The 72,089-nt window shown below is 37.8% G+C and overlaps 1 protein-coding gene across 1 annotated transcript; it reads left to right on the forward strand.

Annotated features, from left to right (window-relative positions):
- Nucleotides 1-18,868: 18,868 nt before the first annotated feature.
- On the forward strand, nt 18,869-50,042 carry LOC131192265 (transient receptor potential cation channel subfamily V member 6-like). The gene is made up of 15 exons (XM_058171268.1): nt 18,869-19,005; nt 30,593-30,690; nt 31,562-31,684; nt 32,990-33,130; nt 33,988-34,086; nt 34,666-34,841; nt 35,792-35,938; nt 39,758-39,970; nt 40,632-40,718; nt 42,216-42,292; nt 42,890-43,055; nt 43,661-43,727; nt 44,662-44,930; nt 48,059-48,165; nt 48,950-50,042. Exons 1-15 carry the CDS (start codon nt 18,869-18,871, stop codon nt 49,218-49,220), a joined length of 2,178 nt encoding a protein of 725 aa, XP_058027251.1. The 3' UTR covers nt 49,221-50,042.
- Nucleotides 50,043-72,089: the final 22,047 nt, after the last annotated feature.

The following is a 72,089-nucleotide window of genomic DNA, read 5'->3' on the forward strand; positions in this document are numbered from 1 at the left end:
GAAAATGAAACAGCGGCCATCAAAATGCAATTTATCAATCGACAAAGAAAGAAGACTTAAGAGCATTCCAAGTATTGCACAATGGCCTTAATATTACATGCTGGCAAAACATTTGCTTAGAATTATCCAATGGAGTTTAGAATCCACAAAGAAAAGTGGGAATGTCAGATGTTTAAGGTAGTTTTTAGACAAAAGTAGAGGAGCAAGATATATTAGTGCTGATGTACACTGGATAATTGAGAAACCAAAGAAGTCATTAAATGCTTCATTGACTGTAGAAACGGCTTAGAAGGTGCTTAGGAAAATAGAACCCCAGAACATCTCATTGATCACATGTGAAGCCTATGCACAGGACAGGATCCCAAAATCTGGGTGGAACAGGGCCATGGACTGAGAAAAGGCTGTCTGCTCTCTCATTCATTCAAGTGTATGTTGAATTATTATTATTATTTATTTATTTATTTATTTGTCACAACAGTATATATAAGCATAAGCATGAAATAACTATACGATATATAAGCATATATATAAGCATAAGTATGTAATAACTATACGAAATTGGATATAATCAAAGGGAACATTAGGACAGGAATGGTAGGCACGCTGGTGCTCTTATGCACCAGCGTGCATAATTATATTGAAGGAAACTGATTGGAAGAAGAAAGGTGTATTTTAAATTGGAGGAAGAAGCAATAAAAGCCATGCTAAGCCATTGATGTTGTTTTGATATCTGTAAACAATTTGCAAAGTCTACTAATCAAAGTCAACACGCAAGTGAAAAAAACAGGACTATAAGTAAATATAAAGGACCAATCTAATGACATTAGATCTAATAACCAGCCTTTGAGTTGACAGTAAGGTAGTGGATAATTTTTGCTTTTATGATTATCAGTCCTTAACTGAGAGCCAGTTTGGTGTAGTGGTTAAAGCATCAGGCTAGAAACTGGGAGACCGGTGAGTTCTAATCCTGCCTTAGACACAAAGCCAGCTGGGTAATCTTGGGCTGGTCCCCCTCTCTCAGCCCTAGGAAGGAGGCAATGGCAAATCAGTTCTGAAAAACCTCGCCTAGAAAACTGCAGGGATTTGTCTGTTGCTGTGAGAATCAGGCATGATTGACCAGAAGAAAAGTAAAATGCTAAAGGAAATGGCAGTTAAGAAATACACTGCAGACTAGCATATGCAATGGGAAGTAAAGAAGCCTTTGGAAAATATAGGTAATTGTTTTCCTGACGCATTATGGAAGCAGAAGATGGACTTTGAAAAAGCAGGATAGGAAGAGTATTAGTGCCTTTAAACTATGGTGTTGGAGAAGATTCTTCCATATATTATGTATAGCTATCAAAACCAACAAATGTTATAGCTCTCAAAAAACAAATTAATTAAGTGTTCTTACTTGAGGCATGCATGACTAAGCCCAAAGTATCATATTTTGGACACATATTGTGTGAAGCTCCAGCTTTATTGAGGCTAGTAATGCTGAGGAACTTAGAAAGAAAGAGAAGAAGAGACCCACGATATGGTAGATGGGCTTAGTTAAAATGTTCACTAGAAGACCTAAAGGGCCAGGTTGATGTCAGATGTCATCTTACAGAAAGTAATAATTCCTTACTAGTATTATTTATTTATTTATTTTATTTGATCATATTTATATACCGCCCTATCTCCCGAAGGACTCAGGGCGGTTTACAGGCACTTAAAAACACATAAATACAATATAAAAGCAATTAAAAAACTTATTCTAAAAGCCCGATAATTAAAAAAATATAGACATAAAACCCAATTTAAAACCCATAAATTTAAAATCTAACTCAGTCCTGCGCAATTAAATAAGTATGTTTTAAGCCCGCGGCGGAAGGTCCGAAGGTCGGAAAGCTGACGAAGTCCGGGGGGTAGTTCGTTCCAGAGGGTGGGAGCCCCCACAGAGAAGGCCCTTCCCCTGGGCGTCGCCAGCCGCCATTGCCTCGCTGACGGCCCCCTGGAGAGCCCCTCTCTATGAGAGCGCACGGGTCGGTGAGAGGTATTCGGTAGCAGTAGGCGGTCCCGTAAATAACCCGGCCCTATGCCATGGAGCGATTTAAAGGTGGTCACCAAAACCTTGAAGCGCACCCGGAAGGCCACAGGTAGCCAGTGCAGTCTGCGCAGGATAGGGGGTATCACGGGAGCCACGGGGCTCCATCTATCACCAGCGCAGCCGCATTCTGGACTAACTGTAGCCTCCGGATGCCCTTCAAGGGGAGCCCCATGTAGAGAGCATTGCAGTAATCCAGGCGAGGCGTCACGAGTGCGTGGTGACCGTGCATAGGGCATCCCGGTCCAGAAAGGCGCAACTGGCGTACCAGGCGAACCTGGTAGAACGCTCTCCTGGAGACGGCCGTCAAATGATCTTCTAGAGACAGCCGTTCATCCAGGAGGACGCCTAAGTTGCGGACCCTCTCCATCGGGGCCAATGACTCGCCACCGATGGTCAGCCGCGGATTTAGCTGACTGTACCGGGATGCCGGCATCCACAGCCACTCTGTCTTGGAGAGATTGAGATTGAGCCTGTTTCTCCCCATCCAGACCCGTACGGCCTCCAGACACCGGGACAGCACTTCGATAGCTTCGTTGGGGTGGTCCGGTGTGGAAAAGTACAGCTGGGTGTCATCCGCATACAGCTGGTACTTCACACCGAAACCACTGATGATCTCACCCAGCGGCTTCATGTAGATGTTAAACAGAAGGGGCGAGAGGATCGACCCCTGCGGCACCCCACAAGTGAGGCGCCTCGGGGCCGACCTCTGCCCCCCTGTCAACACCGACTGCGACCGGGTGTATGAGATGATAATTCCAGTGTGGATTGGATATCATAAAAGATGTAATCCATGTTATCAGCATCAAACTCTGGGACTGAGAGTTTATTGTATAATGCCCAAATTGAAACTGCAGACAGTCTCTGATTGTATAGTTCTTTCAATATTTCAACAAAACAATTGCTTCTATTTTGTTAAAAGGTATATGATAAAAATGCCTTTGATCCTATGAAAAATAAACATGCATAATAAACTCATAGAAGACATTGAGATTTTGAACACTGACATGGAAGTAGTGTTCCAAATATTTGAGGGCTGCGACAAAGAAGAGGGAATCAACCTGTTCTCCAAAGCACCTGTTCTCCAAAGCACCTGAAGCAGGACAAGAACTAAGGAGAAATTTCCTGACAGTTAGAACAATTAATCAGTGGAACAACTTGCCTCCAGAAGTTGTGGATGCACCATCACTGGAGGTGTTTATTTATTTATTTATATTTTATTCATTTTAGAAAATTTATGTAGCCGCTTACTCACTCATAGCAACTCTAGGCATCTTACAAACAGTAAAAACACAAAATAGGAAAAAATAAATACATTAAAAACAATACCCCCTCCCCCCCCCCGCTTAAGCCATTTGCCCAGAATAGTATAGGTTCTTCCTGCCTGTTCAGGATGTTGGACTAAAAGACTCCAAGGTCCCTTCCAACTCTGTTATTTTGTTATTCTGAAGTTTAGAGAACAAATTATACTCTGGTAGTTGTGGGTTGTTGTTGTTTTTTAAAGCATGAAGACGTTTACTTATAAACCAGCCTCCTTCAAGCTGGTGTCTTTCAAATATTGGGTGGTGCCCTCCAGATGTCCCAATTTAATAGACATCTGGTGAGGAACATAGTTCTAACATTTTTGGAAGATAACAAAAAGCTGCTTCCATTGCAAACTCATTTTAAATTTACAACATCTGACCCAATCTGTTCCTTGATTCCTTTTCCTCTTTCAGAGGTAGTTGAGTTTTTGCTGGTGGACAAATAACCCCAGTGCACCCTTCTAGTAAACCAATAGTTCTTTTTAAGATAACACATTTTTGAAGGGAAGGCAGATAATAGCACATTGTGTGACATTCCTGGGATCTCAGTTCAGTATATTTGAATGCCCCAGGCTCTGGCTTCAATTTTGCGTGCTCAATTTCTACAACTAATACAGTCTTTGAAGAAAATGACTTCTTTGGTGCTTTATAACCTAAACCTCAAGCTGTTATTTTTGCATTCTGAAATGGAAAAATGAATGATTTCAAATTATCTACCGCTAAAATAATTTTGTTGTCTATAGGAATATTGGGAAAATGTAGGATAGGTATTTGTATGTTACTAAAGATATAGTTCACCAAAACAGGATGACAAAAGTGGAGGTAGACTGTCATAAAATAAACATAATTAAATGTGTACAAATAAAATTAGCACAAAGATTAATTGGAAATAGAGTATATCTCAACATTGTAACTATATCAGTCTGTCTTTTAGAAGTAATTCTAAAGAATGTTTGACATTTGCTGAAATAAATTTTTGGACAGTGGAAAATATAGATTATTTCCTTACCTGGAAATACCTAGGAATAGTTTTCATTTGCTATCAAGAACCAAACCATGAGCTACTTAAGAATGTGATGCATAAGAATGCTCATATATTTCACTGATCTCTTATATCTAGATTAATTCCATATTTTCATACAAAATTTCATAGGAAATTTATCCATCCGTGTATTTTTCATTCAACTCCTTAAAAATCTTGGATTTTAAGTTTCTCATTAAGCAAAGAGCTTTGCTCTTTGGAAAGTAATTTAGCATTCTCCCTGGATGTTCTACATGAGCTCAATGAAATTTTTAGACTCAGGAGAACAAAGAAAGGACTGGAAAAAGTGAGTGCTAAGCCTTGGTATCATATCTGAGTATAATATCAACACATTTAAAAGGAAAGGAACCTCGTTTTCTGACTTTACACCTAGCATTCCTAATGTTCTCAGTTTAAATTATCAGATTATACTCTTTGTTTTCTTAAGTGATGCAGAATCCTGTACATTACCAGGGACACTGATGGACTGAATGTAATATACATTGTAAACAAGCTGTATACAGCTTGCCCTGTCAACATTCAGTCTTGCTGTCAGAATAGAATAGAATAGAATAGAATAGAATAGAGTAGAGTAGAATAGAATAGAATAGAATAGAATAGAATAGAATAGAATAGAATAGAATTCTTTATTGGCCAAATGTGATTGGACACACAAGGATTTATTTATTTATTTATTTATTTATTTATTTATTTATTTATTTATTTATTTATTTATTTATTTATTTATTTATTTATTTCTATACACAAGCATCACATAAAAAGATTATATGGTATATAAACATATATGTGAGGTAATATAAGGAAGTATAAGCATATATATATATAAGAAGAAAAAAAGAAAAGAAAGAAAGAAGCAAACAATAGGACAGGAATGGTAGGCACGTTTGTGCCCTTATGCACACCCCTTATAGTCCTCTTAGGAATGGGTGAGGTCAACAGTAGAAAGTTTTTGGTTAAAGCTTTTGGGATTATGGGAAGAGACCACAGAGTCAGGTAATGTGTTCCAAGCACTGATAACTCTGTTACAGAAGTCATATTTTCTGCAATCTAGATTAAAGTGGTTAACATTAAGTTTGAATGTATTGGTTGGTCTTGTATTATTGAGATTGAAGCTGAAGTAGTCTTTAACAGGAAGGACATTACAATAGATGATTCTATGAGTTAAACTTAGGTCTTGTCGAAGGCGACAGAGTTCTAAGTTTTCTAAGCCTAGGATTTCAAGTCTGGTGGGATAAGGTATTTTGTTGTTTTCAGAGGAGTGGAGAACTCTTCTTGTAAAATATTTCTGGACACGTTCAATTGTATTGATGTCAGAAATGTGGTGTGGGTTCCAGACAGGCGAGCTGTATTCAAGAATTGGCCTAGCAAATGTTTTATATGCTCTGGTTAGTAGTGTAGTGTTTTTGGAAAAGAAGCTACGCAAAATTAGGTTTACAACTCTTAGAGCCTTTTTTGCTATGTAATTGCAGTGGGCTTTAGCATTTAGGTCATTTGATATGAAAACTCCAAGGTCTTTGACAGGGTGGGGGTCATCTGTAAGGTAATGTCCATCAAGTATGTACTTAGTGTTTGGGTTCTTTTTTCCAATATGTAAGACTGAGCATTTGCTGGTTGAGATTTGGAGTTGCCAAGTTTTAGACCAAGCGGTTAGATGATCAAGGTCTTTTTGAATGGTAGATGTATTGTCGGTGATGTTAAATAGTTTGACATCATCAGCAAACAGAACACAATTACTTGAGATATGGTCACAAAGATCATTTATATATAGTATGAAGAGTGTTGGTCCAAGAACGCTACCTTGAGGAATGCCACTGATTAGACACACAAGGAATTTGTCTTGGGTGCATATGCTCTCAAAGTACATAAAAGGAAAAGAAAAAGAAAAAAGAGAGGGGAAAAATACATTTATCAAGAAGTGATGACACCAAGAACCAATGCGGTTCTTGATGTCATCATTTTCTTTTATAGTCACTTGATTCTGAAGATCTCTTAATAAATGAACAATGGGCAGTAGGGTCTACTTACCTTAGTGAAAAGGCCATACCTGAGGTTTAGAGGGCAATCTTTGCCTACAGGAAGCCCTAGTTTGAATTTCTAGCATCTCTAATAGTACTAAGTGCTCTGTGAATTGTAGATTTGCTGCCAATATAGTCTCCCTTAGCATACTGTTGTTAGATGGATTAATTTTCTGCTATATTTTCTAGCTGAGGGAAGTACTGAAAATAAAGTTTGTTGAAAGCAAGAATCTAAGACACACATGGCTTATTAACTTATGCATGTTTTTTTTAATGAGCATATATATATATATATACCGTATATACTCGAGTATAAGCCGAGTTTTTCAGCACGTTTTTTGTGCTGAAAAACGTCCCCTCGGCTTATACTCGGGTCTATACGGCTTATACTCGAGTTTTTTTTTTTTTAAGCCCCTCGGTTTATACTCGAGTATATACGGCTTATACTCGAGTTTTGTTTTTTTTCTTTTTTTCACATTTTACCGGATGGCGCGGGGAAGCCCTGCCGGTGCAGTGAGAGGGCGGGGCGGGGGAGCCGCCAGCCTTCTCAGCTGAGGGAGGGAGGGTTTCCCCAACCGGTAGGTGCCTCATTTCCCACCCTCGGCTTATACTCGAGTCCCCAGTTAACCCCAGTTTTTGGGGTAAAATTGGGGACCTCGGCTTATACTCGGATCGGCTTATATTCGAGTATATACGGTATGTTTGTTATTTTTACTTAATTGAATTAGATTTTTAAAATGCTTTTAATTTTTTGTGTAATCTGTTTTTATTTGGCTGTAAACCGCCCTGAGTCCTTTGGGAGAAGGGCGGTATATAAAATAAATAAATAAATAAATAAATAAATAAATAAATAAATAAATAAATAAATAAATAAATACTTGGAAAGAAAACAGCCTGCCAGACCTAGTATCAATCATGCTACCACTAGCTTAACCTTCAGGTTTTGAAATTCACTTTTTTCAACTATTTTTCATTACTGTTTATAAATAGTGCAAGAATTGATAGATACAATCATTTTAATTTCAAGGTTAAATTTAAAATTTAAATTGATTTTTTAAAAACATATTTTTGGTACAAGCACATCATCAAAGGAGACCAGAGAAAAGACAGAAAATGCACCACTGTCTCTTGACAGCCTTTGTAATAGAGGACTAGCCTTTGTTTTGTAACATATCTGGTCACTTTAAAACAACATAAAAATTTATCTCGTCTGTCTTCATTCTTCTGGAATGATAAAGTTGTCATCTTTTTTAAAAGGGGCACATTCTTAGTTATAGAATATGTCTTTTACTGTTTGAGATTTTAAATCCTAACCCTAAAAAGTGCTGGGAAAGATGCAAGGTGGATGAACCAGAGCAAAGTGGATAGACTCAATTGTGGTAGTGATGGGTACATTGGAAGGACCCTTGAAAGTTGAGATAGATCTTTCTGGAGAAAATGTATCCAGATGGTCACTATGAATAAACGCCATCTTGATATCACATAAGAAGCCCTGCTGGTGCAGTGTTTAGAATGCGGTATTACAGGCAAACTCTACCCATAGCCTAAAGCCATGATAGTGAACCTATGACACGTGTCAGCTCCACCGTGCATGCCTGCGCGCCTCCCACTGGCCAGCTAATTTTTGGGTCTCTGCCGGGAGACGTGTGTGCATGCTCAAGAGGTGTGGGGAGCACTTGCGCATGTGCTGGGGTGGGAAGTGACATGCGCATGCGTGGGGGTGGGGGGTACAGCACCCTGCTGCGCCCCATTTTTGGTCCCAAGAGGCTTCAGGGAGGCCTGCTAGCAACAAAATGGGGGTCGCGCATGCATGCACGGGGAGCAGGAGGAGCGCGGGGAGCAGGGCCTGCCGGGGGTGGGGTGGGCATTGCATTATGAGTGTCGCCACGTGTGCTTTCAGCACCCAAGGAAAAAATGGTTTGCCATCACTGGCCTAGAGTTCAGTCCTGCCAGGCTCAAAGTTGACTTGACCTTACATCTTTCCGAAATTGGTAAAATGAGGACTCAGATTGTTGGAAGTAATATGCAAATAATGCTGATCTTATAAACAGCCCAGAAAGTGCTGCAAAGCACTAAGGGGTGGAGTCTAAATGCTATTGCTATAATTTATTAACCCTGTAAAAAGGTTTTCACCTAAAATCAAACACAGATCATCTCCTCCATCAAGGATAAAAATATTCAGCAGGACTGATTCTCCTCTGTAGTTTTTTTTTTTTTAACCACAAAATGCTTATGGAACGTTTCTCTTCACTTTGAAGAAATACGAAATCATCCCTAAGGCAAATTTCAGACAAAAAGTGTGATCTAATAACTCTTTCTTTCCTGTCTGTCCTTCTCAGATAAATGATTTAAGAGAATTGCAGAATACCAAAGATCAGATAAACAGGAGAAATGTCAGAACAAATAATAATTAAAGAATATGACAAATGGACTGCCAATTTTGACCAATTGCACATTGAAAAGGCTAATACAGTTTCTCATTCTGTTTGACCAGAATCAAATGAAACCAAAACATTGTATTTCTGACATATAGCTAGAAACACAGCAAAAACTTCACAGCAAAAAATATTCCTATTTTGTAAAGGGCAAAGGATTTATTAATCTATCCAAAAAAGGAAACATGAATAGAATAGATAGAATAGAATTTTTTATTGGCCAAGTGTGATTGGATACACAAGGAATTTGTCTTGGTGCATATGCTCTCAGTGTATAATAATAATAACAACAACAACAATAACAATAATAATAATAATAATATAATATAATAATAATATAATAATAATAATGACTTCTGTGTAACATTTACTTATGGCTCTTGCTATTCTTTTGAGGAATTCATGATGTTGAAGTACAAATGTGAAATGACAAAAGAATTTAAAAATCCACCTTAGGGCTGAGAAGCTCAAAATTTAATCCACACAGCCTAGGATCAGGCTGAGCAGTGAGTACTTACTTCATTTTCCGTTATGTTTTTCCTTTGTGGCATAATTTGCAATTCATAGCAAATGATCTTGTTGGTAAAGTTGTGGGCAGTGAAGCCTCATTGATTATTTGGATGGGTCTTTGGAAGGAGCTTAAGGAAAGACTGATTGCAAGAACCAAATACTGCTTTAGGCCCAATTGCAAATGTCTTGTTTTATTGCAGCCATACATTTTTAACTTGACAGAATGTGTGCTATGGATGAAGACAGGATGAGACAAAGTTTACCAGCAGTCTCATAATAATGAGAGCAAGGTGACATGATGAGTGGCATACTGGCCATGATTAAATTACACATAACATAGAATAATGTTAATAGCTGCACATTAGGAATGACTGAACCATCCCTGCTCTAGCAAGAAAGTGCAATAGAGCACAATCTATGCGTCCTCCGGCAAAAGAATTTTCAACACAATATTGTACTTTAATTGTACGTGACCCCCATCATTATACAGGAATTTTCATACAATCTCCCATAAATGAAACAATCATATGTAGTTTAAGCATAAACCTATTGTTCGATTTTTGCCGAGTGGGGTTTTAACCGAATAACAGAATAGGAAGGGACCTTGGAGGTCTTCTAGTCCAACCTTACTTAAGCAGGAAACTTAAAAAAAAAAAGGTTGTCCAATCTGTTCTAAAATTTATTAGTCACCCATCATACCATATGGTATCTCTGGATGATTTACAATATTAAAAGATAAAATTGTACAAAACCTAATAGTGTACAGTAAATGCAGTACTATAAAAATCAACCCAGCCAAAAAGGTGGAGAAGGATGGAGGACTATGATGAGAAGGGGAGAGATGGGATCTGTTGTTACTCTATCAACTACCCCCAGTGTGAAATCCCACTGTTGGAGCCCTAAGCCAACTGGCAGAAACAGGTCTTACAAAAGGTAAGGAGGATTGGAGCTGACCTCACTTGGGAGGGTGGGGGTAAGATGTTCTAAAGAGCAAGTACAATGGCAGAGAGGGTCTTCTCCTGGACCCCCATCCAGCCAGAATACCCTGGCTGATGGGGCCTACAGCATGCATCCTCTGCTGGCACGTTGGGGAAGGCCAATCCCAGGGGGATGATACCCTTCAAGTAGCCTGGAGATGGTCCTTGAAGTAGCCTTCTAAATATTCAGTAAATAGATCTTTCAATATGACTCAACTTTTTAAAAAAGTCCTTTATGATGATGATTATGCACCACTGAGTCATTGTAGAACCTTACTGGCCATGTAGATGGATTTTGCCTATGACAATCTATCCCTAACATGGTCCTTTAACTCTTTCCACAGCATACTCATTACCACTGTAATTGAGTCCAGCCACTTTGCTTTTGGTCATCCCATTCTTTCCTTTCCTTGCCCTTTTCCCAGCATTAGAGTCTTATCCAGAGAACAAGGATTCCACGTAAAGTGTCCAAAAGAGGAACATTTGACCCTGATCATTTGCACTTCGAATGAACACTCAGGGTTGATTTTATTCCTTTAAGTGTATGCACCATTATTGCAGGCTCAAATTATCCTAGAAAAATACATAGGCACATTAATGCCATTATATCTCTTTTGATCACAATAGATTTTCTTTATCATTTTTTAAAAAAATATCCTCCACAAAAAATATGGGAAATTGCCATTTTTGATGACAGCTTGATTTTGATTGGCTTATCATCTCCTTGCAATTTAAACCATGAAAACAATTTAAACATTGTCTTATTTATTTCAAAAGAAGTGCAATTTCAAATTTAAGCAATCCATAATAAATAGAAAAAACTAGAGAAAAATCACAAAATACAAAACCTGCAAATAGAAATAGAACTTGGCAAAAGAAAGCAGATATAGTGCCAATAGCAATAGATGCCTTAAGTGCAATCACTTGAACACCATTGACATTGACAAAATCATCAGTCAATTGCAAAAGGCAGCAGTACTTGGAACAGTTTACATTCTGTGACAACACCTTTAACACCATCAAATAACATTTGCCTATATCCCACTCAAGTCCTTTGCAAGGACTTGATAGGTGGATAAAAATGCCAAATCCAGTCTAAACATCTGGCTAACTGTGCAACAAATCATAATAATTTTAAGCATTACATGGTCAATTTCTACCAATGATCAGGGGGAAAGTAGAAATTATAGATTGTATACTCAGCTTGTGCAATAAGATTGCACAAACTGATTATAAACAACAATGTAACACAGTGACCATAATGATTCACTGGAACATCCATAAAAAAATTATGTCAGTAGTAAAAAATTGGTAGGAACTTATAGTTGAAAAAGTATTTGAGAATAGCCATGTTAAAATATTGTGGGATTTCCGAATACAAACTGCTAACATCTTGGCTTGTAATATATCAACTTTAACTATGGTTGAAAAGAAGAAAGCATGTATAATTGATGTGGCAGGAGATAGTAGACTGGAAAGATAAAGAATTGGTGAAGATCACAAAGGATCAAGATCTGAGCACTGAAGTTGAAAGATTATGGCATAAACCAGCTATGGTGGTTCTATCAGCACACTGGATGCCAGACCAAAAACGTCATTTAGAAAATCTGCGCATTGAGAAAATTTCCATCTGCCAACTACAAAAGGTCACAGAACTTGAATCTGCACATGTACGGTGCCAATGCATTATGACAAACTGCTGTTTTCACATCATTGTGTATATAGTTACAATTTTCTAAATAGGAAAAAGTCCTGTGTAAGGTCTACTTTCTGCACTTTGACTACCTAGAATTTCCAGTTTTAGGTGAAACCAGTCTAATTGGCTGTAAAATAAGGTTCTGTCAATAATTATTTGATCATCTATTCATATATACAACCATTCTTACTCTTACACAGAAGTACAGTAAGGTACCCTTGTGCATTTTTGTCCTGTTCCAACAAAAACAGCAGAAAAGAAAAAAGGGACAGGCTGAAGATGAGATGGGGGAAAAGAAAAAGAATGGGAAAGATATGAGGCAAGAGAAAACCTAAACAGACAGCAAAACAAAAGATGAGAGAGAGAGAGAGAGAGAGAGAGAGAGAGACCATATTTAGGTTGTTCAAAAAGAGTTAAATTCACCTGGCAGGTTGACCTTCATTAGCAACAACTTTTCTTCTCTCTAATATTCCAGGGGACCCAACTTTGCAACTGCCTAACCAAGAACTATTTCTACCTCTTGCTCATTCTTTAGTTATCAACAGCATCTTCTGATTTTATTAGGGAATATACAATGATTCTCTTAATTCATAGAAAATTATGTGAGGAAAAATAAAATCTATTATCAGGAAAACCCAATAAATACTGTGTTCTGCATTGGCCTGTTCCCTCAAGTTGCTTAACTGACTCCGTGAGGTGGGGATAGGAAGGTATTGGTCTACCTCAACGGAGGGCAATTGATCCAATGAACTAATCTCCAGAGGGTTCAGTAGAATCCCAAAGTGTTCCAATCATGTACTCGATTAAACTAACCCCACCAACAGCAAGATTATTGTAGAGCCAATTTGGTCTAATGGTTAAGGCACCAGGCTAGAAAGAAAAAAAAAAGCCATGTGAGTTCAAGTCTCACCTTAGCCATGAAAACCAGCTGGGATACATTTACCATCTTGGGTTGTTTCTAAAAATAATAAAGACAGGATACAAATAAATAAATAGTTAGAAAAGTAGTGAAAGATTGGATTATAAAATTAAGTGAACATGCAGAAATGATTGATCAGTCTGGAGGGAGGGAGAGGTTGGTTTTTTTAAAAAAAAAGATTGGAAATCTTTTTGCTGAAAGAAGAAAAGATCAAATTGATGGTTTCTGGATTGGGGGAATATAAAGGGCCAAAAAGGATGGGGAAGAGAATAAGATGATAATGACTCAATAGAAAGAAGGGTGGAAGGCATAGCTGGTTTCCCCTCCCCCCTTCCCTTTCCCTTTCCCTTTTTCTTGCTTTCTGTCTCTTACTTTACATCTCATACTGCCTACCTGGTTAATGGGTTTAGCAATGCCAAGAATCTTTGTCAATAGTATAAAAGGTTATGAGATATGAGGCATTTCCTAGAGAAAGTGGATGGATTATCAAAATAATAAGACTATTTTCCAAAACATCTGAATCTCCTAGTTAGTACACAACCTTAGTGGAAATTCCCTTCCTACATGGCATCTCTTTCTTCCATATTCCTCAACATAACTTGACCAGCATTCATTGTTTTAAATCAATTAGTGGTCAACAAAGGTCTCTCACTCTATAGTCTCGCTATTTAAATTGCAGGTGTAGCATTTACACATTGGATAACTTGTGATTGTTCAGATCAAAGATCTGACAATGCCCCCCAAAGACAGAAAGAATATAGGGCTTATTCTCTTGGAGCCAGAAAGCCCAACTGGGAGGGTGAGGACTGCAAGTTTACAGTGCAGGAATTTATCTACTCACCTATCTGGCTCAGGTATTTATAAGGCAGATTTAACAATGAATGTTTCATGAGCTTATCTAGCTTTAAACCAGTGTTGTTTTAGGATTCTTTCTCTATGATCAATAGGGGCATTTTTTTTCAGAATCATTTTTCTCTGCTGGCCTTGCAACCAGCTATATCAATGATGTTTAATGTTGCATTTAGAATCAGAGTTAAAAGGACCACCAACATAAACAGATAATAATTTTTTTAATTTATATCCAGCCTTTATTATTTCTACAAATAGCTCAAGGTGGTGAACATACCAATACATCTTCCTTCTATTTTCCCTACAATAACAACCCTGAGATGTGAGTTAGGCTGAGAGAGAGTGACTGGTCCAAGGTCACCCAGCTGGCTTTCATGGGCAGGATTTGGATTCACATTTTCCGATTTTCTAGCCTGGTGCCCTAACCAGTAGATCAAATTGGCTCTCCTAACTTATATTTCATTTGGTATTTTATATAGTGTTTCTTCTGGGACCAAAATCTTTTCATAGTGTATCTCTCCATCTTATAGGAAGACCATCAACATATCACTCTTTGTGTCCACTTATTGTTAGGTAAACATGTAATGCATCCTGCCAATTTATATTTCTGTTTTAATCCTATTTTTAATGACAACTTTGAAACTAGACTATTGTTGAATTTCTGATTTGATATCTGAGCAAGCGATACCTTAGCATTCATTTTCCCACTGCATGCTACATGACTCAAAGATTTTCTGCATCTGATTTCTGTAAGTGCCATACTTCACATCCATAAATCATAGCTGGAATGACCATTCTTCAAGTCAAAACATCCCTATGCATACCTGTCCAATGTTTGCTTCTACACAGCCAATAAATGGAATCCCACTAGGTCTTGTGGTAATCACACTTTTTCTTTCTTTTGAGGATGTTTGATCATAATATTCAGTCAGAATTTGTCTTCCTAGAACTTTGTTATTTTGTGTTCTGCCATCTGAAAGAGATCTTCTCTATCTGTGTGAATCCTTCTAAGTATGACACATCCAGTCTTCTCATCTCAAGACCAAATGTATTCAGATCCTTCAACCGCACTTAGTCTCCATGAAGTCCCCTTCATGGCTCCTCTCAGACCTTACTGTATATATTGCCTTAATACAACTTAAGCGGGATGCCTAAAAATGGAAGTGATATTGGGTGCAAAATTGGTTGAAGCAACCCAAAAGTGAATTTGCCTTTTTTTTTTGTAGCCATCTCATGCAGAGAACTCACATTTAGTTTATAATGAACTATAATTCCAATGTCTGTCTCACAAGTACTATTGTTAAGCCACATATTCCCTAGTTTATACCAGTACATAGGCATTCTGTTTCTTACGTGAAAAACTCAGCCTTTTTATGCATTCATTGTATTATTTTTCAGTCCCTTTGTGTTTCTAACCTACCCTTTGATAGGTTCAAATATATCAGTTTGGGGATGAATAGAGATGCCTTTCAAAGAAATCTTTCCCAGAATGATATCCTACAATTCCCGGTACTGCCAATTTTTGATTGATTGGATGAAGGGAATGGCAGACTAACTTTTTAGAAGATACCAGGTCAATGAAGGTTTCTTTCAGTTTTGTACAAATGGCTTTAAAACATTTTCCATATGTCCATAGCCTTATCTTACAGCAAAGAAATAATCTTCAAAAGCCATCACTTGTGGAGATGAAATAGGTAACAATGAATGACTGAATGAATGAAATCCCCATTTCTGTGATCTAAGACATCTTGTGTCCTGCCAACAACTTAAACGAGCACCTTAAATATCCTACTTCTGAATAGGCATAAATATGAATTGAGTTGTAAGATAATGAATGTGTATACAGTAGACAGATTATATGATGATTTACAAAACAGGGCAAGTCCCAACCACGAGGATATTCCATTCTAAATTTCAGGGGCAAAACTCAATTATTAGAGGAAAGACAGGTGTAATAACCTGGGAAAAATCTGTGTTGGGCTAGGTTGCAGGAGTAGATGAGATGACAGACAATCAGGCAAATTCATAGCATATTTTAGGCATATTTATTCAGAAGCAAGTTCAATGGTCTCAGTGTCCTTCTAATTCCATTCAGCCAAGGCTGGAGTATCCATATAATAAACCTGCCTGCTATAAAGAATTGTTCTATCAGTCTGGAGGGAATTCGGGACTCCAGAATTCCAGTCACATGTGTAGTTCTAAGAAATGGCAGATGTTAGAAGTTGTAGACTAGAGTAAGCTGTATAAGTTCAAATGTTTGCAGTTGAGAAATAGCAATCTTGAATGCCCTTCAACATGTAAAATAAAACAAAACCAAACTATTTCTAAAAGCAAAAACCCTAACAGACAAAATGTTGTAGCCTAATCCACTAATTTCTGTTTCTTTTCTAAGCTATTTTTGATATAGGGTAGCGTTCAATGGGCAGATATTGCTTTAGAATAACAAAAGTCTTCATTCCAATAATTTTTGTAGGCAAGGACTTAATACATTAGAAGGACTTAATACATTACAAATAAATTATATTTCTTTTGATTCAAGTGTTGTTTAATATGATTTTAGATGGAAGGAGAAAAATAATATGCAGCAAAGAAAATGATTCAGCCTTGGAGTAAAGTAAAACAGCAATAATAAGTTATGCTAACATGTGTGTGTCCATCATCCAAAAAAGGAATAAGAAAGACTAAGGATGTTTGTGTTTGTTTGTGTGTGTGTGCTTCTTTTCTTCAGTTTAATTTAATCTGTGCTTGTCATCATTTATTCTTCTTGTTATACTTCAGGCCAGTCTTCACTATACTATGGTCATCATCAGATAGACCCAAATACCAACTTCTGCTACTCATTGCGGCTTTGGTCAACAACACTTGCACATGTTTTCTAAAGTGACAGGGACAGTGTAGTCTATATTACCATCCTTAGTTGTCACCATGCTGCATTTTTGTCAGATGTTGACTAGTATGCCACAAACACAAAGTTCATGTTTATCCTGAGCAGTATTCTATACCAGCTAAGATTACTAATTTAGAGACCACCTTTCAAGCCATCATAAATTACATACCTACCAAGAGTGTACATAGTGTATGGGCATAGCCTGAGGACACAAGCATGTACTGTACAACGTGCTTAATTTACTTGTAAGTTTCTAAAATTCTAACCATAGACATTATTATAAATTAAAGTTTCTAAGGAAGCCTAGAGCCAGGTTCAACAAGTAACTAAAAGAAAGCAAACTTTTTATTACCATTCATAGATTACTGAGGTAGTAAACTGTCTAATGAGAATTGCTCATAACTGCCCTTTGTTGCTTCAGCTATCTGGAGAAAATAAGATTGTACAATGCAAATTTGAAAAAGAGGAATAGGCAGTGAAGAAGCAATTAATGAGGCAAAAGCAGGAAAGCTACAAAAAGCAGCCAGTGCTGTCTCTGACTCCTTCACCCAACCTCTCCCTTTGAGAAGTGGTCTGAACTGAAGGATGTTATGCAATTCAGGAGGGCAGAAACAGTATTGTGTCTGTAACTGTTGAAAAGCAGATTGGAAGTTGCTTCTTTAAATATTTCTTTTTTTCTGGATCTACCTTACTATTCACTTATGCTTTCCTCCTCCTTTTTTTTTGTTGTTGCTGAAACTCCTAACTTTGTAAACATATATAAATTCAGCTCATACAGTGGACTATATTTTGGAGGGTCTAATAGTCTGGAGAAGGGCGTAATCATATTATTGGGCTGAAGTAGTGGTTGCTCTTGGAAGGAGCCATTAGCTTTGCTGTTGCATATGGAATTTGGCGCCCATTTCTCCAGATAGATTCTTCCTGCAAGAAATTGTCTTTCTCTCTTTCTTGATCCCACTATAGAAAGAAAAATCTGGTCCGGTTGCAAGCCAGGAGAAATAAAATGGAGGCTGATTGGAAAGGAGGATTCAATTTATTGAAGAGCAGAATGACAGCATGCAGTTCTGGGACAGCTGACAAATTTGCTTGATGAGTGCAAGGATTTGTATACAGTTTCTGAAATGCTGCAGAGGTTGTGCAATGTAGTCAGCCTGGTGTCTTTTGCTATTCTAACCGTGGTGCGATAATCCTATTATGTCCTAAAGGTCATATCCTGTTCTTAGAATTGAGTGAAGGGGAATGTAAATTTTAATTCTGTCGCTGGAGGTGAAGGTGTTTTGTTTGTGAATAGGCTGCCCCAGTTTTTCTTAATGGGCACAAACTATTTCTGCCTTTAAGGACATGTTTCTCCATTTCTCCTTTGGGGAAATATAATATTCTGTCTCTTTTAATATCCCCCAAAATATTTCATTCTTCTAGAAAATGGGGGGGGGGGCTTTCCACACCTTCTTCCCCTAATTGTCTTCCAGAAAGATTTGGAACCACAGAGGAGTGAGATGCCACAGCTGAAGATCACCCAAGCAGGGATCTATATTTGGGCTAAAAAAAACCTAGACAGCTTAAAGAAATGCAGGCAACTTTGGTAGTCCTTGGAATTTTTATAGCTCAATTCAGCCTAACCTTTTATTCTGGAACCAGCTGGAGAAAGCACCACGTCAACTGTGCAGTTTGTGAAAAGTGAGAAAGTTCTTCTTGGCTGCGGTTACTAAATGCCCTCCAGGGCCTGCGAGGGGGCATCCAGGCCACCTCCGACATTTACGATCCCCAAAAGCCAACGGACCAGAGGAACTCTTCCACCCGGGGCCACTCTGGGGAAGGAGGGGGGGGGGACTGCGCGTCACGATTTGCCCCGCCTTCTCTAGCGCCTGTCCCTATATTTCCCCTGGCCAGGATTGCTGCTAAAAGCCTGGCTGGGGCTGAGAATCCTGTTGCAAGGGGGAAAAGGAGGACCGGGCGCGCGGGATAAGCCGCACTAGCTAGGACCGCTTTTTTTGCGCGCACGCACGCCGCTCCTTTCTCTTTTACCCGGGAAAGTCGCAGCTCGGGACAAGCGCCATTAGTCTGAGCGAGTGGGCAACGCAAGACACTCTGGCGCCAGGTTGCTGTCTGGGGGGCGGCTTCTGCTGCTTCAGGCGCGCTGCCAACCAGGAGGGCGGAAGGAGAGCCATGGGGGTGCCCGTGCCCGGTGCCAACGGCCGCTTGGGCGCTCTGTGGAAGAGGCTGAGTCGCGGCTTACGACCCTTTATTCAAACCAAGGGCGGGCGGCAGAGCTGGGACGAGATACACCTGCTGCATCTGAAAAGGTAAAGGCGGGTTTCGGATTGGGCTGCTCCTGCCTTTGAGTCTCAGAAATTAGACCTTTGCCGGCAAATGAACAGCTGGGCGGGATAGTTTACTCCAGGCTGCAGGATCCGATGCCTGCAGGCGCGCGCGCGCCTCTTCCACTGATGAAGATTCAATCACGGCATCGTCCTGCAGCAGGAAAGCTAGCTAGAACAGGAGAGAAACGATAAAAAAAATACCCCCCGCCCCTTTATAGGCTGGTTTGTTTCTTTGTTGCTCCCTGAGGGAGCGCTCAGAAACGGCATCCCCTCTCTTTGCAAACTGTTCGAGTCAGGATTCTGCTTCAGCTCTTCTTGGATCTGGGTAAGTCCTTCTCAGGCCCCAGTTTGCTCTAGCACAAGGGGCATAGTTGCATCCCTGAAACCAGGTCATATTTTGCACCAGGCAAAGAGTGTTGTAACATTGAATTGTTTGCAAGGGCAAGGATTTCTGCCACTTGGAAGAAGTTGTCTCCAAGTCTTGATTTTGCAGAAATGTCTTCCTCCTGACTTTGTGATGTGCTGGGACTGTGTACAAATACTTTAGGAGCAATCTGATACACATCTGTCTGGGAATAAGTCCCACTGACCTTAATAATGCTTATTTTCAGAGCACCTTGGATTACAGTCACTGTATCAAAGAAGTCTGAACTGAATAACTGCTTAACTTTGCCCCAAATCAGTTGCCTTAGATGACTTTCTTACTGTTGCTTATAAAAAAATGAGCCCTGGACTGGTTTATCAACATTTTTATAAAACAAGTTTGTAATCACCAGAGCGACCCCTTGCTTTGTGGTCAGAGCTTTATAGTGATGCCAGTGGTTGTCCATATAGGATTGGTAGACAGTTCTGGATTTCAAAGTATTTATTGCATGTAATGTTTTTAAGGGTATTACAGGCATTTCATGAATGTTATTTATACTTTAAAAAGCAGCACTAACCTAGGTACAGATCTCTTGTAGGCTGTGTCTTGCATAGTTCCCAAACCTCATTAAACTGATGTATACAGAAGACTACTGTATGATTATGGTTTAGACCAGGGGTGTCCAAACTTGGTCCCTTTAAGACTTGTGGACTTCAACTCCCAGAGTCCCTCAGCCAGCAAAGCTGGCTGAGGAACTCTGGGTGTTGAAGTCCACAAGTCTTAAAGGGACCAAGTTTGGACACCCCTGGTTTAGACCAATCATCTGCTCCTCAGATGATTGGTCTAAATATAATACAAGAGGAGAGGATGCTGGAAAACTTACTTTGAATTGAATTTTGAATTGAATATGAATGAAATCTTCTGTACTTGATGGAATTGCCTCAGAAAGTAGATGAAATGCATGTTTAAACTTCTTGTGAAAGTATCTTTAGAATCATGTTAGACACTTCAGTATGAATAAAATTAATTAAAAACTATCTCAGCCATTACTTAATGGTCCTTCATGGCCAACATTGAGAATTAGAAAAGAATTATCTCACAGAATTTGAAAACAGTTTGGGGAAGACTGCTTCAGGCCCAAAAGCAATATATGATACCACATCTCTGTTTAAAGATATAGTGGCCATTGCACCTGAATTATCATCTATGAGTACATAGGCTGCTGGGGTTTTTCAGACAGAGTATTTATTGAAGAGTTGAAAATTTCCATTTATCCTATAGATGGGGTAGAATGATGTGGATCAGTTTTTAAATATTTCCATGCTGAAAAATTGCCATAAATGCGAAATGTAATGTTTTATATATATATATATACTTTGTTCATTACATAGTTGAATGTGCTGACAACACAATCACACAAAAATTATCAATGAAAATCAAATTGAGCAACCCATGGAGGTCTGGATTTGGAGTTACATCCAAAATTAAAGTGGAAAACAACACTATAGGCTGATCCAACTTTGATGTAATGTCCTTAAAACAAGTCAAAATGAGGCTCAGTAGTGCGTGTGGCCTCCACATGCCTGTATGACCTCCCTACAACGCCTGGGCATGCTCCTGATGAGGTGGCGGATGGTCTCCTGAGGGATCTCCTCCCACATCTGGACTAAAGCATCCCCAAACTCCTGGATAGTCTGTGGAGCAACGTGGCGTTGTTGGATGGAATGAGACATGATGTCCCAGATGTGCTCAATTGGATTCAGGTCTGAGGAACGGGTGGGCCAGTCCATAGCATCAATTCCTTTATCTTGCAGAAACTGCTGACACAATCCAGCCACATGAGGTCTAGCATTGTCTAGCATTAGGAGGAACCCAGGGCCAACCGCACCAGCATTTGGTCTCACAAGGGGTCTGAGGATCTCATCCCGATACCTAATGGCAGTCAGGCTACCTCTGGCGAGCATATGGAGGGCTGTGCGGCCCCGTAAAGAAATGCCACCCCACACCATTACTGACCCACTGCCAAACCCATCATGCTGGAGGATGTTGCAGGCAGCAGAATGTTCTCCACGGCGTCTCCAGACCCTGTCACATCTGTCACATGTGCTCAGTGTGAACCTGCTTTCATCTGTGAAGAGCAAAGAGCGCCAGTGGCGAAGTTGCCAGTCTTGGTGTTCTCTGGCAAATGCCAAACGTCCTGCATGATGTTGGGCTGTAAGCACAACCCCCATCTGTGGACGTCGGGCCCTCATACCACCCTCATGGAGTCTGTTTCTGACCGTTTCAGCAGCCACATGCACATTTGTGGCCCGCTGGAAGTCATTTTGCAGGGCTCTGGCAGTGCTCCTCCTGTCCCTCCTTGCACAAAGGCTGAGGTAGCGGTCCTGCTGCTGGGTTGTTGCCCTCCTACGGCCTCCTCCACGTATCCTGATGTACTGGCCTGTCTCCTGGTAGCGCCTCCATGCTCTGGACACTACGCTGACAGACACAGCAAACCTTCTTGCCACAGCTCGCATTGATGTGCCATCCTGGATGAGCTGCACTACCTGAGCCACTTGTGTGGGTGTAGACTCGTCTCATGTTACTACTAGAGTGACAGCACCTCCAGCATTCAAAAGTGACCAAAACATCAGCCAGAAAGTACAGGAGCTGAGAAGTGGTCTGTGGTCACCACCTGCAGAACCACTCCTTTATTGGGGATGTCTTGCTAACTGCCTATGCTTTCCACCTGTTGTCTATTTCATGTGCACAAAAGCATGTGAAATTGAAATGTCAGTCAGTGTTTCTACCTAAGTGGACAGTTTGATTTCACAGAAGTGTGATTGACTTGGAGTTACATTGTGTTTAAGTGTTCCCTTTATTTTTTTGAGCAGTGTATATTCTGCCTTTTTAATGTTTTCTAAAGTATTTCATTCTTCTAGGAGGGGGGTGGGTGCTAACTTCCTACAGTATGAAGTAATGCACTTTACCTGACCAAAGATATACAACTTGAACCAGTGTGCAGTATATACAGTACAGCACTATAGTGTGCTGTGTGAATTGTATTATTGTGAGTTTGGGATTAACTGCCTAATGCAAGCCAAAGCCAAGAGTTATGCAGTTAACTCCACACTTGGGGCAATAAAATCATTACTTTCCTATAGATGTAGACTACCTGGCCATACCATGTATTTGAATTAGTTTACAAGGATTTTGATATAGGTGTGTCCTCCCCTTTAGATTTGGCTGTGCTTTTTGTTTCCATTTGAACTGTTTACAAGGTTAATTGCAAGCACAGTCAACTGCTTTAATCTTTAGAGCTAGATTAGGCTGGAATTCGCCTAGAGAAAGAGAGATGCTTTTATTTGTAATTCAGTAAATTCAGTTTGACCTCCAGTGATAATTATTACAAGGAGATAAAAACTGATGGCGCTTGAGGGAATGAGATTTAAACTTGTGAGCCTTAGTACATATTTACATTGTATTTATATGGTAAAACTGTTGAAAGTAATTATATTGCCCAGTAGAAAAATGTGGATTTGGAAATGATTATAATCCCATGTCTCTTTGAACTACTAATTCTGCTTTCCTTCTGAAAGATGTGGTGAGATCTGTGTAAAGCATATGGCTGCTAAAGTTGCTACTTACACTGTTATAATTATTATCTATCTGAGAATTAGATAGTTCAAGCCTGAGGTACAGATATTCTGTTCTAATGCAATGTTTGCTTCTCCCTAGTAAGATTTTGCAAACCTTCCAAACAAGGATATTTGGTAGGCATTTTTAATATAGGTCTTTTCAATCATCACACATTAACCCCTTTATTAGGGATAATTTCAGTCAAAATATTAATCATACTATTCTATTTGTGGTGGGATTCCAAAATTAGATTATGTTTACTAGAAATCTCATTTAAGGTACAATTCAGGATTAACTAACGCTAGTTAGCTATGCCTTGGTAACTAAATGACCTGAATACATCCTATGCCTGTGATGGTGAACCTATGGCACTTGTGCCACAGGTGGCATGCATAGCCATATCAGTGGGCACGTGAGCTCAGCTCGCCGGCCAGCTGATTTTTGGGCCTTCTGGGCCCACCAGAAGTAGGGAAACAGGCTGTTTCTTGCCTCTGGAGGGCCTTGGAGGGGGAGGGAGTCGAGAAGGCCCGTTTTTCTCTCACCTGGCTCCAGAGCTTTTCTAGGAGTCGGGGGGGGGGGAACAGCCTTCCCCACGCCCCCGGAGATCCTCCGGAGGCCAAAAATGGCCTGTTTGCCCTCTGTAGACTCCTAGAGAGGACCTGGAGGCTGGGGACAGCAAAAAACGGGCCTTCTGGTCCCAGCGGAAGTTGCAAATGGGTCATTTTTGGCCTCCGGAGGATCTTTGGGGGGATGGGGAAGGCCGTTTTGCCCCCCACCCCCCCCCGACTCCTAGAAAGGCTCTGGAGCCAGGTGAGAGAGAAAAATGGGCCTACAGGGCCAGTGCGTGCCAGGAGTGGGGGGGTGTCGCATGCATGGGGGTGGGGCACATAGAATTATGGGTGTGGGCACGCGCAAGCGCAACTCCCCCACCCACCCCTTCCTGGCATGCGATGGCAAAAAGGTTAGCCATTACTGTCCTATGCCTTGCATAATCAATCAAAGTCCATTTAAACTATACTTGCAAGCTGTGTATAAAAATAGCAAAAACTATATGACCCATATACTTTGCTGAGGAATTACACTTTTGTATCCAAAACCAGGTTATATATTTTATGTTACATATTTTATAGTTTTTTTCTCTTTTGATTTGAAGAGTGCAAACAATTATACTTGCTTAGCCTTACTAAGCTATTGCCTTGTTTAGCAATCATTTGTAATTCTTGCATTTATGACCTTCTCAGATCTATAAAATAAAGGAAAGCTGAAGTAAGATCATAAGGACAGTTGCAATTTCATTTAGCAACTGCTTTACTTAACAACTAAGTTGCCAGTCCTGTTTGTGGTTGCTAAGCAAGCACTACCTTTATAGAACAACCCTCTCAAATGTGGCACTTCCAAATGCGTAAGGATAATAAATGTTGGGAAGGCCAACTCATGAAAGGTGCCCAGTCAGAGAATCTAGATATACAGTTCTAAAATGGGTTTCTAAAAAAGTTCTTCTCATTAATGTCTCCAGAATGGGAGCAACTATGAGCTACTCAACTTCATATACTGACATTCAAAATTCAGTTGTTTCTTTTCCTTTTGTCATCAACTAAGGCTATAAAAAGGAACATATATATAACTGTCGTATTAATTGAGAGATGCTGCTAATGCAAGATTCAGAAGAATTAACAGTATTTGGTACAGGCATTTCAATACAAGCCATATCACCACTAACGCATAGTTGTAAATAACTGCTTTATATGAGATGATGTTGGATTTTAGTTATCCCATTTTTAAATAGATGTTTGTTACTTTAGTACACAAAAATGTAAAAAAACAAACTCTTATAAAAATTAAAAAAGCAAACAGAAAGTAAAATAAATACATGATATAATAGATATAAAAGCTCAAATTTTAAACATAGCAATAAACATTAACCACATGGAATTATGTTGATCAGTCTTTCCATTATGTCAGCACAGAGGTTGTTTACAATTGAAGAACAATCACATAGCAGTCCAAGAGAGTAAATCTAAAACTGTACTATCTTTCCATCATAACAAAACAAACTCCCAATTTTCAATATATAATAACACATTGAACTCTTAAACTGGTATTTCAAATTTTTTTTCACTAAGGGTTGAAGAAAATTCACCAGGCATTTTTAGACTTATCAATCAAAAGGTACATTACAGCTAAAAAGCAATTAAGAACCAATTTATGAAAGCGATTAGAAAAGGAACTATGTGAACCAAGTGGCCATGGTTTGAGCAAAATGGTTTTCCCCTTGTCTCATGGGGTTCTAAACCCAGTGGTCTCCGTCTTGCAGTCTCCGCACAAGGAACAGTTTTGAGTGATTTCAAGTCCTCATTGTTCAGAGAGGAATTACAAAGAGCTGGTCTACTTCCTGATTCTTCATTCCGCCATGGTTGTCAACTCTACTTTTTATGGAACTATCTTCAGTTCACTATTTCTTTCCTGGAAGTCTGTCTTTCTAAGGTTTCTCTGAGGTATTCTGTAAACATGGGGGGAAGGGAAAATCTTTAGGTGAAATAATTCCATTTTAAGAACTTAAAAACATACTCAAGAGTCTTTTAGATTCTTAACCTTTGAATATCAATATATGATATTCCAATCCTTTATTTGAAAGATCTTGCAAATGACCAATCTTATTTTTTCCAGATAAGATAATTAAAGCAGTAGAGGGCTTTCAGATGCAATTATTCTCCATAAGTCTGGCTATGGATTGTCTCTGGGGAAAGGAAGAAGAATTCCAGCATCAAACAAGAATTGTCCATAGTTTCTGTAATCAGTAACTCATCAGTGCAATCACTGATTTATTTGAGGTTTTATGGCTATTCTAACTAGCTAAAATATGCTGTTGAAATACTACAAGATAAGAATCTGGGGGGGGGGCACCTTAGATATTTAGGGTTATTTCTAACTGGCAAATTATGGCTAATAAAGATCTTGACAGAGTTTACTTTAAGAGCAGAGAAGTCCTGTGACCTACCAAATAGATAGCAGGAGTGGACAACGTAATACAAGGAATTCGATGTAGTTCCTTCCTGGGTTGCAAATCACACATGCTGAAAAGACATAATGTTGATGAGTTCTTTAATTTTAGAATTATACAGCATAGTTTAATTTAGTGTAGAACTTCCAACTGTACTATTATTACGTCCTGGTCATCTCTGCATATGTAAGTTCTCAGAACCTCTGACTAACTTAATGACCAAGATAACTGGGGAATCCTGACTGTTGTATCTAGGGAACGTGTCTGGAAGGTACCTAGTTGGAAACATTTCAGAATTGGGTTTTTAAAAAAATGATAGATTGGCCCAAAAAATATTCAAATATCCTCTTAAATTGTACAATCTAGGAATAGCTGCTTCAAGAATATAATATTCCCAATTGTGTAGCTTTGCTCTTAATAACATCTTGGAAGAAGATTTGTGCAGGGCTATGATTTAAAGTACTCTTCTTTAAGAACATGGCTTTCTATAACTAAACTAATGTCTATGTGCCAATATTATAGTTGAACAAGAGGGGAGCCCTAGAAAATAGTTGTTTGCTGTCACTTTGAATCATTTCTACTGAAAGTTGTTTATTTGTTAACTTATCCATATATTCCTTTGTGACTTTCCTATTCCTTCATTCTATTTTCCCCCCTACCTTTTAAAATATCTTCCTCTGGAGTCTAAACTCCTAGTTTCATGTCATAACTTGCTTTAGGAGGAGAAATCTGTTGAATGTATAATGTGCAACTGCCCTACTATTTTTAATGCTAAAATAAGTTTATGGTGGCCTCATTTAGAGGAAGACCCTTCCATGCAGTGGAGGACATGAATTGTCTTCCCTATACAGGTAGTCCTCTTCCGTATATAAAGTAGTGATTTGCTTTAAGATCAAGCTCTGTTCTTCCACCTTCTCAATTCAATTACCATGCTGGCCCTATGTTTCTTCTTCGCATTGGATAGACCTGGCTGAAGCGACATGGGCTAGCCCCTTATATTTTCCAGGGTGGCCCTGCGGGCCGTATCCAACCAGATCATGGGGTGAATCTGGCTCGCAGGCCTTGTGTTTGACACCCCTACGCTAACTGCATCTTTAGTGGATCAAAGACTGTCAATTCTCTGAGTGCACTTGATGATTCTTTTGTTTTCCTGAACTTGTTCACCTGACTTCTGACATCTGGAAATGTGATTTTAATTGCTCCAGGAAGAATGTCACATTATATACTAAACACCTGATTTATATGTGACGCTTATAGAGTTTGTCTGGCCATATGCCAGAAAGTTAAACAGGAGAAGGCTCTTACTTGGGAGTATGCAGAAGAAATCTTTCTCTAAGAACATATCAAGGAGGAATATTCCAGCACTTAATGCCAAGTATATTGTATATACTCTTTACTCTTCTTTTAATTTGCCCAGCTCTAGATAGCAATTCTAGTTCATTGTGGCTGAACTGAAAAAGTAAAACAAGGTTGGATTTTGACAGACCGGAGAGCAGGAAATGCTACTTCTGTAGGCCAGTTTGTACTAGTTGGTTGTAGTGTTTAAGATGTTGGACTAGAAGTAGGACAATCCAGATTCAGTTCTATCCTGAACACTATCTAAACAATTTTATGTCAATTACTCACTTGCATTCTAACCTTCCTGAAAACCTGCAGTTGTAGGAATAAAATGAAAGGATATTCTTTATAAACTGCCTCTGGGGGAAAGGGCAGGATATGAATCTAGCAAATAAATGCATAAATAGATTGGTAGTGAAAAAAAACCCATTCCAGAAGAAGATGGTGGCAAAACACTTCTTCACTGGCTGTATTCAAGAAGTCATCAGAAGTAAAAAAGAAGTTACATGTTTTGATTCAGAGCCCTAGTTTTTTAAAATGTTACCTTTCCCAAACAATATTTTATACTTTTAAATGCAAGTATAAACTGCTTTTCAAATAAACAAATCCATTATTTAAATAATGTTCTTCGCTTACCATTAAAATGTGGTAACAAATATGTTTCATTGTACCTCTGCAGTATTTGTTCCTTTTAGGCTTTTAACATAATATCTAGGATGCAAATGGTCCTTGACCATTGCCAAGGTAATGTCTATTTATTTACTCTCCTTCTTTATCAGCATTCTTACAGGCTCTGTGTGGCTAACTAAAAAATTTAACAAACATATCCTTCCAAATGGATGCAAAAACAGAATCTATATAAATAAGTCATAAATGATGCATATTATAAAGCAGCTTCCTACTAAAAGGAACTTTTTTTAGAAGTTTCTGAAACAAAGGACAAATGAAACAGGCCAAAATTCCGTAACTTTGGATAAAACTTGCCTCTGAGGTGCGTCAGATGATAATCTTGCCCAGATGGGACCTGTATTTGACTCTGTGAGATCCTGTTGGATGGGAAAGGAATGCCATGACGACCGGCACCTTGAATCTCATTGGGAAGCCCATTGGTAACCAGTGGAGCTGCAAAAATATTGGAGCCATCTAATTATATCGGGGCATACCTATCACTGCCTGCCTGGGCCATCACAGCAGCATTTGGTTGACATAAAGGCGAGAAGAAGAAATGGAACGAGCATGGGTAGCAAGCAAGAAGAAAGACAAAAAGGAGATTTATGACTAAGCAATGAGACAGAGAAGAGAGATGATCTACATCAGGGGTGTCAAACTCACGGCCCGTGGGCTGGATGTGTCACATGCTGGCCCCGTCCCGCCCAGTTTAGCGAAGGGGGGAAAAGTCCCGGTACATCCCTTGACAACGCTAGTTTTTTATTTTATTTTATTTTACATTTATATCCTGCCCTTCTCCGAAGACTCAGGGCGGCTTACATTGTGTAATGTAAGTTTGACACACCCCTAGTCTATATTAATTGGGTATTGAGGCTGTAGCAGGTGTAACCCAAACCCTGGACCAGAAAATACTAGATGCACAACCTGGAGAAGTTGGATATCATTTACTATTGCTTCCTTTGGTTACTCATAGCTAACTTTAGGAGTTAGTCCTAAGGAGACATTTGAATGAAAATAATAACATTGCTCTGCCGAAGTACCATTTCCATTATGAGATCAGTGCCTTCTCACTGATTTTCTTGGCAGTCTATTCCCCATTTAACTTTGTTCTAAATAAAACATTTCCTATCATGTATTTATGTACTTAATACACAGACATCATCCATGATCTTTGCACAGAGGAGGGATTGCATAATGAAAAGCTGGGTAGTTCTCCAGAGGGAAACCCTTACTGATAACAGCTACCACTAAGGAATTGACCTCTATAAACATCACCACTAGTGAAGCTGGTTTCAAGGAGGTTTTGTCGTATTCTTGCCCAACTCGCTCTCATGTAGGAAATCTGTGAATGCTTTTAGTAGGCTTGGGTGAGGCAGCTTAACCTTGACAAAGAATCTCACGCTGTAAATGCCACACAACACTTTTCATCAAGGCAAAGAGTTGTAAGGCCTCATCTTGATTTTCCCCAAAGCTATTCTTGAGGTGCTGTCTACTCATTTAAGAAACCATGACATGCATGCTTGGTATGAGTGTTTCATTATTGTTTTTTACTGTCCAAAAAGCAACGCTAACCACAAACTCTTAGGGCTTGCATATCCTTTGGAAATCACATCCCAGGAATGGAAGCCTATTTTATTTGTCAGGGGTTTTATTCTCCCAGTTATATCTATGTAAAAACTGAATGTATATATTTTTTCTTTATTTTACTTTTAAGGAAGCTATATCCTGTTCTCTTGTAAAGAAAGGCGCTCTGGTTTATCTCTTTAAAAGCAAAGTGGTGTTCCGCTGCCAATCTCTTTCACTCTACAGTTTTTTAACATTTTCAAATGTTAAAAGTCCAAGTTATGTTGATTCTCAGTAATCTCCTGCTTGATTCACAAGGTTAATTAGACCAGTAATTTGTTATTTTTGCCCTCTGCATTGATAGAACTTGAAGCTTCAGAGGCAGATTTCTCCAAATTCCAAGGTATTATCTTTTTGTCATCATTTCATGATAGCTCAAAATTTTAAGAGATGCTATCTCACATTTCCAAAGCTCTTCAACTCATTTCACAAAGCTGGTCAGCATAACAATAATACAGTTGTTGAAGATCTGCGATTGTTGGAACTTCTTTGTTAAATTGTTTGTTAATTATTTATATTAGTTTTGTCCATGGATTTACCTGTATTAATAAAATAAACTTATCAGAGGAGGCATGTAAAAAGCAGAACAGTTTAATTCATATTTGAGTCCCTACTAAAATATAATACTATGTGTGGAGAGTAGGGAGGATGGCAGATGACAGAGGGAGGGAAGATCCATTACCAAGGGAACAAATAGCTGATGGGGCAATATGCTGATTCTGTAAACTGCTTATAGAGAGGCTGTAAAGCATTGTGAATGTAAGTCCAAGTGCTATTGCTGTCTTGGTACTTTTAGTTTGATTACTAATTTTGCTTTTTTTTGTCAGATTCTTCAAACATACAATACTTCCTCGTCATGCCTTTCCTATCTTTTCATTAAAATTCTGTTCGTTGTTGACAAGGGTTATTTTGATCCTCAAGGGTAATTTTCTTATTGGCCTTTTTTTTCCCTACAGGATCTGGGAATCTCCTTTTCTCTTGGCTGCCAAGGAGAACAATGTTCAGGGTCTTAGGAAATTAATCCAAGATGGTTCTTGTGACATTTATCAAAGAGGTAATTAAACGTATTCTGAAAAGAGAATTTTCAAGTGCTGCATTAAAATTACATGCATTAATTTCTCCATTCTTTGATCCTCTGCAGTACATATATGCAGATGTATTTAGAAATGTGACTCTTCTTTCACATTATATTGTTGTTACATGCTGGCTGGAGAGTTCTGGGTATTGAAGTCTACAGGTCCTGAAGTTGCTGAGATTGAGAAACACTCCACTAGGGGTGTCCAAAATAGCCATCACGAAACATTTTGCTTCAAAAATAATATTTTGAAGCAGAACATTTCTAGATTACTTGGAACAGTCCATTCCAGGGTCGGAATGTTCTATAACTTAACATTTTGCAACCCTTTAGTACACACCCAAGGCTAGTGAACACCCAGGCACATGCTTATTGCAATTGGATGAGAAGAGAAGACGTCAAGATGGAAGAATGGTGTACAGTTCATAGCCAAACTGCAGTGCTCTGGCCTACAGTACATAGCAAGATGGAATAGTTCCCTTACCATCACAGAGCCCTATTTCTGTTTTGGTCCTCTGCAAAGCTCTAAAATTTTATATTAAAAGATATCCATAAGTGAGGCAAGCCAAACTTTCTCCCTTTTCCTTTCATTTTAGAAAGACAGACAATGGATAGATGTTTCTCAGCTTACATATCTGTCAACCTGCAATGGATCAATATGGTAGATTATAGTCCATAACCCTCAATAAAGAACCTTTCATTCTGTAGTTGATCGATTCAACTGTTGCTGTTGATAACATGTTTTTTGTATATCTTTCACATGTATGGGACTGAATCAACAAGCAAGGCTTGGTTTTAAACTCATTCTTAAGTGACTTCTGTTTTTTTTTATTATTATTATTCTGTACAGGAGCGATTGGGGAGACGGCTCTCCATGTAGCCACCCTCTATGATTGTACAGAAGCTGCTGACTTTCTTCTGGAAGTCGCTCCAGAACTCATCAATGAGAAAATGACATCAGCACTTTATGAAGGTGATTGCTATTAAGGAGCTGATCTAGGAAATTTTTTTAAAGTTTATATCAATAGCAATGCCTAAGCACAATGCCCAAATGACATATAATACAATAGCAATAAGACTTATATGCCGCTTCATAGTGCTTTATAGCCCCCTCTAAGAGGTTTACAAAGTAAGCATATTGCCTCAGTAATCTGGGTCCTCATTTTACCAACTTTGGAAGGATGGTAGGCTAAATCAACCTTGAGACAGTGAGAATTGAACTGCCGGCAGTCGGCTGGCTGTCAGCAGAATTAGCCTGCAATACTGCATTCTAATCACTGCGCCACCACAGCAATGTCATGATATAAGCTCTGCTCTTTTACCCTTGTGTCACATGATACAAAAATAAGTTAGAAGTAGAGCTTTTGATGCAGCATAATGATATAGCTCTTTTCTCTATGGAACATCATTTTCCCGAAGGTATGATTGGCCCCCACCCTGTTGTGTTTCTGAAAGGCCGAGAAGACATGATTTTGTCAGCAGGCCTTGGGACCACAAATGAACATGGAGCCACTCCAGTGGTTGATTTGACTCTGTTGCTACTGCTAAGGAGTGGGGAGCATTAATGGGGTTTTATGTTGTGGATTTTTAATGTTATAAACCACCCGCAATCATCTATGTGTGAGTTAGATGTAAGTTTATTAAACAAATTTTTTAAAAAAATTACTAAATAAACATTATGACACATGATTTAACACTTGATGTACCACTTGCTGTTGCTGCAAATATTCATGATCTTAGAAAACAGAATGAACGATAATAGGAACAAAGTGTTTGAACAGCTATTGTGTATAGTAAGAATGAGAATTTTTATCTTTTTCCTGAACTATTTACTGCCTGAAAAGCTAAAGCATGAAAGCTGAAATTTGCTGCTAAATCTTATGTTTTGTAGCAAAGAGTGACCATATTAGGAAGTGGATTTTCAGTGGGAAGATGGTAAAGAAGGGAATGCTTAAAAAGCCCTTAATTCTACTACAGTCTCAGATGCAGTGAATTTTAAAAAGGGGGAATCCTAATCATAGGATTCACAGATTTCATTGTAGACATATCTAGTATAACTGGAGCTTTGGTTTTCATTTCAACCTGAGTGTTTGAACTCTGTATTGGATCTTTTAAGTTAGGAAATTTTTGCAGAATGTGAAAGATGTTCTTTCTAAATTCCCTGTTGAAAAACAAATTTAAAATGGTGGTTGGTTTCTTAGCATTTCATAATTAAAAACAAGCCACTATTGGGTACAAAGAATGTCTTAATTTGAATTTTAAAAAATATTAATTGCAGGACAAACAGCACTCCACATTGCAGCAGTTAATCAAAATGTTCATTTAGTGCAATGTCTGCTGAAGAAGAGGGCTCACATTTCTACTCCTCGAGCTACAGGACACTTCTTCAGGCGTAACTCCTCACATCGCTCTTATTTTGGTATGATTCCATCTGTTGCTCCAGAGATAACTTGATTAGCAGAAGAAAGCCAGTGCTCCACAGAGTTAGCTCTGCTCCTCAAAAGTTCTTTTCTATCCCTCCTGTTACTGCTGGATCTGTCATTTTAGTAAAGAAACCTTAGATTGGTTTTATCTGCAAAAGAGTAAATATAATGTGATGAATCAATATTTAATCATGCAGGTAATTTTCAGCTTTATGGCCCATCATAATGACTGCTCAAAGTTATGACCGTGTTGGAAAAAAGACCTCCAGCATTTCAGCAACCAGGTTTCATTTATGACAAGTTGTAATATCCTGCAAGTCACCTGATCACTTTTTGTGACCTTTTCTTGCCATTTTTCATTATCCAATGTCTATTGGATAAACTGAATTTGGATTTACAACTACATGATTTTAATGACCGTAATGATTCGCTTTATGTCCATCATAAACATGGTTGTAAAATTGAGCCTAGTCACATGGTGACTTGACTTACAGCCACAAATTTGGTCATAAGTTGAGGACAACATGTAATTAAAGAAGAGTCCTTGAAATAATATCTTAAATCCCACTACCATGAACCCTAAGGTTAGTCTGGATTCATCACATTATTTTATTTAGATCATATATGCAGAGGCATGGCTTTCCTAAATACGCAGCTGCTCATACTAAAAGTATAAAACAAAAGAAAACTATTTAATGAAAACTGATTAATCAAGGGCTACTTATTCATTGATCCTCCAACATAAATGGAATCAGCTAAACAGTGAACCCTAATTATGAGTATCAGAATAGTTTTTTATTTCATTAAATAAATTTTGTTTTAATTTTGTTTTCCCTCACAAATTCTTCCATAGGGGAGCATGTTTTATCTTTTGCAGCCAGTGTGGGCAATGAGGAGATTGTTCATCTATTAATTGAAAATGGAGCTGATATCAGGGCACAAGATTCTCTAGGTAAGATGCCCACAGTCATCTTGTAAAAACATGGATTGTTTTGGGTAGAAACAATAAGGAATTATACCTGGTTTGAATTTGATAGACCATTGAGTAATCAAACACTTGGCACTTATGTACAATTATATGACAGCATTTAATATGTTTTTTAATACCGTGTTTCCCCCAAAATAAGACCCTGTCTTATTTTTTTTTTTGAACCCTGAAATAAGTGCTTGGCCTTATTGCCATGCGCTCAAAAGCCCGATTGGGCTTATTATCAGGGGATGTCTTATTTGGGGGGAAACAAGGAAGTTATCTTTAATTCTTAGGAATTTTTTGGTGTTTTATTTTTTTTCTTCTCTGTAACACACCTCTGTCAAAACGCTATATATCAAAGTATGTCTCAGTTCTCAGCCTCACCAATAATTTATCCCAGTGATTCAAAATGGATATATAAAAATGAAACTTGTGTTCATGAAGAGCTAATAACAAAATTTGAATAATGCTTCTGAGACGTTACTAAAATGGATTAATTCAGTAAATATTAACCAATTGTGCAGTTGTGTAAGAGCAGTTCTCACATTATTTCATCTCCAGGAAACACGGTTCTTCATATTCTAGTTCTTCAGCCGAACAGGACATTTGCATGCCAGATGTACAATCTCATCCTTTCCTATGACAAACAAGAAGGGAACTTGGAACCGTTGGACTTGATTCCCAACAATGAAGGTCTTACTCCATTCAAACTGGCTGGAGTTGAGGGTAACACTGTGGTGAGCACATGGCCCAGTTGATCCCTATGGGAATATTTGGGGGGAGGGGGGGAGAAAAATATAATTAGTTTTAATATCTTGTTTTCTCCACAGAAAAGTCCTAAATATTTATATTGGGCTCCCTGACATTAAATACTAATTAGACCAAAAGCCAGATTCAGAAGTTAAATCTCAGATTGTTGTGGATTATTGTCTGGTGCTGTGGCAGGCTCATAATTTAGATCCTTTTTTCTTCATATACAAAGCAACAAAATTTAAAGTTCCATTTATGTGTTTCATGTTTTACATGAATGGAATGGAAGGAAAATATACAACCCAAGTCTCATATACATAATGACATACTTGATACTTATTTAAGTATGAGTAGTATACTCATGGTAGTATAAGCAAGTCTTATTTCTTCAGATCATTTTCTGATGTAATTGTAATTCAAATTTATTTTTATTATGAACACCTCTTTCTCTTGATTCCAAATGTGATTTTTTTTTTTGGTTTTCTTTTGGGTGTTGTTTCAAGTCAGTCTTGACTCCTGGTAACTCTGTGGACTCGGTCCCTTCAGGCATGGTTTTTCAGAAATGATTTTGCTATTGCCTTGTTCCTAGGGGTTAAAAAGAGACAGAATGACTGGGTCAAGGTCATGCAATTGACTTCATATCTAAAGCAAGAATTAGTTTTAGTAGATCTAGAAAACAGACTCCTAGTTTCTAGATCAGTGCCTTTAATCAGGATCCCAATGGATAAATCAGGATTCTGATGGATAAAGTTCTGGATCCTAAAAGCTTATAGCCTTTGAATCATTCAGGCTGTATTTCAGAATTTCTGCACTTTCATCCAATTCCAATATCCAGAATTGAATTATTTTGAAATGCAATGCCATCTTTAATACATTCTAGTACTGAATCTTATCAGCAATCTGATGTAAACAATTCTGTGCTGTTTTTCTTTTTCAGATGTTCCAGCATCTTTTGCAAAAGCGTAAACAAATAATGTGGTCTTTGGGACCTATTACTACCATTCTCTATGACCTTACAGAAATTGATTCCTGGGGTGAAGACCAATCTTTTCTGGAACTTGTTGTATCAACAAAGAAAAGAGAGGTACTATGGAGCTCAGATACTTTTAATCTTTGTAGAATGATGACTGCTTCTATTATTGAACAAGGAACTTGAATGTTCTCCTAGATCATGGGTGTCAAACTTGCGGCGTCATGTTACTGTCATGTGACATTTCGTGATGTTTTTTCCCTTTGCGTAGCTGGGGTGGGTGTGGCCTGCATGTGACTCATCTGGCCTGCAAGCCGCCAGTTTGGCACCCCTATCCTAGATGTTCATATAAATTGCATTGTCTATGAACTTTTTGTCCAGCTGATGAAGAAGCAAAGATTGCTGAGATCTGATAATAGAATTCACATCACAGACTTTAAGATCAGTTTAAGAGAAAAGTCTTTCAATGCAAATTCTGCAATTACTAATACAACAGGTGGACAATTTGACTGAATAAGCTAAATTTCCTGTACTCTTGATACATTTTTTAATTCAAATAAAGAATTAGACCGTAGTCAAAATATTCATAACATGAATCACTTATTTGAAAATTTGCTCCTTCTGTATTTACAGCATGTTATCTGATGTTTTTTTAAAAAAATAACAATTTAGAAGAGCCCACTATATCATTCTTTGATTTATAGAAAGTAATTTGTTGCATGGGGTTCTATTTGTTTTCTAATTTTATTTTTCATTCATCTCTGAAAGTGATCCTAGAAAGTTCAAAATTTCCTTCAAATAAAATATAGTTAATTCATTCATTTTGTTTATATAGCAGCTTTCTTCCTGGAGCTGAAGGTGATTTACACAATTTTTTCCTCCTCTTGATTTTTTTTCTCCAGAACAACCCTTTGACGTAGGTTGGGCTGAAAAAGGACTGGCTCAGTGCACCCTGTTCCCTAGCTCAATATGGACTTGAACCGATCTCTCCCAACACCAGGTTCCAGAGTTCCATGGAACCTGGATGGCTAGTATTCGGCAGGATTTATTTAAGGGCCCAGGAACTATATAAAACATTTAACAGTATTACTGTTTGTAATGGAGTTAGTGATATGATAAAGATTAATCTGGAACTCGTTCCTTTATTTCGCCTTATTTGATATTCTCTTCCCCCCCCCCCAGTTTATTTCTTTCCTGTAGTTAACTTTTCATTACAAAGTTTCAATTTACCTTTCGACCTTGTGCCAAAAAGCCCCTTCTTGTGTTCCTCCACCCCCACCTGTCTCACTTTCCAAATCTGCATCGTACTTAAGGATGCAAGAGATGCAACTGTACAGTAAAGAGTTTTAGTCTCTGAAATGTAATTCCCAAAATTGAAAAATCTTCACAAGTCTTTATGGAACTGTAGATGGTGAAGAGATTTATATCCTGCCATTTTTTTATAGCTTGTTTGGTAATAACTTAAGCATTGTAGCCCCCTCTATTTATTTTAAGGCAAGGGCTGTAGCTCAGAGATAGATAATTTACTTTGAATATTCAAAAGGTCTTAATTCCTGGCATGATGGAGATACCAATAAGGATCACGCTTTCTCAAATCTTAGTAAGCCATTGTTAGTCAACTTTGCCACCTTGTAATTGTTCATTTCACCTCTGGTTATAACTGACAAAACAGATCAATTGTCCTGGCAAGATAAATTGTTTTGCCTACTAAGACCTTGTTAACCTTACTGGATTTTGCATGTGCTATCTGGCTGTCATCATGTCAAATTTAATAACTTGTGAGGTGTATGGGAAGGGTTTTTTTAATACAACTTATGGTCATCATTGACTTTATAACACCAATTTCCAACTTTACTTTTGTGAAGATTATATATGACACTTGACAGCTTTTGACTTCTTTGAACCATAAACATAATCAGAACAAAAGTAGCTGCATTTAGTTAAAATCATATTCACAGATGGCAGCACTCTGAGTAATAAGACAATTTGCTTCAAATTTCTGTGCTTCTTATATATGTATTTTATGCACTGGGGATCATTCCACATCTTAAATAAATTTTTAATCTTTCCCCGTTCTGTCAATTTCAGGTTTAGGACTGATCATTTAATTCAGCATGAAAAGAATTAGAATGCCAATTTCATTTTCATTTCATTTCATTCATTTATTGTCAGGGTATCCCCCCTTCCCTATCCCTAAGCTCCAGTGTGGTAACACTGAAGCCTCAAAATGGCCTCTGTCAGGTCAGCTTCAGGGTTGACATTTACGTAATCATTTGCCCAGTGATTACATCCTTCTATTTTAAAGAACATCCATTGACTGCCAATGGTTTGAGGACTTAATTCAAAATACCTTTAAAACTGCACGACTTGTTATGAACCTGCTCATCTGCAGTAGAGGCCTTTTGAAAGAAGATGCATAGTTTTCTCAGGAGTGCATGAAAAGCTTTTTTCTCCCAACTGCTCTCCAATTAAGGAATATCTTTTCTTTTGAAAATTCACATGTCTTTCTCCTTTACTTTTCGTTTTTAATCTTATCATCTTTTTTTTTCTTGGAATACTGCCTTGCAGTTCTTTGTGAAAGAAGGTATATAAGTGCCCCCAATATATCAAATTAAGATAAATTTATTTATTTATTTATTTATTTATTTTGTCACAACATCATACAAAAAGATTATATAGTATATACACATATAAACATATATAGGAAGAAGAAAAGAAAAACAATAGGACAGGAACGGTAGGCACGTTTGTGCGCTTATGCACGCCCCTTATGGTCCTCTTAGGAATGGGGTGAGGTCAATAGTAGAAAGTTTTTGGTTAAAGCTTTTAGGATTATGGGAAGAGACCACAGAGTCAGGTAAAGTATTCCAAGCACTGATGATTCTGTTGCAGAAGTCATATTTTCTGCAATCTAGATTAAAGCGGTTTACATTAAGTTTAAATCTATTGGTTGCCCTTGTATTATTGCAATTAAAGCTGAAGTAGTCTTTGACAGGAAGGACATTACAATAGATGATTCTGTGAGTTAAACTTAGGTCTTGTCGAAGGCGACGGAGTTCCAAGTTTTCTAAGCCTAGGATTTCAAGTCTGGTGGGATAAGGTATTTTGTTGTTTTCAGAGGAATGGAGAACTCTTCTTGTAAAATATTTCTGGACACGTTCAATTGTATTGATGTCAGAGATGTGGTGAGGGTTCCAAACAGGTGAGCTGTATTCTAGAATTGGTCTAGCAAATGTTTTATATGCTCTGGTTAGTAGTGTGGTGTTTTTGGAAAAGAAGCTACATAAAATTAGGTTTACAACTCTTAGAGCTTTTTTTGCTATGTAGTTGCAGTGGGCTTTGGCACTTAGATCATTTGACATGAAAACTCCAAGGTCTTTAACGGGATGGGGGTCGTCTGTAAGGTAATGTCCATCTAGTATGTACTTAGTTTTAGAGTTCTTTTTTCCTATATGTAAGACTGAGCATTTGCTGGTTGAAATTTGAGCTGCCAATTTTAGACCAAGCGGTTAGATGGTCAAGGTCGTTTTGAATGATAGAAGTGTTGTCTGTGGTGTTAAATAGTTTGACATCGTCAGCAAAGAGAACACAATTACTTGAGATATGGTCACAAAGATCATTAATGTATAGAATAAAGAGTGTTGGTCCAAGGACGCTGCCTTGAGGAACGCCACTCTTGACAGGAACAGGATTTGATAAAGCATTGCCAATTTTGACCACTTGTTGTCTGTTAGACAGAAAAGCAGATATCCATTTGTGGAGGGGTCCTGAGATGCCATAGGATGTTAGTTTAAGGAGAAGTTTATCGTGTACTACTGAGTCAAAAAAAATTTGTAAGAAAATATTATTAGGACCACACCAGTGGCTGATTTTTGAAATATGGGACTTTTAGAATTAATTCCCAGGGTTTTTCCCCCCACCTCTTCTTTCCAGGCTCGCCGTATCCTAGATATTACTCCCGTGAAGGAACTTGTGAACCTGAAGTGGAACACATATGGGCGTCCTTATTTCTATTTCCTGGCTCTGTTTTATGTCCTCTATATGATTTGCTTCACCATGTGCTGCGTTTATAGACCACTGAAAAATCGCTCAGATAATCAAACGGATGAGCGGGATAACACCGTCATGGTGCAGAAAACATTGCAGGTATATTGGTGTATAGCTACAAGTTTGTCTGTGAATCTAGGCAATTTGTAAAATAACTGTTTTCAAAATGCAGCACAGAAGAATTTTAAACTTTGCAAAAACTCTTTTTGAAAATGCTCCAAGAGGCCGTGAAGGAAAAGGCTGCCACAATTGTGAGAACAGCTTAAAGATAAGAAAGAAAGAAAAATTACTGAATTTGCCAGCCATGCTTTGGCTTTCACTAGCCTTTCTCAAATGAGTCATTTTTACCTGATCCAAGGACAGATAATCCACATTTCTTAGATGGAAGATTAAAAAATAAAAGATCTTTCCTGGTATTCAGCTGTACCTCTTCAGTCTGTAAATGGAAATTAGCATTTATTTATAACACTCCCTGCTATAAAAGCAAGGTAGCAAAGGAAAGATTCTACTCTTATTCTTTCACTGGCCTACAGTGTTTGGTTTCTATGTTCAGGAAAGATTTGGGAGCGGGATAATGCATGTTACTTGTGCAAGATCATCTTTTGGTTCATCTTTCAAATAACAGTTTCACTATCAAAACAATGCTGCCAAAAGAGAAATAATTAAATTAAGCTACACTAAATAAACGTCTTGGTGACACCAGTTCCAGATTTTTCAGATCTCTAACATTTCCTTAATTAGGACACTTTCCTGTTTTTAGGAATCATATCTGACATATGAGGATCAACTCAGGCTTGTGGGAGAGTTAATTACAGTGATAGGAGCCATGGCAATTTTATTCCTAGAGGTAAGGACAAAAGAATAAAGTTCTATTACATTGATCTTCATTAAACTATACCAACATCAGATTGGCAGTTCTATCTGCCATTGGAGAGACACTGTATATCTAAGCAGTCGTATGTTATCTGAAATCAATATAATTGTCTTGAAAAACATGATGCTACATACGCTACCTATACTTCTGACTTCCTTGTTGGGAAGTATCCAGAGTTAATTTTTGTTTTGGAAATAGTTAAAATAATTACAGATGAACTGATTGTGGATGAATATAGCCAGTCATCGTTAGCAGGATCTGCATATACTGTAATAAAATAATTGATCAATATTATGATTTGAGTTCATTCTTTTAAAATCACTGTCTTAAGTGATTTTCACAGGTTTAAGGCATTTTATATTTTATATTGTACCCTGTTTGGAGTATTTTAACATCTTTTCACATTTTGCTTGTTTAATCACCAGTATTAAAATATTTTTTGAATGTCTTTATTCTGCAAAATTACTACTCTAACATGAAGTGGTTCAGATCACTGACTTATCAAGGTGTTGCTAACTAGTGAAAAGCAGGTGACATTTTTGATTGCTGATAGTTGTAGTGTATAGGTTTCCCTCTATAAAATCATGTCAGATACAGGTAGTCCTTAACTTGCAACAGTTCATTTAGTGACCATTCAAAGTTACAACGGCACTAAAAATGTGACTTATGAACGTTTTTCACAATTACGACCTTTGCATCATCCCCACGATCATGTGATCAAAATTTAGATGCTTGGTAACTGGTTCATCTTATGACCGTTGCTATGTCCCAAGGTCATGTGATCACCTTTTATGAACTTCTGACAAGCAAAGTCAATGGGCCGGGATAGCTCAGGCAATAGAGAAGCCTGTTATTAGAACACAAAGCCTGCAATTACTGCAGGTTCGAGCCCGGCCCAAGGTTGACTCAGCCTTCCACCCTTTATAAGGTAGGTAAAATGAGGACCCAGATTGTTGGGGGGGCAATAAGTTGACTTTGTAAAAAATATACAAATAGAATGAGACTTTTGCCTTATACACTGTAAGCCGCCCTGAGTCTTCAGAGAAGGGCGGGGTATAAATGTAAACAAAAATAAAAAATAAAAAATGGGGAAGCCAGATTCAGTTAACAACTGGGTTACTAACTTATCAGTGATTCCTTTAGCAACTATGGCAAGGAAGGTCATAAAATGGGGCAAAATTTACTTAACAACTGTCTCACTAAACAACATAAATTTTGGGCTCAGTTGTGGTCATAATGATTACCTGTATTAACGACATTGTCCTCATATTGGCTTGTTTTTCTCTATTTTTTCCTTGATTTGGGCACAAAATTCGTTCTGAACTCTCTGTACAGTTGAGTCAATTTCTAGAGGTAAATTCAGCACATTGGTGATTTCAGCCCTCAGTTGAGGATTTCAGTCCTCAGCACATTGGTGATTTCAGTCCTCAGTTGGTTATAAACTTTTGATACATATTTCATTTTTTATAGATTCCAGATATTCTAAGAGTTGGAGCCACAAAGTACTTTGGACAAACCATCCTGGGAGGACCTTTTCATATAATAATGTGAGACTCTAAAGTCCCAGAACTCACAAATACTCTTTTTTTCTTATACTGTATGTACTCTGTAATTTTCCTTTCACCATTTTTCTCTTCCATTTCTATCTGCTTCAAATCTAGATTTCTTTCTTAACATCTGTTTAAGTTCTGTCTGGCAGGGTTGACTGCTGAATCTCCTGAAAATTTTGAAATTCCTCAGATGTTTCAACTTGAGACACACGTGTTGTAAATGTTGTACCTTGATGAACGTATCTTTTCTTTTATGTACACTGAGAGCATATGCACCAAGACAAATTCCTTGTGTGTCCAATCACACTTGGCCAATAAAATTCTATTCTATTCTATTCTATTCTATTCTATTCTATTCTATTCTATTCTATTCTATTCTATTCTATTCTATTCTATTAAAACTGACAACAAACAATTTTTCACAAGAAATGCCTTGTTCCAGCAATAGACATTCTCCTTTCTATGAATGCAAATGAGCATATATTTACATGTATTGTCTGCTCATGTATGTTTAGGGCTCAATTCTGTCTTAATTAATGTTATGTTGTAGTAATTAATTACTCATTCTCACTTAGTTATATTTTCCATTTACAGCATCACATATGCCTGTGTGATCCTGATAACCATGATAATGCGACTGACCAGCACAGAAGGAGAAGTGGCCCCTATGTCCTTTGCCCTGGTGTTGGGCTGGTGCAACGTCATGTACTTTGCACGAGGATTTCAGATGCTTGGGCCTTTTACCATCATGATACAGAAGGTAAGGAAAGTAAAGCTAAAAACTAAAGTCAAACTGAGAAAGAATTCCACAGGTAGTCCTCAACTTACAACTATAAGTGAGCTACAATTAATGGTTGTGATGCAATCATGAGTCAAGGCATTGTATGACTGAATCAATTTTTCAATAGTTTATGTGATAGTTGTTAAACAAATGTTACAGTGATTAAACCAACCAATTTTCCCCAATGGGTGGGGTTTTTTTGTTTTTTTTGTCAGAAACTGGAAGTCAACACCACAAACTGGCAAGAAATGTCACAATTTCTGTCACACAATGGCAAGGAATGCTACAAATGGCTGTAAAGCTGAGCTGGTTGCTAAGCAGCCAAAACGCAATCATATGACTGAAAGGGTGTGTGTGGCTATTGTAACTTCAAAAATGGGTTGTAAGTAGCTTTTGGGTGGGTCCATTGTAATTTCGAATAGTTGTTAAGTGACTGGTTGTAAATTGATAACTACTTGAATTTCTCTCAGAACTACACCTTTTCTAATAATTGGAACTGAGAATTTAAAGGTCAGACGATCTGGGAAACGGAGAGCTGGAGAAAAGTTAGACATAATAACATTATTGTTTTATCTTTTCTACAGATGATATTTGGTGATCTTATACGTTTTTGTGGGCTAATGGCCGTTGTCATATTTGGCTTTGCCTCAGGTGAGCTCTAAAGAAAGATGTGAACTTCCAAGATTATCCCAGTATTCTTTGAAAGTGCAGTCTGAGAATCTGTTAATGTCCTTATTATGCTATTCATTTCTACAGTGAAAAAAAAATATTCTTATATATTTCCAGGTTTTGGTTTGTTTTTTTTAAAAAAATGTATCCATGTTTTTGTAATAGCAGGGGCTTTCATAAGAACCCTGGAATTTTATGTTATTTCAAAGGAGTGTCATAGCAAGAAATCAATAGTAACAGATAATGCAATCTAAAATATAAATTATTAGGTATTCAATCCTGAGTTTGCACTGTCGTGCACCTGGAAGTGCTGGAAGTTTAGTGAATGTGATCGGTATACCAGCTTGGAAATACCGACTGGTGTCTTCTTTGAACAAAATGCAGTATAATTTGGAGGGGGAGGCAGTATGCTCCTAAATATTAGTGGAAGAAATGGAGGAATAAATAGCGGAATAAATTGTTGTCAGTCTTTTGATGGCCATTGTTAAAACTGAGAATAACCGATCTTTTGCTCTAATCTAGCATGGGTCTTATGTTTGGGAATTCTATAGGAAATTTACTGAGGTTTCTTGTGCAACCTTTTAAGAACAGAATGTTCTTAAGATACAAAGTTTAAAAGCCATTATTTTAGATGATGGTTTACCCTGATTCTTGTGTTACTCTGGCTTTTCTGTATTATTTTTTTTTAGAAAATATGCTATTGCACATTGTTGCTTACCGAACACACCTAATGACAGATTTTGCTCCTTTTCATCCATATCTGCATGTCACATGTGATAAGGAATTAAGATTCTTGTGGCAGAGTAGTTGAAAGGAATAGTGGAAGATGAGGATGCCATTATCTGGTTGTATGTGTGTGTGTGAGTGTATATGCTATGTATATGTAGCTGACTGCTCATTTTTGTTTCATTAACAGCTTTCTACATCATCTTTCAGACAGAAAATCCAAGCAATCTGGGACAATTCTACAATTATCCCATGTCTCTCTTCAGTACATTTGAGCTCTTCCTTACCATCATAGATGGACCAGCCAACTATGATGTGGATCTGCCATTTGTGTTCTGCATGGTGTATGCTGCTTTCGCTATCATTGCTGCTTTGCTCATGCTCAACCTGCTCATTGCCATGATGGGTGATACTCATTGGCGAGTAGCCAATGAACGGGATGAGCTTTGGCGAGCACAGGTGAGATTATAGTCGTGCAGTGCAGTGCAGTCTGTTGAGAAGTCATCTATTTTTGCTGCTTTGGACATGTCTGCAGTGGAAATTTAGACCACTTTGCAACTGATTTAGTTGCCATGGCTCCCAATGAAGCATTTCTGGGATTTGTGACCCTAAAAGGGACTGGAGCATCCCAGAATTATTTTTTATAATTTTCCAATACAGTATTATTTGGAAGAAATTATGACAATTAAATAAACTAGTCTATGTTAAAATAAAATTATAATACTGATATGCCCTTATGCTGTAAAGTTTTGTTATGGATGCCACTACTATTAGCTGGGCGCTAATTTAATGTTAGCTCTTTCTAAATAATTATATTTTCCACTATTGACAATACCATCATCACACTCAGCTAGAAGCAGCTGCTAAATGAATCTGTAATTCTAATTCATTCCAGTTCATTTAATGAATGCATACTTTTCAGCATACAGGCGTGCAGATATGAATGAAAAATGTAAGGATTCAGATCCGCTGTGCATGGCTAGTGAAGGAAGAAATGACAATGTACTCATGTTTAAAGAATTGAGTCCAGAGACAATCTAAAGACCGCACAGTTAGTTTCTAGAATCAAGGCTGCAACCTGTGTAAAACATTGAGCTCATAACAAACATGGTGGAACTCACCTCTATGTAAAAATGTTATATCACATTAAAATCCATTTCCCTTTTCTTACAGGTAATGTGCAGTTTTAATAGCTGAAAAGTCTTTTCAAATTGTTCATAACAACACAATGTAATGTTGAGGTTATTTTTGAATAGTTGAACCTAAAAATAAGGTACAACAATTTGAAAGATACTTACATACTGTACAACTGTGATTATTCCCCCATATCCTTTTTCTCATTCCTGCCAATGCAGTAATGCTGTGTCCATGTTGTACTCTACAAACTGCAAATGCCACTTCATGTGGTAGCATGTTCTGTCAGTCAGATTCTTTTCTGTTACAGATTAATTAACTATCCAGAAAATAAAGTCTAATCTTTCTTCTTCTCCCCCGCCCCAAAATGGGTTTTTTTCTAAATATGGAAAATTGATTTGATTTTTTATCCTATGCATGGAAGGGAAGAAATTGTTTTGAGAAGATGGAACATTTTTTATAAGAATGTTCTATCAATATGTTTGAGAGGGCTGTGTTCAAAAAACAGTAATCAGTTTGGGTGTTCTACCATAGGGAACAAAGAAACTCAAAGCAAGCTCTTCTACCCTGTATTTTTCATCCTGGGAACACCCATTTAGATAGCGTAGTAATTCACTCTGAGTGCCCATCATCAAGGCTAAGAAAAATTGGCCACTTAATATTAAAAAAAAGAACCCTCACAGCACATAACAGAATCACCTATTAAGCATGACTGTGCAGGCTGTGACCTCCTTGCACAAACAGCCACAGAAATTATTCAAGAAAGGAAGCAGGAGTAATAGATTAATCTCAACACAGCCTACGAACAACATTAACAAAGGAAAAACATATTCCAGTGGTAATACACACTTGCACATAAACACACACACACACACACAGAGTATCTACTTAATGCACATGAGCAATGTATACATTTTGCTCCTGGTAACCATTGTAAATCTCAAAAATCAAGGCAACCTAATTTTTCCATTTGGCAACCTGACAGCTAAATAGTACAATAGCACAGTGCACATGCTAAGGCAACCCAGAGCAATAACATTCTATTACTAACAATCAATTAATTTTGCTATAGGATAACACGTACTGTAACTTAATCTCAGAACATTGCCTAACTAATTCTCCCTCACTTTTCCCTCTCCCCCCTCAACCAGTTCTAAAGACAACAGGGATGCAGCCTTTGCCTTATTAGCTTACCAGATTTCTTGGTTTGGAGGATTTTAAAAAAGAAACTAATCAATCACAGAACATTCTTTCACTCGAGATGAAACTTCAAAACATGGAGTATCTTGTTAATTTGGAACACACAAAAGTATTATTTTATGTTCAGGATGTTTTTGCCTATGGCTGTTGAGCTGAAATCTGAACAGTTTGAAATCACATGCCTACAATCTAATTATGTCAGTGAGAATTCTTATACATGAAACTTTATTTTACATAGCTTGCTAGCTTGTGGTTTTAACTGAATACCAGAATCAATTCAGTGCATGTAAAATTAAACAAATCTGAAGAACTGTTTGTTTATATGAAATATATAAAGATACAGCTACTTCACAGAGATAATAGAAAACTAATTCAAGAATAACCACATTTGCCACTGAACATGATTGTGAAATGGAAGGAGCCCCATTAAGCCAAGTGCACCTGGCTCTACCTGCTGTGTGCAGATTGTATTATGGATATTTACCTCAAAGCTCAGCTTTCCTTTACAAAAGCTGAATTGTTTATATTCACATGAAGTCACCGCCACAGACAAATTACAGAATTTGTTAATTCTTTTAAAAACAGTTTTATTCCCTACCAAATCAAAAGACTCTCAACACCATTAGCATTTAGTACAATTGAAAGACTAGTAAAATGTACCATCTCTAGTCATCTTAAAAATCCAATAGGGGAGAGAACTTTACAAACTTCTGGGGATGTAGAATTGCCATGTCTCCTAATTCCCTGAGATATAGGATTTAATTCAGACAAAGCAATGCCTGATAAGACTTAGAGCTACATATATAAGGCTCTGTAGGTCAGTATCAACATTTTGAACTGAGCCCAGAGGCAATTTTAGGAGAGATGTTATTGTGCAAGGATGGACTGCCCATCAAAAATCTTACTGCCACATTCTGGACCAGTTGTTGCCTCAGATTGATGCAGAGGTTGGAGCCTTATAGAGCATGAAAAACATCACCTAGCCAGGTGATGATCAAGACTCCCAAATAAACCATCTTGAGTACTTGTCTATCTCTAACTGTAGCAGAAGATTGCACTGTAAAATAGATGCTTGCTTTTGATTTTGTGTCTGGTCCCATTTGTATGGGTTTTTTTTTCACTTTGGTTCCACTTATTGAATTCTAATAAATTAAACCTAATGATGTATTGGAACCATTTTCTATTTTATTTTTGAATACAAAAGTTTACCTGATTTGTGGCAGGGTTGAACTAATCTGTTTGCTTTCATACAGGTTGTTGCTACTACAGTCATGCTTGAACGGAAACTCCCGCGATGTCTTTGGCCTCGTTCTGGTATTTGTGGCCAAGAATATGGGTTAGGAGACAAGTGGTTTCTCAGGTGAACTCTTTTTACCTAGTTGTGTATTGCCTACAGGAATAGTCTCCAGTATAGTTAATAAAATTAATTAAAATATATCTAGGCACTTGGATATAAGAACATAAAAAGCTGTTTATACCAAGCCGATACAGAACACTAGCTTGTTTAATTCCTGCTTGATATCCAGCTTTTTAAACACAGGCTTTTTGATTCTTATTTGGAAATATCAGTGACTGAATCTAAATCTGGAAATTATGTTTTCTAACTAAGGACAGAATCTGAGATTGGCACTCAAATGTGAAGTCAAAGGATAATAATACAAACCCGGTCCAGTAATTCTATTACTGCTTTCTACTTTGCGGGATTCAAGTTGTCTAACTATTACAAAGTCCAGATTTACATGTCCTACAGCCAGGTGTACACCCATTCCCATGCTATCAAAACTGGGTCCCAGGTTCAAGACGGAATTTTTGTGGCTCAAAACCTGGAGAGCTGAATAATAAGAGAGCTTTATGAACGGCAGCAGAATCTGGAATCTGGCTGTAGAGTCTAATTCTTGTTGGAGAGTTAGATTGATTAGTTCTGGCCTTGAACCTGTTTTCATAATGAGGGATCTTGGCTAAACCTGGCATGTCAGTTTCATGATGTTTTTAGTGAGGGGAGTGTGGCATTTGTTCTTTTAGGACTTTTTTTCATTACTTTCTGTTTTTATTTTATAACGTAAACCACCCAGGGTCATCTGGAATTGGGTGGTCTCTAAAATAAACAAATATGTCATTACTTTTATTTGCTCTCCTTTTCACAGGGTGGAAGAGCGTCTGGATATCAGCAAGCACAAGATGTTACGCTATGCAGAGGCATTTAAAAACCAAGAAAAAGAGGATTATGATAAGTATTCTGGGAAACTATACCAACCCGAACCTTTCCGATTCAAGAAAGAAACATCTCCATCGGTCTCACGAAGCACTACACGAAGTAGCTTCCACCGTGGCTGGCAAATCCTGCGGGACAACACTTTCAGCCACCTTCGTGGGGAAGTAAATCATGCTTTGGAAGAAGAAATTTATCATGTCTGATATGCCTCTTGAATGACTGATCACATTACTGGTGCTTTGTGCTGCTTCACAAATTCTTCCAGTAGTTGGTGGGATCTGGGGGCAGTGATCTCAGGATTCAGGATGACTTCAGTCTTCAGTTCAGATGACTTCAGTTCTCTGAAGGACCAACTCTGCAGAAAATTTAGATTAAAACAAGAAAAACCAGCTAACTTCTAGCATTCCAGAAACATTTTAAGAGGCTGAGTGTCAGTTCCACCAAAAGGATTGAAAAAAAGTTACTGTTTTTTTATATAGGACTCCAATGCACTTTAAGTTAAATAGGTGACATGGAATTTTATCCCAGGTACAATTTTTGTAGTCAATATGATCGGATTTCTTTTCTTGGCTGAATTGAATTCCGCTAATGTTTCCCGTGTGGAAAGGAATAATGAAAAGGTTTACAAACTTAATTGTATTAGGTTGTTCCTCTGTTTATTCTTGCTGGCTTGGAATCAAACCTGTTACTACTCTTGACCTGTTTGACTGCTACTATACAGGACCAGAATTTTGCTTAGAGGAAATCTAAAAATAAAACCCTAATTAGCTAAAACCCTAACTTTAAGTCACCTTAGTAGCTGAACTTCCCAAAAGTATTCTGTTTCCTTAAGAAGGCATCAAGATTGGTTTAAAGTGGAATATAATACTAAACATTTTTACTCAGCCAAAAACAACTGCAATTAATTTGAGTGAAATGTTTCAGAGGGCTTCTTTTCGCAGTCTCTACTTCCAAAGTAGTGGTTCAGGGATGGCCTTTCCTACAGATCCAACTTGAAAAGATCATTTTTCCAAATATAAAGTGAAACAAAGCAGGTGCTTCTCTAATTTATCTCTAGCTATCACTTCAAACTTTACTCCAGAAGGAAAAAGCCAATATTTCATCACTTAAAGCAAATTAATGACTTACTGCCTTTCCAGCAACTGAGTGGAAAGTTACTCCAATTCCTTTGTAGCAGGAGCAATGAGAGACGGTTCTAGCTGGTCATATTTGCCTTTCGATTGCCCTCGTATATTGACCTGAACTATGTAGCGTCAAAGAATGATGCAGACAGTTTTCAGGCATTGTCAGTCTGATTCCTGCTTGATCTACTATTGCACGAATTTGGCTCTGGCCTTCAAGGATAAGTTGGCTTGATTCTCATTCCACAACAAAAATGCATTTTCTCTGCACAGATGTCTGGCAACTCAGGAATTTCCAGTTGTATTTTAAGGTTTGTCACAGTGGCCAAGGGTTCCTGAATGCTTGGTACTGCTACGAATGATCTTGCCCTTGGTTGAGCTTGAGAAAAGAAAGCTATGAGTGCATTCTCAGACATACCTTCAGAGGCCAACTAAATGTTGGATCAGGAGGATACCACTTAAATTGGTTTTAAACCCAGAAGAAGCCTCTCTGCCCTCTCTGAACTCAGACTTGGGGTGAGGGAAGGATTTCTAAAGAAGAAATGGGGAGGAACATTTTTTATCTAAGGATGAAGTTCAGAAGCTACCTCTTCAAGTTGAAGTTGGAGATTTGTCAAATCACTGTGATGAACTGAACTAGTCTTGATTAGTTACTGTTATCTGTATTTCCTTTGTAGAATTTTGCACTATATGTCTGTGAAAATACAATTTGCACATGTATAAAACTGATTTATGATGCTTTAGGGAGTTTGAAAGGTAACTTTATTTCATGCCTTAATATTCTGATTTCATATTCTCTCAAATGAAGTATTAGTTAAAGAAATTCCTTAGGGGTTATTAGTAGTTAGTAATTTCTCTAGCTGGCACAGATCTTATAGTTTCTCCAAGTGATTGGACAAGGATTTGAATTAGTTTGGACATTGGTTTGGACAAGAAATGATTGGATAAGCACTGAAGATGTTACTCAGTCTGCTAATAAAACAACTATAAAATAGCAAAACAAAATAAAGGAAGCAAACAACCAAGCTCGGAAACCACCAAGGACTGCATGACTGGAAAAAGGACCTGCACCATGGCTTCATCTATGATGTAATTAATGGGGTACCAGGATATTTGGGGCAATGGCATTGGTCTTTTTTCCTGGACTCTGCCAGGAAATTATGTTTTAGAATATCCATTAATTAAAATATAATTTTGCTGCCTAACAGGAATAGAATACATAATTTCAGCTCAGTCTTCTTTCTAATATTCAGCCTTTGGAGATACAGGATTTTATCGGTGATTTTTTTTTTAGTAAGGCAGCAATCGAGTCTAAAGTAACATAATCCAGAAAAAAGGGCACATTGAGCTGAGAACTTAAATCAAGGCAGAAGATGTCCAATGTAATGCAAATTTGCAGCAGCTTTGAGCTAAATTTCAGGCTTCCATTTTTTATATGGAAATATGATATATTGATGAAGTAAGCAGAAAGATATGAATATAAATCACATTGTAGATCTCTTGAAGCTTATCAAAATTTGCCTTAGAGGAACTGAATATTGTTTTAACCATCTCTAGCTCTCAAGGGAAATGAGTCTAAAGGGATCACATTGTTAATCCCTTTTGTTCACAAAGGTTTAATCTATAGTGAATTAAGCTAATTAAGTACGAACAATTGTTTTAATTTGTAGATTGGTTTTTCTGAGTTCATTTTGTTTGAAGTTGCACTTCCTTACTCTTTTGTGTCATATTAATATAGATATTTTTTACACTTTGCTAAAAGCATTTAATAAAATTTGAGATTCAATCAAAATAAATTTAAAATTTTATACTACAAAACATGTTGGGGTCTAAATTAGAAAGTTACAACAATAATGTTAAGATTTCACATATAATTTGATTCCTAATGAATTAGCAATTTTTCAAAGACTGCTATTTTGTCACAAGCCATTTCAAAACCTTCAATTAATTGAACTTTACAACTAACCCAGGGCGTATTCTGAATGCCACTAATAACAAATGAAAAAGCCCAGTGTATTTGAGCTCTTTAGAAATAGCTATCTATTTATATATAAGTTGCATCATAATTTTTAGCAATATGTACATTTTTAATACAAACCTCATGTTAAGCCTCAGCTCTTCATCCAATGTTTTCTGTATGGTGCAATTGTGTTTTGTTTTTTTTGGTGAGTATATATATTTTAATGGTGTGACTTGAAGAACAAGCTTTCTCACAGTTTCACATTTCACTTGGAGAATCTTAACAGCCAAACACATCTGAATACTTTCTGAAGGATAATCAAGTGGAGGATTGGATAGCACCTAGAAACAAACAAGATGCTTACTAGAAGACAGAATGGGTTGTTAAAAACATCATATCAGACAAGCCTTATTGCCCTTTTTGATAAAATAAATTAATGGATCAGCAAAACACTGTGGATGTGTACTTGGACTTCAGCAAGGCATTTGACCACAACCTACTTCTTGGTAAGATAGAACAATGTGGGATAGGCAGTACCACCATCAGATTGATTTATAATTGGCTGACCTACTGAACTCTGGATCAATGGAGCTACATATAATGGAGGGAAATGTGCAGAAGTACCTCAAGGATGAGTCTTGGGCCCAGTACTCTTCAATATCTTCATAAATGATCTATGAGGGGATAGAAGGGGAACCCATCAAATTTGCAGATGACACAAAGCTAGGGAGAATTGCTAACACCTTGGAAGATAGACTCAGGATTTAGAAGGATCTTGATAAACCTGCACATTGGGCCCAATCCAACAAAATGCAGTTCAGTGGTGAGAAAAGTAAGGTCCTGCACTTTAGACAAGAAAAACATGCATTTGTACAGAATAGGCAGTGCCTAGCTCAACAGTCGTAACTGTTAAGAATGATCTAGGTAATCTAGTAGCCGCAGTGGTTAGAATGCAGTACTGCAGTACTGCTGATCATTGGCTGCCAGCAGTTTGGCAGATCGAATCTCATCAGGCTCTTAGCCTTCCGAGGTGGCTAAAAGAGGACCCAGATTGTTGGGGGCAATATGCTGACATGTAAACCACTTAGAGAGGGCTTTAAAGCACCATGAAGCAGTATATAAGTCTAAGTGCTATTGCTATTGCAATTGGATCACCTAGTAAGCCAGCAGTGTGCTACAAGCTGCCAAAAAGCCAATGCAGTCCTAGGCTGCATCAACAGAGGGATAGAGTCAAGACAATGAGAAATGATAGTACCACTTTACACTGGTGGTAAGACTATACTTAGAATACTGTATATAGTTCTGTTCATGATTCAGAAAAGATGTTGGGCCTCTGGAAAGTGCACAAAGAGCAACAAAGATGATAAAAGATCTGGAAGCTAAATCATGAACAGTTGAAGAACCTAGGTATCAAAGAGATCAAAGAGAAGGAGTGGGGGAGAGAACAAACTATGGAACGAACTTCCCCCTGGACTCCGACAGCTTCCTGACCTTCGGACCTTTCGCCGCAAGCTTAAAACCTATCTATTTTTCCGCGCTGGACTGGCATAGGATTTTTAGATGTTTCTATGGGTTTTAATTTTTAATTTGTTTTTAGGGTTTTAAATATATTTTAAATTTTGGGCCAAATTTTGAATAAGTTTTTTAGTTTTTGTTTTATTTATATTGTATTTACTTTATCTGTTGTTTTTATTTGGCTGTTAACCGCCCTGAGTCCTTCGGGAGAAGGGTGGTATACAAATTAAAATATTATTATTATTATTATTATTATTATTATTAGATGGCAACTGTCTTGAGGGGCTGTCACAAAGTAGGATTGATTTATTCTTGAGGGCACATGAAGGCAAGACAAGTAATGGGTGGAACCTTGTTAAAAAGAGATCCAAAGTAAGGAGAAATTTTCTGACAGAATAATTAATGGAATAGCTTGCCTCCTGGGTTGTGGATCCTTCATTGCTGAAGATTTTCAAAAATAGATTGGATAACCATTTGACTGGAATGGTATAAGGTTTCTGCCTTGAGCAGAGGGTTGGTCTATAAAACCTTGGAGGAAACTTGCATCTCTATGATTCTATCTATAATATGTAAAAGCTATTAACAGTAGGCTTTGTTTAAGAATAGAATAGAATAGAATAGAATAGAATAGAATTTTATTGGCCAAGTGTGATTGGACACACAAGGAATTTGTCTTGGTGCATATGCTCTCAGTGTACATAAAAGAAAAGATACGTTCATCAAGGTACAACATTTACAACACAATTGATGATCAATATATCAATATAAATCATAAGGATTGCCAGCAACAAGTTATAGTCATACAGTCATAAGTGGAAAGAGATTGGTGATGGGAACTATGAAACGATTAATAGTAGTGCAGATTCAGTAAATAGTCTGACAGTGTTGAGGGAATTATTTGTTTAGCAGAGTGATGGCCTTCGGGAAAAAACTGTTCTTGCGTCTAGTTGTTCTGGTGTGCAGTGCTCTATAGCGTCGTTTTGAGGGTAGGAGTTGAAACAGTTTATGTCCAGGATGCGAGGGATCTGCAAATATTTTCACGGCCCTCTTCTTGATTCGTGCAGTATACAGGTCCTCAATGGAAGGCAAGTTGGTAGCAATTAATTTTTTCTGCAGTTCTAATTATCCTCTGAAGTCTGTGTTTTTCTTGTTGGGTTGCAGAACCGAACCAGACAGTTATAGAGGTGCAAATGACAGACTCAATAATTCCTCTGTAGAATTGGATCAGCAGCTCCTTGGGCAGTTTGAGCTTACTGAGTTGGCGCAGAAAGAACATTCTTTGTTTTTTAATGATGTTTTTGATGTTAGCTGTCCATTTGAGATCTTGCGATATGATAGAACCCAGAAATTTGAAGGTTTCTACTGTTGATACTGTGTTGTCAAGTATTGTGAGAGGTGGAAGTATGGAAGGGTTTTTCCTAAAGTCTACCACCATTTCTACGGTTTTGAGTGTGTTCAGTTCCAGATTGTTTTGGTTGCACCACAAGGCTAGTCGTTCGACCTCTCGTCTATATGCGGATTCGTCATTGTCTCGAATGAGACCAATCACTGTTGTGTCATCTGCGAACTTCAGTAGCTTAACAAATGGATCATTGGAGATGCAGTCATTGGTATACAGAGAGAAGAGAAGTGGGGAGAGCACACAGCCTTGTGGGGGCCCTGTGCTAATTGTACAGGTATTTGATGTGATCTTGCTTAGCTTCACCTGCTGCTTCCTGTTTGTTAGGAAGCTTGTGATCCACTTACAAGTCTGTTCCGGTACCTGTAGCTGGTTTAGCTTAGTTAGAAGAATGTCTGGAATGATGGTATTGAATGCTGAACTAAAGTCTACAAAAAGGACCCTTGCATAGGTCTTTGGAGACTCAAGATGTTGTAGGATGTAGTGCAGAGCCATATTAACAGCATCATCTGTTGATCTATTTGCTCGGTATGCAAATTGCAAGGGGTCTAAAAGCGGATTCGTGATGGTTTTCAGGTAGGAAAGCACTAGCCTTTCAAAGGTTTTCATGACTACAGATGTTAGAGCAACTGGTCTGTAGTCATTTAGTTCCTTGATGGTGGGCTTCTTCGGCACTGGGATGATGGTAGAGCGTTTGAAGCAAGAAGGAAATCAGAAAGAAAATCAGCACTTATGTCTAACCTGCATGGAGGACACACATTGTTTAAAAAAGTTCAAAAAACAAATCTTTGCTACATTATCATTTCATTCAGTAGTACTCAGGAGTCTTAATTGGAAAGTTTTCAATCTCTCCTAGTGGGGCAAATCTCAAAGTATGTGCATAAACAATATCCAGAAATCAACAATCCTTGATCAAAATGTTTTTTTTAAAAAGCAAACTATCTTTCATGTTTGTTGTACATGTTCCACAAAATGAAAATATTCAGAATAAATCTATTGTACGTTCTTGAACATATCTACCTATTTCTGTTTTGTTATGTCTAAACAGAGACATAACAGAGACATAAATAAAATAGAAATGGCAGGCTTTTAGAATGATACAACCTATTTAGAAAGTGAGGAAGAAAGGAAGAATATTTATATAAATTATTAATCCAAAATGAGAAAAACTTCAACCTAATGTTCTGTATGTATAGTGACCATATTTTCTTGAAAAAATAAAGGACAAACTTGAAAAAGAGATAAATAAAGAAGTTCATAGAATTGCAATTTTTTATATTTATAATTTTGCTTTAATTCAGGAGCAAAACCTTTACAAAAATGCATATTTTAATAAAGATGTCTAAATATCAAACAATATATAGAAATTTATTTTAAAAAGTCAATTCAATTTCCATATTTTTCACATGAATATGAAAAGCTGCATTAAATGGTACCATTTGTGAGGACGAAAGTGAGTTATTGAAAAATAAATAAATCTAAAGGACAGCTTTCTGAAATAAATAGCTGTCCATATATCCTACAATGGATATGTGGTCGTTGTATAATAAAATAACAGAGTTGAAACAGAGATATAGGCTCCAGCAGTCCCTCAGCTTGCTTGCAGCCATATGTGATATGATTTATTCTTTTTTCCCAGAGACTGGTCAAAAGATGGGAATGAAAATTCAATGTTGTATTGGCCTCTTGAACTCCAGAGAAGTTCTAGTCTTTTAGCCCCTTTAGCTCCAGAGAAAGATTTGGTCTTTCTGTAGAGCTATTAATCTATTCCAATAAAGCTTTATGAAACTTTAAAGATTTAAAATTGCTATACCTTATTATTTCTAATATCTTATTATTTGTTACACCTTATTATTTGTTATACCTCTCATGGCCTTGCACAGCCGATGAAAGCTGAGGCCATAATAAATTAATAATTGGTTAAGATGCCAGAAAGTTCTCTTATTCAGTTTTATATTACAAACTGTAATATAACATTTGTTGAGGTGGAAGAAGAAAATAACATGAAAGAGGAGAAGAAGCTTTTCCACTAGACTACCTGGGCTTGCATGTTTATTGCTGCAACAAAATCATAGCAGAATCATATTAAATCACACCTAATTGAGGTGGCAGCAACCTAACCTTCACCCAGGATTCTCCCAGCTGACGTCTTTTTTTAACCTTCCATCTTGTATGAGATGGATAAGTTGTTTACTTTTTATGTTAAGACATTATCATCTTGTGAATGATAGCAATTACTGAGTTACTTGCCTTTGTGGGTAATCTAGAGCCATTTATGTTGTGCATAATTTAGCATCACCATCATCAACGCTGTTCTGCTACTCATATATCATTACCTACACGTTTAGGTTGATTCTACAAGTAATCAACATTTAGACCTGATTTCAGGATCCATTTCAGCTTCACAGAATCAGTCAGAATAATGCTCAGATTCTAGTCAAAATGCATGTGCATTTTGCCAATTCTTACCTCTCCATCCCTTGGGGCCTGTTCACAAATTAATGCTCATTATTTGATGTCTACATGGACTGTTACTTACATATTGATTATGCGCTGAATGTTGAGAATGTTGAGAATTTTATTTAGCTAGATATATTTTTACTTGCCTTCCTCATAAGAGCTCACGCAGCATTATGCCTTCACTCACTGCATCTTTACTACAGTATATCTAACCTATCAAGGTAGATCAGCATGTCCAAGGTAAACTTTATAACTAAAAAAGAATTTGAATCTTGGTCTCACAGGAGTGACAGCAGGGTCCAGGTAACAAAAGGAAGTTATTCTCTGTAGATTTATTTATGTAAATTAGTTGAAAAAATCCTTGGAAACAGGAAAACAAATTGCAACAGCTTGCAAAGCAATGCAGTATTGTATAATAAATACTATGTAGAGAATGTCATGGATAAGTATGAATCAAATATGAAGTCTGTTGCCCCATCATAAAGACAGAGTTTCCAGCCCTCCTTGGCACTCGTTTCTCACTTTTGCTGTGCCCTGTATGCAGTGGTGGGATTCAAATAATTTTACAACCGGTTCTCTGCCCTAATGATTTCTTCCAACAACCAGTTCACAAAACTGCTCAGAAAATTAACAACCGGTTCTCCCAAAGTGGTGCGAACTGGCTGAATCCCACCACTGCCTGTATGCCACCGGTTTTGACAATGCAGCCCAGTTTCTGGCACTTTCCTCCAGTCACCTCAGATGGTATCCATTATCATACTATTGCTGGTTATTTTTTTTATTGCTGCCTCTCCCTAAAGCTACTGTGACTTTGGTGAGCCATAACACTAACTGGCTTGGCTTCCCCTCTCTCCATTTCTAGTCTCTACCAAGCCAGTCTGAAAGTAAGAGAGACTTACTTCTCCCCTTCTTGCTGTGCGAGTTCAGTCTTAATTAAATTCTACCTTTATCAGTTTGTATCTTCATAAGGGTGATGGTCAAATCTGGCCCTAGGTTCATGCCTTGGCATGCAGGGTCCAACAAAACAGACTGAGGCAGGAAGATCATTTTATTATAATTTATTCAGAACGTTCTGATTAAAAAGAATTAACCTCATTCAAAGAGGGAGCCTCAAGACTCATCTTACATTCCCTTGTATAGTTAAGACACCAAAGGAAATTAAAAAAGAAAAATTGCTTGGACAGGATATAAGCATCCTCCTTTTGCAAAGGAAATCAGCGACACGAAGTCAAACATATAATAACACAATTACCCAAATGAATAATTTATTTATTTATAAAATTTATATAGCTGCCTACTTGCCCACAGTGACTCTAAGCAGCTTACAAACAATAAAAACACGGTACAGAAAAAAAAATTGATCCTCTCCTCCAAGGGTCCCTATTCTGGATGTTTCTCCTTTCACATCTCTTGCATGCTGGATTAATTGGTCTCAATAATGTACTCATTGTCATATATACTTGGTTGACTTTCCTCATCTACTTTCTTTCCTGGACATCTCCTGAACATTCAGAAACATAACTTTGGGGAGCTGTTTCAGAGCGTCTCCTCTCTTTTTCTGTCCTCCCCTGCCCTCTTCTCCCCCCAGCCTCTTCTCCTCTCCTCTTAGTTAGCTTTCTTCCAGCTTCTTTTCTTCAGCAGCCACCTCCACTCTACCATACTGAGAGCTTCTGATGTCACAACCAACCTCTTCCTCGCCCCCAACAACCCTAGATATCCGATGTCCTTATTTAAAACTTACCGTGTTCACTTCTTAAATTTTAGAAAAGCAAATATACGCGTGACATAAACATACATTTATGAAACAGATGGACACAGGTGGATTAAACAATCTTTACTATCCTTTCACACCAACATTCTTATCATTCAGTTCCAAGCACTGTTCCAGAGTTCAGTCGGGAATTTTTTTAGCCTGGCGCTGAAATGCAGATAACCCAGCATTACAGCTGAAGTGTAAGCTCAAATTTCAATAGAAAATAAGAATGTGAAGCCTTGATTCTTAACAACACAAAGCCCTGAGTTCCACTAGGTCTTGCATAAATATTGGGTGGGTAGCCCTGCTTGCTCAACATGACAAACCTTCCTCTGCGCTGCATTTCAATCACCCTAACACAGTGGTGGGATTCAGCCAGTTCGCACCACTTCGGGAGAACCGGTTGTTAACTTTCTGAGCAGTTTGGTGAACTGGTTGTTGGAAGAAATCATTAGGGCAGAGAACCGGTTGTTGAATTATTTGAATCCCACCACTGCCCTAACACCAATCTTCCTTCATGCATGCTAATAATAACAACAGCGCAGCATTAGCACTTGTCTTTATCCAACTGACTGTCAACGGAAGGCCACTGTCCATGAAGCGGAAAAAGAAAGAAGCTGCAGTTGGGAATCCCCACAGAAGTTTGTGGGTCATTTAGAGGTCCCTGGATCAATCTTTCTTTTCTGGGGCATTCGTTTCCCAATAACGGAAGTAGTGCCATTTTTTTTTTGGTGTGTGTGACACTGTTTATTCTATGACTCTCCCCATGGAATCTGGGGAAACTAAACCTGTTCTTTTTGTTTATATTAAGGAAGGTCTAAAATGCCTAAAATGCAGTAAGGATTAAGCAGCTTTTTAACAAAAGAAGTTCCTTGTTCAATGGTTTATAATTTACCAAAAAAAAAAACAACCCAGTGCAAAGGGAGAACAGGAAGGCAAATGATTTAGGCAACAAAACACAAACTTGCTTTTAGGATATACCCAGATTCAGAGTATTTTGCACAATGGAGAAAGAGAGTATGATAGAGAATTAGTAGAGTGTAATGATAAAAGAGCTCAATAATGTTTGGGAGGATTCAAGTTCCCATTTAGCTATGAAATTAACTGGATGACTTTGAACCCTTTCTCTCAGTCTAACCTTCCCCCCAAAATTAGCATGATTATACAATTGACAGGAAGTATTATGCCTGCATCAGAGGTGGGATTCAATTTTTTTCCCCTAAGGGTTCTATGGGTGTGGCTTGGTGGGCTGGGCAGAGGAAGGACACTAACATCTCCATTCCTTCCTCACTCCAGAGGCAGGTTACTGCAAAATCCCCATTGCCTCCCGATCAGCTGGGACTTGGGAGGCAGAGAATAGATGGGGGCAGGGCCAGTTACAAGTAGTATTTACCGGTTCGCCAAACTACTCAAAATTTCCACTACCAGTTCTCCAGAACTGGTCAGAACCTGCTGAAACCCACCTCTGGCCTGCATATAAAAAAGCAACCAGTCAACCAAAACCAACCAAAATCATTTTTAAGCTCATCAAAGTATGGAATCCCTTGCTCTAGAAGACATGCTATCTTATATTCTACATCAGTGACAGTTTTAAAATTACCCATGTTAAAAATAGCTGTAGATACCATCTATTTTTTTATAAATTCTATCCTGTATCAAGGACATGTTCATCATTGTCCAGAAAACACAGATTATGTCCAGAAACGGGGCACCTAAATGATAAGACTGACCTGATTATATTATAATGGGTGGAAAAATGAAGTCAGATTACATTTTAAGGTGATAGTATGATTTATGAACTTTATCAAAGAACTTAGACTTGGAGCCAAACTGCATTTTCCCTCTCTTCTTTCTTAATCTAAATGTTCTCGTTTTCCTCAACTTCTGAATCCTTTACAAGAGACTTGGCAAACATTGTAAATGCAATAAATTAACAAAAAAGGGAAAAAAAACTACCCAAGCCAGCTGAGTCTGTCATTAAATACTCCTTTCTGTTGAAGGTAATGGAGTGCAAATCTATCTTGTAGGCATCCTGGATCCTTAAGGGCAATAGGGGTAAACTGTAACTTACTTGCCTCTCCCCAACTGCAGGCAATCCACCCCCAATAAACCCTGGAAAGTTCCCATCTCTGCACCCAATGCCCTTTGGGCTGTTCTGTTTACAGTTCTGTCCTCAGGCACTCGGGACAACCGGTGTCCCAAGATTCACGTTTTTTTAAGACCGAAGCGGTTTCCGTGTGTAACAATACACTAAAATATTAGCGCAGTCTGAGAGGAAAAATATAATCATTTTAGGTCACTGTATCCAATAAAAAGCTGAAAAATTGCAACCCAGGCACCCATGATCTCCACTTAGCCAATATTCTGTTGATCTCGGTAGTAAACATTGTTTTGCCAGATGTTATTGGTTCTGAAATAACTAATCACTAACCTAATGATTGTTTCTGAAATAAAAAGTGTTTACCAAATAACCAAGAAACAAATTCCATGTTATGCCAGGCTTTTCCTATAATCTACCAGACCCATCCAGGTTTTCCTCCCAGCAATTAGTTCTGAATTCCTAACTTGGTAGGAATTATTGCAATAGTCAAACTCCAGGGCTGCTGAAGCTCAATTGTTAGGAGACACATAACATGAATGGGGCTGAATTCTTCCTCATTTTATGACAGCTGTTGCTGTTTTAGTTGGAGTTTCTTCTGGTCATAAAGCCAGAGAGCAACATGTTTTCAAACTAACAATTTGAGGATGGGAGAAATACTGTCCAGAAAAGGCTTAAATATCTCCAAACCATGACAATATGTCATTGTTTTTGTTGTTGCTGTTGTTGATGATGGATATTTAAAGCACATGATTTGGGGACTAGCAAGGCAGATTCAATACCAGTTTAATTTATTCAGCAAATACTGTGTTTTTTTTCATGAGATATAGTTCCTTGGTAAACAAACTCTGCTGAAGAGGAAGAAACAAGTGGTTTATCTTTAACATTAATTAAAAGAGCTTGAATCCCACAACGTCATCTTGTATTTGTTCACTTTTCAATCACTCACTTCAAGCTGCATAGAGTTCATTGAACAATAATCCCTGCAATGACAACCAGTTTGTTCACTGTACATCATGACAGTCTTCATAACTAGTAAAGTATTTACAGACTATTTATTTCTGTCTCAGTGTGGCATGAATCCAAATTTGGTCATTGTGGTTAGCTTGAATGGGAAAAGATTAAGAGCCATTCTTCTAAAAGCATATTCACTGTGGTTAGATCTGATATTAGTAGATATTGTGCTTCTAGATATGTGCAAATATACCTGCTAATACTAATAGCTGAAAAGTCAGTGATGTATATGTGAGTGACACTTATATATCAAGTTGGCCCAATCAAAATGAATTAAGTCTCACGGAGCCGTGGTGCACTTGCACATTTGCATAATATTAGAGTTGGGCCTTTGTTTTACCCGAAAGACATCTAGATCAAGGAAGGTTGCAAGGACACAGCTTTTTTTCCAACTAAATTATGGAGTGGTGTTTGCATCTCAACTAAATTGTGTATTTCTTTCTGGCACATTCCTTTGGTGTGTTGGTGACACAGAATGTCCTTGATATGATTTGATCATGCTCAAGCACATCTCAATGAAGTTGTTATGTCATTAAATTGTTGTTTCAGACTTATACAGATAGTTTCCAGATACCAGCTATTCTTAGCTGAGTGAACATTCTTGAATTGTCCCTGTTTCCTTCACTATGTACTTTGAAAGAATCTCCTTTCTAGTGAGAAACAAGACCATGTTGTAAATGTCTATGAATATTTCAAAGTTGGGAAAGAAAGCAGAAGACTCAAAAACACATTCCAAAAATGATTAATGAGGTTGCCATTGAAATAAGTTCCTTCTAGAACTCTGATGCAGAAAATCACAGTTGACATTCCCTTTTAAAAAATGTTTGAGTTTGAATGTGTGCATATGAAAAAGCCACAATTATCTCTTTTGGATTCAGATTAATTTCTGACAAAATGACAAAGATCCTGGTAAAATTGGATTTTGCCAAAATACTAAAAATACATCTTGGTTGGTTGGCTCCTCTGTTAGTCTCCCTGTTTACTGCCATTAATAACTCATTATTGCAATCAAAGAGTAACTTAATTCTATCACTTTCCCAATATACAAAAAAGTGATAGACCAAATCAGCTATCACCTAGTTAACTGTATGTCAATGATCAGCAAACTCTATGATAAATGTTTATACCATAAACATTTAGACTTGATGTTTTCAGAAAATATCTGAAAAGAATAAGCAGGTTTTAGATCAGGATATTCCACCATAATTCCATGTGTAATTTTCCACCATTTAAAGTTAGACAAAAAATGTTCTAGCCCTATCAAAGAAAGAAAGATCAAAGATCCTTTATGACACTTTTATTGATTTAAGGACAGTCTTCACACAATTCTTTAGGAGAGACTATGGAGTAAATTAGCCACATCCATTGATAGTCACTTTCTCAGGTTGATCATGAACTTAATAGCATAGGTTGTAGGCTTATCTTTTCAGAGGTTTTACCAGTACATAAGGAACAAAAAGGTAAAGGCCAGCGTGTAGTGGAGTTTAATGTGTGGCTAAAGGAGTGGTGTAAAAGGGAAGGCTTTGGTTTTATTAGTCACGATGTCTGCAACTGGTCCAATGAAAAACTGTACAAAAGAGATGGATTGCATCCATCAAAGAAAGGGACTGAGTTACTTAGCAATAAATTCACAGATTTTCTGGATAAACATTTAAACTGAACAGTGGGGACAGAGAATTAACTGATACAGAAAATTTCTGTCCCCAGCAATCGAAAACTAAAAGGGTTATCAGTGCATGTAACATAGATGTCTGTATGGGTAAGACTATCAGCCCTGCTATCAAGCAAAACCAAGCATTTAACAGTGAGTGCCATACCATGTGCACTAAACCAACAGGTGGCAAGAAAGGAGGGGCAGTCAACACAGGTTATGTAGACAGTAAAAACAAGGTCAGTCCAAATGGACTCAAATGTCAATACACCAATGCACAGAGTATGAGGAATAAACAGGGTGAATTAGAAATTCAAGTAAATGAGGGTAGATATGATATTGTTGCCATTACGGAAACTTGGTGGGATGAAACTGACAAATGGAACATACAGCTAGAAGGATATAAATTATTTAAAAGAAATAGACCAAATAAAAGAGGAGATGGAGTTGCACTATACATAAGAAATAACTACATCTCTACAGAAATAGAGCACAACAATGATGAAAATCATCTTGAATGCATTTGGGTCAAAATAAAAGGGGTGAAAAACGATATTGCCATAGGTCTATACTATAGGCCACTCAACCAAACAGAGGAAGTAGATGAACTTTTTGCTAGTCAGCTAGCTAAGGTATGTAGGAAGCACATCACAGTAGTAATGGGGGATTTTAACTACCCTGACATCAACTGGGAAACAAACTCTGCGCCAAGTGGAAGATCCAACAGGTTCCTAACAAACCTAGCAGACAACTTTGTTTCCCAAAAAATAGAGAAGGCAACAAGGGGATCAGCCATACTGGACTTAATTCTCTCTAACAGAGATGAAATGATAGAAGGTGTTGAAGCTACAGGAACCTTGGGGGCAAGTGACCACGCAATATTGGAATTCGACATTAAGCAAATACAAGTAGTAGAACAAAGTCAAACTAGAGTCTTGGACTTTAAGAGCTAATTTCAATAAACTTAGAGAGCTTGAGAAGGATTCAATGGATGAGAATCCTCAGGGAAAAACAACTCAAGAAGCTTGGGAAATTTTGAAAAGCGAGATTATAAAAGCGCAGTCTAGCACAATACCAATGAAGAAAAATAATAGATCTCAAAAGAAACCAGCATGGATGCATAAAGAACTATCTGACAAATTGAAAGACAAAAAGGACAAATATAAAAAGTGGAAAGAGGGGCAAATAACTAAGGCAGAATATCAGCAAATAGCCCGAGCCTGTAAAGATGAAGTGAGGAAAGCTAAGGCTCACAATGAACAAAGGCTAGCGACAAAAGTAAAAAATAACAAAAAAAGCTTCTTCCAACATGTTAAAAACAAGAAAAAAGTCAAGGAAACAATTGGCCCATTGCTGGGAGAAAGTGGCAAGAAGATGACAAGCAACAGGTAAAGCAGATCTACTTAACTCATATTTTGCATCTGTCTTTACACAAAAGGAAAAAACAATCCAACCTATCAAAACCAGCACTACAAAAAACAGATTAGAAACACAAGTTAAAATAGGGAAGAAAATGGTAAGTGAACACCTGTCTACCCTAGACGAGTTCAAATCACCAGGACCGGATGGATTACACCCCAAGGTTCTGAAGGAACTGGCAGATGTGATCTCAGAACCACTGAACTATATCTTTCAAAGATCCTGGAGCACAGGGGAGCTGCCAGAGGACTGGAAAAGAGCTGATGTAGTTCCCATCTTCAAAAAAGGAAAAAAAACAGATCCAGGAAACTACAGACCTATCAGCCTGACCTCAATACCGGAGAAGATTCTGGAAAAGTTAATCAAGCAACGAATCACCGAACACCTAGAAGCAAACAAAGTAATAACCAAAAGCCAACATGGGTTTGTCAAAAACAGATCATGCCAGACTAATCTTATCGCATTCTTTGACAAAATGACAAAATTAGTAGACCAGAGGAATGCTGTCGATATAATTTACTTGGACTTCAGTAAAGCATTTGATAAAGTAGACCATAACCTACTACTAGATAAAGTAGAAAAATGTGGGTTTGACAGCACCACCACCAGATGGATTAAGTAACTGGCTGACCAACCACACTCAACGTGTAGTCCTCAACGGAACTACATCCACATGGAGGGAAGTATGCAGTGGAGTACCCCAAGGCTCTGTTTTAGGCCCAGTACTCTTCAACATCTTCATCAATGACTTGGACAAGGGGATAGATGGGGAACTCATCAAATTTGCAGATGACACCAAGCTGGCAGGAATAGCCAACACTCCAGAAGATAGGCTCAAGATACAGAAGGATCTTGACAGACTTGAACATTGGGCTCTAACAAAATGAAATTCAACAGTGAAAAAAGTAAGATTCTACATTTAGGCAAAAAAACCAAAATGCACAGGTACCGTATATGTGGTACCTTGCTCAATAGTAGTACCTGTGAGAGGGATCTTGGAGTCCTAGTGGACAACCATTTAGATATGAGCCAGCAGTGTGCAGTAGCTGCTAAAAAAGCCAACACAGTTCTGGGCTGCATAAACCGAGGGATAGAATCAAGATCACGTGAAGTGTTAGTGCCACTTTATAATGCCTTGGTAAGGCCACACTTGGAATATTGCATTCAGTTTTGGTCGCCACGATGTAAAAAAGATGTTGAGACTCTAGAAAGGGTGCAGAGAAGAGCAACAAAGATGATTGGGGACTGGAGGCTAAAACATATGAAGAACGGTTGCAGGAACTGGGTATGTCTAGTTTAATAAAAAGAAGGACTAGGGGAGACACGATAGCAGTGTTCCAATATCTCAGGGGTTGCCACAAAGAAGAGGGAGTCAAACTATTCTCCAAAGCACCTGAGGGTAGAACAAGAAGCAATGGGTGGAAACTGATCAAGGAAAGAAGCAACTTAGAACTAAGGAGAAATTTCCTGACAGTTAGAACAATTAATAAGTGGAACGACTTGCCTGCAGAAGTTGTGAATGCTCCAACACTGGAAATTTTTAAGAAAATGTTGGATAACCATCTGTCTGAGATGGTATAGGGTTTCCTGCCTGGGCAGGGGGTTGGACTAGAAGGCATCCAAGGTCCCTTCCAACTCTGTTGTTATATTATATTATATTATCAAAATACATCAAAATACGACAATGCAGATTAAAGGCAATTGAAGTGGTGGTTTAACCACTCCCATCCCTATCTTTAGATTAAGTTAAACAGTTAAGTATTCTTGTTCCCTTGCTGTTAAACATTTGTATAAATGACATCATTATGTACCTTTCTAAAGAAGAATTCTATCCTCAACTCCTGTCCACCATTCTATTTTAATCCTCTTGTGCACAATATTGCCATATTATATACAATCCAAGTGGCCTTGTCTTGCTTCCTCAAAATCCAACTTTTTCCTCTAGAGACAAAGATATAACCCTCCCATGCAGCAATTGTATATGTGTCTGTTCAGCTGCAGAGATTAAGTCAGCAATGCATTGCCCATTTGGATTATACATAACACCTGGCACTTATAAATCCTAATATCAGAAATTTTAATTGTCCTTCTGATTAAGAAATTACAGTCTTCCTTCTGCAAAACCTAACCTAGACAACTACTACTGTATAAACATGATCAAATTTCTAGCAATAACTATGACTAACAGAAGCTGATTGGCTTCCTTCTTATTTTAAATGTAGTTTTTTTTTGTCTGGAACAATGGATAAATAATAAGATATAGTTTTGGAAGAAGCCAATATTCACTCCAACATTTGTTCAAGTTGGTTAAATGTGTCTAGTGAGCAGGGTAGTCCAGTGGTTGAATTCCACCACTGGACTACTTTTTTTACTACCGGTTCTGTGGGCGTGGCTTGATGGGCATGGCAGAGGAAGGATACTACAAAATCTCCATTCCCACCTCACTCTGGGGCCAGGCAGAGGTGATATTTGCCCGTTCTCTGAACTGCTCAAAATTTCTGCTACCAGTTCTCCAGAACCTGCTGACTAGCACCCCTGGGGTAGTCCCTTGCTCTCATGCCCTGGATACACCATCGTACATTCACATATTCACAACTTTGCACCTTTTTAACAAGCTAAATCCAATGCACTTTGATTCTCTTTTCACTTTTGCATCACAAATGAAAAACTCTGGAGAAAAGCCTGGGGCAATATTTACCTAATTTTAACTCCAAGTCTAAAGAGGAACAGAGGAGCAGAAATTTTAACAGCATCAGTTCCTCGCTAGAAAATCTGCTAATGTACAGTCTATGGTGCCCTTATAGGAATGCTTCTTTGCTTTCACTTGACTTTGCTTGGACCTTTCTAAATAGCCAAATATTTTAAAGATACAACAGATGATGATGATGATGATGATGTTGACGACAACAACAACAACAAGGATGATTGGCAAAGTCCATGATCCTAGATATTATGAATGCATACTAATGAAGACCATGCATTGCAATTTGGATTCTGAGCTTAGGTTTATTTATTTATTTGTCACAACATCATACAAAAAGATTATGTAGTATATACACATATAAACATATATAGGAAGAAGAAAAGAAAAACAATAGGACAGGAACGGTAGGCACGTTTGTGCGCTTATGCACGCCCCTTATGGTCCTCTTAGGAATGGGGTGAGGTCAATAGTAGAAAGTTTTTGGTTAAAGCTATTAGGATTATGAGAAGAGACCACAGAGTCAGGTAAAGTATTCCAAGCACTGATGATTCTGTTGCAGAAGTCATATTTTCTGCAATCTAGATTAAAGCGGTTTACATTAAGTTTAAATCTATTGGTTGCCCTTGTATTATTGCAATTAAAGCTGAAGTAGTCTTTGACAGGAAGGACATTACAATAGATGATTCTGTGAGTTAAACTTAGGTCTTGTCGAAGCGTGAGTTCCAAGTTTTCTAAGCCTAGGATTTCAAGTCTGGTGGGATAAGGTATTTTGTTGTTTTCAGAGGACTGGAGAACTCTTCTTGTAAAATATTTCTGGACACGTTCAATTGTATTGATGTCAGAGATGTGAGGGTTCCAAACAGGTGAGCTGTATTCTAGAATTAGTCTAGCAAATGTTTTATATGCTCTGGTTAGTAGTGTGGTGTTTTTGGAAAAGAAGCTACGCAAAATTAGGTTTACAACTCTTAGAGCTTTTTTTGCTATGTAGTTGCAGTGGGCTTTGGCACTTAGATCATTTGACATGAAAACTCCAAGGTCTTTAACGGGATGGGGGTTGTCTGTAAGGTAATGTCCATCTAGTATGTACTTAGTTTTAGGGTTCTTTTTTCCTATATGTAAGACTGAGCATTTGCTGGTTGAAATTTGGAGCTGCCAATTTTTAGACCAAGCGGTTAGATGGTCAAGGTCGTTTTGAATGATAGAAGTGTTGTCTGTGGTGTTAAATAGTTTGACATCGTCAGCAAAGAACACAATTACTTGAGATATGGTCACAAATATCATTAATGTATAGAATAAAGAGTGTTGGTCCAAGGACGCTGCCTTGAGGAACGCCACTCTTGACAGGAACAGGATTTGATAAAGCATTGCCAATTTTGACCACTTGTTGTCTGTTAGACAGAAAAGCAGATATCCATTTGTGGAGGGGTCCTGAGATGCCATAGGATGTTAGTTTAAGGAGAAGTTTATCGTACTACTGAGTCAAAAGCTTTGCAGAAGTCTATGTAGATTGCATCTATTGATTTGCCTTGATCTAGATTTGAAGTCCATATGTTTTGCAGTGGAGAAGTTGTAAGTTACATGATAACTTTTCCTGAAACCAAATTGTTTGTTGGAGAGTAGGTTGTTAGTTTCTAAGTGTGAGGTAATGGATTGATTGATGATAGATTCCATGACTTTGCAGGTGACGCAGCAAAGGGAGATCGGTCTGTAGTTTTCACTAAGCTGGGGTCTCCTTTTGAAGATGGGGATGACTGTATAGTGACCAAAGTTTGGGAAGAGAACTGGTAGTGAAAGCTTTATCAAAGATAATACTTAGGGTTCAGCTATATTAATGGAAAGTTTTTAAGAAATATGCACATAGACCATCAGGTCCAATAGAAAGCGATGGTTTTAAGTTGTGAAGAGCTTTACCAACGTTGTCTTCTGTGAAATCTATATGAGTTAAATCATCATAGTCATTGCTGGTTCGTTTGGAATGTTGGATATGTGTTATCGGAGTTAACAAAAACTGAGCCAAAGAAAATGTTGAAGAGGTTTTTTGACTGTTTCACATTGCATTCTTTGTTGTTAGAATCTTTAGTGGTGGGATGGATCTTGAAGTTTACGTTGACAAAATTATAAAAGGCACGATTGAATTTGTAGAAGGTTTTCTTCTTGCTTGGTGGTAATTTGTGCATTCAGTTTTATTTGGTTGCATATGTTTCTGTAACGGTTTCAAGTTTGTAACATAGCCTTTTTGTTTCTTTTCCAGAGGATTTTTTTTGATTGAAGCTTTTTATTGATATGGGTAGTTTGTTTTTCTTGGACATGGTAGTCATTGGTACATATAATTTAATGACTCTATTGATTTCAAGTAGGAAGATTCTATAGAGGTCATCAGTTATGCAGGTTGCAAACAGATTTTGCCAGTTCAGAAGTGAAAGATCGTTGTTTATAAGGTCATAATTGGCTTTGAAGTTGTAGTTGGGAGTTCTGGTGTTATGACGAAAGTATGGACGATATTGAGACAAAAATCAATCATGCAGTGGTCACTGTTTGAAAAGGTTCTTTAATTTGTAGTCCGTAAATTGAGTTTGGATTGTTGCTGATGATGTGGTCTAGGGAGTTGTTGACTCTTGTATTGTTAGTTACATGTTGTTCTTGACCTAGGTTTGAAAGAGCGTTGGAAAGTGTAGTATGGATTGGGTCAGTTGAACATTCATTGGTGATGAGAGGTAGATTTGTCACCCAGGAAGAGAGGTATGGGCAAGAGGTAGTCCATGTTAGCATTGAGGTTAGCATATTTGCGGTAATGTCAGTCGGGGCTCTGTAGCATAGTAAGAATCAAGAGTGTCAAGGATAGGTCGCACTATAGTTTCAGGAAGAGTTTATGTGCTACTTGGATATTTTTTAGATTCAGTGTGTAAAAGATAGCCACTCCACCACCTGGTTTTCCCGATCTGATCGAGCAGACTTGATATAAGCTTTGTCCATTAAAAGCTAGAGGCAGGTTAAAGAGTAGAATGCTCAATTGTAAGTTTTACCCATAACATCTCTTTAATGGTGTTATTCTCTAGAATAAACCTGGAAAGAGTCGTTGGCCAGGTAACAAGATGATTCATCTTATAAATCAAGTCCGTGAATGTTAAAGATTAAAGAGAGAAGTCAAATCTTCAGAAGCATTCTATTTGCATTAGAGATCAAAACTACATTTTGTCTAAAATTGCACTTTGTTCTATGGGAAGAGAGTATGCTTGTTTTTCCCAAAAGTGAAAGAAGCAGAATTCACTATAAAAATACAGAGAAGTGTACTCATACGTGATTTTTTTTAAATAGAAGCAAGTAGCAAGTAGCAAAAGTGGTACTACATTTATAATTTAGCTTATAAAAATATAGTACCGTACTGGTATTTCATATACTATTTCAAGCGCTGGACTGGGTTAGTTTTTAAATCTATGGGTTTTTAATGGGTTTTTATCCTAAATTTTTAATCTTAGATGTAAGTTTTAATTGATTTTTAATTGTATTTATAGTATTGTATTTTTATTTGACAGAATCACTGATCCTTCAGGCTGGTTAAAATAATGTTAAATAAATAAATAAATAATGGCAATAATCTCAGAAATTGAAAATCAGTTGCTTTAAAGAGGAGAAAGAGTTTACTCCTCCCAGAGTTTTTCTAGCTGATTTTCAAAGAATTTTCTATAATTTATCAGTGGTAAATATTGATTCATGGTAGTTTGAGATTATTTCTGAGTCTGAAGAACAGGATCTAAATGTTACCTAGAAACAAAGGCCACTGTACAAGGAACTCGAAAATATATGACTCCTCCGGGCATCGTTAATTTCTTTTGTCAGTTTCTTGGAAATGGGGAAGAAGAGCATAATATTGAAGTGGACTGGACTGTTTCAAAAATGTTTACTCATGATTTGAAAATGATGGTAATGCAAGACAGAAATATTGTCACCTCCACATCAATAGCCACTTCTGCAAAAACT

Source organism: Ahaetulla prasina, chromosome 2 (assembly GCF_028640845.1).
Source record: "Ahaetulla prasina isolate Xishuangbanna chromosome 2, ASM2864084v1, whole genome shotgun sequence".
Classification (NCBI taxonomy): Eukaryota; Metazoa; Chordata; class Lepidosauria; order Squamata; family Colubridae; genus Ahaetulla; species Ahaetulla prasina.

Coding starts and splice junctions, on each gene's coding strand:
- LOC131192265 (XM_058171268.1), top strand. CDS start 18,869: ATGGGGGTGCCCGTGCCCGGTGCCAACGGCCGCTTGGGCGCTCTGTGG. Junction 43,728..44,661: donor CATATTTGGCTTTGCCTCAG/GTGAGCTCTAAA, acceptor TTTCATTAACAG/CTTTCTACATCATCTTTCAG. Junction 48,166..48,949: donor GGAGACAAGTGGTTTCTCAG/GTGAACTCTTTT, acceptor TCCTTTTCACAG/GGTGGAAGAGCGTCTGGATA.